Source organism: Enhydra lutris, unplaced genomic scaffold (genome assembly GCF_002288905.1).
Source record: "Enhydra lutris kenyoni isolate GAN:26980312 unplaced genomic scaffold, ASM228890v2 scaffoldscaffold3, whole genome shotgun sequence".
NCBI lineage: Eukaryota > Metazoa > Chordata > Mammalia > Carnivora > Mustelidae > Enhydra > Enhydra lutris.
This window is the reverse complement of record NW_019154087.1, coordinates 82,676,805-82,748,893: the sequence shown is the minus strand read 5'-3', so window position 1 is coordinate 82,748,893 and position 72,089 is coordinate 82,676,805. Positions and strand designations below refer to the sequence as shown.

General features: G+C 41.8%; 2 protein-coding genes across 2 annotated transcripts; one reads left to right on the top strand and one right to left on the bottom strand.

The window, feature by feature from the left end:
* Positions 1–17,588: 17,588 nt before the first annotated feature.
* Positions 17,589–22,601, top strand: LOC111156545 (neurofilament medium). Its single transcript, XM_022517517.1, has 3 exons — positions 17,589–18,668; positions 19,353–19,477; positions 20,732–22,601. The coding sequence occupies exons 1-3, from the start codon at positions 17,589–17,591 to the stop codon at positions 22,095–22,097; spliced, it is 2,571 nt and encodes an 856-aa protein (XP_022373225.1). The 3' UTR covers positions 22,098–22,601.
* A 23,288-nt stretch (positions 22,602–45,889) lies between these two features.
* Positions 45,890–51,877, bottom strand: LOC111155116 (neurofilament light). Its single transcript, XM_022515181.1, has 4 exons — positions 50,342–51,877; positions 49,142–49,266; positions 48,356–48,675; positions 45,890–47,805 (listed from the first exon to the last, which is right to left on the bottom strand). Exons 1-4 carry the CDS (start codon positions 51,386–51,388, stop codon positions 47,663–47,665), a joined length of 1,635 nt encoding a protein of 544 aa, XP_022370889.1. The 5' UTR covers positions 51,389–51,877; the 3' UTR covers positions 45,890–47,662.
* Between the last annotated feature and the right edge of the window lie 20,212 nt (positions 51,878–72,089).

Here is a 72,089-nt window from a genome sequence, read left to right as displayed (position 1 = left end):
AATCCTATTTACAATTGCACCCAAAACCATAAGATACCTAGGAATAAACCTAACTAAAGGAGCAAAGAATTTGTACTCAGAAAACTTTAAAGTACTCGTGAAAGGAATTGAGGAAGACACAAGGAAATGGAAAAATGTTCCATGCTCATGGATTGGAAGAGCAAATATTGTGAAAATCACACGCATTCCCAATTTGATCATATCATTTGATTCAGACAGAAAGACTTAGAAGTTGACTGAGGCTCCAGACATATACGGATAATCCAGAAAATTCCCACATCTATCTACTGTCATAAAAACTCTTTAGTACTACCCAGATGGGTATAACCTGAGGAATCTGCATGAGAAAAAGTATATTCTGGAAAGAACATCACTTTAGTAGCTATGACACACTCCTTGGAACCTCAGCTTTTAATCTATACAGTGAGAACAATATTGACCTTAGAGTGTCGTTTGGAGAATTAAAGCTAATGTACATAATGTGCAGAGTACAACTGACCTTCGCATACGACTGCTCCCAGGTACAGAGTACTCTATTTGCCATAATTCCAGTCTGTCTTCACTGTGGTTTCCTCAGAACATAGGCCTAATCTTATTTGTTTCTGATTTTCCAAGGAAGACCACAGTGTCTGGCACATTGTAAATGAAAATGGGATAACAGTTGAACTGTAGGAGGGCTCTATTCTTAGTCGCTGTTTCATTCTGAGGCAACCCTTCATTTATCATCAAAAAATGTCTGACAATATTCAGATCTAAGCTGGACACATTTCTAGCTGTATGCCTGAGGCCAATGGCAAAAACTTATGGCTCCTAACCCAATATTTTAATCATTATAGAATCCAAATATATGATAACTGACTAGTCGAATGAATGAATGAATGAGTGAATGAATAAATGAAGGAATGAACGAACGAACACAGTTCTGTGGGTCAGCTTATAAAGATGAAATTGACCAAAATCATTTAAGAAAGAAGTTGAGCAATTTATGTGGCTCAAATTGCCAATAACCCTGGATTGAAGAGATTTTTCTTTATTTTCATGACCTAATTAGTACCAGGCAAAGAAAGAGTCTAGGGCACTAAAAGGATGAAGGAAATTTTTAATTATGAGAAGTACACATTATCACAGAATATGGTGAACAGTTACCAAAAGGGGAGCCAGAGGAGCAGTAAACAAAAGGTATAATAATTCTCTTAGGAGGTAATAATTATCTTATAAACTGGGTGGAAAATAATGCGATAACTAACAAATTATACAGTGTTTCTGGACCTTTCAATAGATTCCAGAGAGAAAGATATCAGTATTTCTGGGAATTACTTTTTTATGTTGTGAATTTTTTTTTAAAGATTTTATTTATTTATTTCACAGAGAGAGATCACAAGTAGGCAGAGAGGCAGGCAGAGAGAGAGAGAGAGAGGAGGAAGCAGGTTCTCTGCTGAGCAGAGAGCCCGATGTGGGACTCGATCCCAGGACCCTGAGATCATGACCTGAGCTGAAGGCAGAGGCTTAACCCACTGAGCCACCCAGGTGCCCCTATGTTGTGAATTTTAATGAGGTATTTAGCATGACCCCAAAAGATGCTCCTACATTTTTAGTAGTCTCTATTCACCCACTTAAGAAACTACTTTATTGTAACTCAAAGTGGACTTTCCTCTTGGTAGGGTTTTTTAGAGTAAGCTAATTTCAACCTACCTCAGACCATTTTGTTGCAATTATGCCCAGATTCAAGCTTTCAAAAACTTCTCAATCCCTAGACTCTACCATTTTGTTCTACCAATAGGATCACCACAAACCAGGGACTAACAAAAAGTAAGGCATAAGAATGGCTCCCAACCCTTGTTCACTAATACTTACAATACTGTTAATCATCCTCCACCTCCGTCTCCCAAAGTAGAGTTCAGTACTTTCACAAATATGGCTCACAAAAGCATTGTTGCTGACAACAAATATGGGTGCTTTCAGATCACTTTGGAAATATAAAATGTGGTATAAATGCTTAATTTTTAAGAATGACATGAGTTACAGTTGCTGTTTTTATTACCTTTCTAACAAGAACCCACACACCGTTGTGGTTGTGTTTTAAATAATTGTGTTAGAAGCCAAGAAGCAACCCAAGCCAAGATATTGAGTGCTAAACTTTGATTTCTGAAGCAATACACACTTGAACTCATCACAGTGGTCCCTGACACTCAGGGATAGAGTAGACTCCTTTAAAAATAACAGCAACAACACTGGTTTGGAAGGCCTCTCCTCTTAAGAGACCTCCTCTAAAAACAGGAGGTTCTGGCTCCCAGCAACTGTCCCCAACAGCATCAACAGTCCCCAAAGGGCTCTTCTTCCCTTTTCTCCTCCTCTATGCAGATCCGCTTATATACAATGCATGACTATAACTGGAGATCAGCAGCAAGCAAAATCAAAAGGGCGATCGATGAAATTGATGAGTGTCCATAGTGCCCAGCATGTGGTATATACAGCACCTCAAGGTAAGGATTTTCCTTTGGGATCCAAAAGATCAACATCAACTGCCTTCTACATATTGATTTAAAGAAATCAATGGAAAAAGAAATATTTTTTTCTTCACTCACTTTCCTGTTTACCACCTGGTCACCAACCACTCTTTGGCCAATTACTATGTATATAAAATTCTGAAATGCATAATCATTCCTGTCATTGTTCCCAATTTCCCAATTAAAATTTACTTGAGAAAGGTGATGTGGCTATATGCCATCTTGATAAACACGGGAGACAAACAGAAGTATGGGGAGAAGTCAGGAGTTCCATTGCTTGCCAGTTATCATTAGTGCAAAGCAGACATCTGAAACGGCCATAATTCTTGGCTCTTGCCAATTTGGTTTTGACTTTGCTTGACCTATATACTTGGCTTTAGAAAGGAGTTCTCAAGTGAATGACCAAAGATTAAGAAGTCAAAATCTAAATTTAAGCAAACTTTTAAGCAAGTTGCCAATCAAAAGGCAAGAAAAAGACAAGTCAAAACCCCATTTCCTCTGAGTCTGGGAAATTTTAACTCTGGAGCTCTCTTTGCTTTTGTTTAATTCATTATGTCTATTTAAAAAGCCTTTACTGTTACTTACTATTCTGTGCACTAGCAAGGGGTAGAGGAGGGAGTGGGGAGAATAAAGCAGAATTAAGGACAGGTCTTGAGAGAGGTGACTTTAATGAGTAGAAAGTTCCACTGCAGGAACAAGATTTTTTCCCATGTGCGGTATAAAACAATTAAAACAATAGGAGCCAGGATAATCCCTAAATTTTGTGATATCAACCATGGTGCTGAAGGAACTTAAAGAAGAGAAGAGAAAAGGCAGCAGTCTTCATGAGAAGGTAAAAGTTGAGCTGTCACCCCGTAGACAGAATTTGGATAGGAGTTGAGTCATGTATGAAGCATATGAGGAACAGTACACTATAATAAGAAAATTCTAAGCTTTGTGCCCTCTTGCCCCACCAATGCATTAAAATGAATTGGAACCCTGGTATGGTAGAGAATACCTTGCTTTGGCATCAGATAAGTGTACTTCGAATCCCAGCTGTGCCACTACGAACCCTCCAAACTTGGCTAGGTTGCAAAACATCTTTGAAGCTCTACTTTCTTATGTGGGATAATATTATCTACTTTGTAGGTCTATTGAGATAATACAACAAGGTGTATACAAGGCTAGCTCATAGAAGAAGTTCAAATAACATTTGTTTACTTTCACCTTAGAAGCACATTAGCAGTCCTCTCATATCAACATTAAACAGCAGACTGCTCTTTATCCACAAAAATCTATTCTTTCATCCTATAGTAATAGAGTTGTAGCTGGGCCTATGGCCGCCAATCCAAAGACAGCACTTGCCAGCAGCCCTGGTGGCTGCTTGATCTGTGTGACTTCGTTCCCACCAGTTGTACATGAACAGGAGTGATCTGTGTCTCTTCCGGGCCCAGGCTTAAAAAGAGCCTCTCGCTCTGTCTTCTTCCTGTGAGTTAGAACATGGATTTGCCTAAAACCCAACTCTGACCACAGAGATGAGGACATTGCCTTAGAGTGTAGCAAAGAAACAAGATGCAAAAAACCTAGAACCCCTGAAAATGACTACATGGACCAGAGCAGGCCACCTACCCTCCAGGATGAGTACAGAAAAGAAGAAGAAGTTCCTGTTATTTTAAAAGTCACTCTCATCATGGGTCTCTTGTTACATCAGCTTAGCCTTTCCACCTAACTCATGCAAGTTCTCTCATTCTTCGAAACAATAGGCTCTTTCAGGTGGAGCCAATATTATTCCCATTTGGCAGATGAGCAAATTAAAACCAAGGAAAGTCCAAGGTCACCTGACCTGTCAGTGCTATCCTGCCACTGATTCCCAGAGCCTCAGTCTTTGGATGTAACAACTTTGTCAATTCTCATTCCTGAGGTTGTGAACAGAAGAATCGTTCTAATTTAGTGTTGATGAAATTTGACAAGATTGGATATTACATTTCAAATATAGAATCATGAGACTCGATTTTAAATTAAGCTGCACGCTGCAAGTACTTTTCATAATTATTGCTATTATACATTTGTTACCACTGTAAAATTTCAAGGAGCACTGGAAAATGTAATTGCAACACAGAGTTCTGGAATCCAGGGCAGAAACGTTTGGCATTGGGGGTAATTTACACCCATAATGTAATTAAACAGGAGGCAATTTGCATTCAGATTTGCACATTACAGTATTTTTTTCTGATTATAAAAATTAAAAAAAACTCTGGCAAGCACAGAAGGTTTTTGAGTGTTCTGACAATTAATATTTTAGACAAATGGCATTGGGAAAAAGGACTTTCTAATTCTTTTCTGGAGGCTTAGCAGTTTGCCAAGAAAATAATAAGCTGTCTGTCAGATATTTTAATAAAGAAGCATGCTGTGATAAATAACTGTTTTCACCCCACATTATTTTTGCTCAAATGTATTTATAAGCTTCCTCTGATTCTCACCTATTCCTAGGATCTGCCTATAAATAAAGATTTGAAAGGCACAAACCTAAATACTCAAAATGGATAAAAATCCAAATGTTACATTAGCAAGGAAATTAGGATTTAGGGTTATTGAAAAAAAATTTTCATTGATTATATGCAACACCTGTATTGTGGTGAAAAGACACTGGATTTGTATGATGTCCTTTTCACTACACCACCTCAAAGACCTCAGTCAGGAATTCTGTTCTCTGTGTCTTGGTTTCCTGTTTTAAAAAAGAAAATAGTGGGCACTTGGGTGGCTCAGTCATTAAGCGTCTGTCTGCCTCCAGCCCATGTCATGATCCTGGAGTACCCAGATGGAGTCCTGCATTAGGCTCCCTGCTTGGTGGGGAGTCTGCTTCTCCCTCTGACCCTATCCCTTCTCATGTCTCTCTCTTTCTTTCAAATAAATAAATAAAATCTTTAATAATAATAATAACAATAATATTAAAAAAGAAAATAGTATCATCTCACTTGGCTGATGTGAATATTAACTAAGATATTTACAGAAATATGACCAGCATACAATTGGAGCTTAATGAATGCTTATCAAGTTGTTAAAGCCTAAATATGGAGAAAAGGCTAATCTAAAGTAGCAACCATTTATTGAACACTGCTCTAAGACAACTCTGTGAGAGCATACTGGTATTATCCCCACCTTAGTACAGATAAACTAATGAATAAAAGGTATTAGTGGCTCTGTCTAAATCAGCACAGCTGGGAATTGGTGAAGGTAGTATTTGAACTCAGGGATCCAGATTCTCTAGGGGTGTGTGTGTGTGTGTATGTGTGTGTGTGTGTGTTTAAGGGTTCCAGAAGTAGTGGTTTATTGACCAGGCCTGCTTCCTCAGCCTGACAACTACACACTTGTGGGGCTCAGGGGAACCCTGGTGAACCCTGGTAAAAAGTGATCCTTCGAGTCCAAGGTCATGGGGGCAGGCAAAGAAGGGGGTTGTGCCCACTTGTTGACAGACAGTTCCTGGGAGGCACGTACCAGGCTATTGTAACTCTTCCCATGAAAAGATTACCTCTCCTGTACCTAAACTGATGGAACTTCTGATCTGTGCTTTTCTTGATACATCATTGGTGGCCCTGAGGTAAAAGATTTGATTGGTGGAGCGCCTGGCTGGCTTCGTTGGAAGAACATGCAACTTTTCATCTCCAAAGGTCATGAGTTCGAACCCCACACTGGGTGTAGAGATTACTTAAATAAATGAAAACTCTAAGTAAAAAGATCTGATTTGTAAAGAAGATGTGGTATATATATATGTGTGTATATATATACCATATATGTGTTTGTGTTTGTGTGTGTGTGTTGTATATATGTGTGCATTCGTGTATGTATATACACACACAATGCAATATTGCTCAGCCATAAGAAAAAAAAAAGATGAAATCTTGCCATTTGCAACAACATGGATGGGGCTAGAAATTATAATGCTAAACAAAATAAGTCAGTCAGAGAAAGGAATACCATATGATTTCACTCATATATGGAATTTAAGAAACAAAACAAATGAGCAAAAATAAAGAGAGACAGAGGGACAAACCAAGAAACAGACTCTTAACGAGAGAGAAAAAACTGATGGTTACCAGAGGGGAAGTATGTAGGGGAAAGGTGAATTAGGTATGGGGTTGAAGGAGGGCACTTGTGATGAGTTGGGAGGAAGTACTGAATCACTATTGTACATCAGAAACTAATATAACACTCTATGTTAACTATACTGGAATTAAGATAAAAACTTAATTAAAAAGATATGATTTATATTAAAGGCTAAATGTATATTCACAAAATTACACATCAACATATAGCTTCTAAAACTGGTAATAAGAAATGGAAATCAAAAAGAAAGCAAAGTGAGAGTAATCCGTTCTGTATGATTTATTATGTGTATTACCCTAATCAGGCAACTTTCTCTTTCTGTCATGTCTGTAAGCAAGAAAATTTTATGGGAGAGTGGGAGGGATGTCTTGTTAGACACATTCACATACCCAATCATTTGGGAAAATAATTTTTTCTGTTATCTTGACATTGAACTATGTGCCTGAAATCAAACACCCAACAACATTCTGATTGAATGGGTTTATGATCATCTTGATTCTTTTTTAGTGCCAAACCTGGTGAGCTAAAGCACATCAATGACTTCCCTTTTACCCAGGGCAAAATCTTGCCTCTCTGACAAATCTTTAAACTCTTGATGGAAGGTTATGTGATCTACTTGTCTTTAATCTTTCCTAGCACATGGGGAGCGCCTACCCCATGTCCGCTGTTCTACCAAGCACTTCGGAGGTGATGTTAGTCATCATTATAATAATAGTAATAATAATGCCATTTATTGAAGACAAATAAATTATCACTTATTAAGAACTCTACACTATTTTATTTAGTCTTCAAACCACTCTATGAAGTAGCTAACAGTATTATCACTGCTTTACAAATGAAGAAGCCTGACATGGCTATTGGTCTAATAGGTGTCTTATGGGTCATATAGAGTAGGGCCTTCACTACTAGACAAGAAAGCTCAAACACCTGAAAGATTCTTCACTTAGTTACCTCACAGACACCCCAGACTCAATGTGTACTGTGTGGTCCAGCTTCTCCTTACCCTTAAACCTGCTTTTCCTCCCATACTTAATATCATGCGGATTGTGTTAGACTGAATAATGGCCCCTCACCATATACGTCCACGTCCTGGTCCCTGCTCCTGTGATTACTTTACCTTACATGGCAAAAGAGACTTTGCCAATGTGGTTAACTTAGGGATCCTATTATGGACTGAACTTGTCCTCGTAAAACTGATATGTCGAAGCTCTAACCCCAAGTACCTCAGACTGTGATATCTTTCAAGACAGGGCCTTTAAGTTGGTAATTAAGTTAAAATAAATGGGGTTGTTAGACCGGGCCTTAATCCAATCTGACTGGTGTCCTTGTAAGAAGGGAAGATGAGGACACATAAAAGAGACACCAGACACTGGACAGGTGCACACACAGAGGGAAGGCCATGTGAGGACACAGGAAGAAGGCAGCCATCTGCAAGCCGATGAGAGAGACCTCCGATGTCAACACTTCAGTCTCACGCTTCCGGCCTCCAGAACTATGAGAAAATAAGTTTCTGTTGTTTACGCCAACCAGTCTGTGGTTTCTGTTATGGCAGACCTAACAAACTAGAACAGCTCCTAAAATAGGGAGATGATCTGGGAGGGGCACGGCGGTGAGGGGTTATAATCACAAAGGTCTTATAAGAAGAAGGCAGAAGGGTCAGAGTGTGAGAAGAAGGAAATGTGAGATGGAGCAGAGGTCAGAGAAGAGAAAAGATGCATCACTGCTGGTTTTGAAAATAGAGGAAGGAGCCTTGTGTCAGGGAATGCAGACAGTCTCTAAAACCTGGGAAAGACAAGGAAATAGACTCTCCACTAGAGCTTCCAGAAGGAACACAGCTGGGGCAATCCCTTGATTTTAGCCCACTGAGACTGATTTTAGACTTCTGACCTCCAGAACTGTAAGATAATAAATCCGTGTTCTTTTCAGTCACCAAGTTTGTAGCAATTTGTTACAGCAGCCATGGGGAACAAATACAGTGAATGACATCACCATTCACCTGTTCCTCCAAATTCTGTCCTCTCTCTTGCAGTCCCTGCCTCTCCTTACCCACCTTTCTGGATTCACATCTTCCAACAGTCTCATCTGGATTATTGCCATAGCCTCCAAAACGTTTTCCCTGCCTTTTCAACCTCTGAACAACTCTGCTTCCTTCTGCCAATGTAATTTTCCTTTTTAAAAATATATATATTTTTTATTTATTTATTTATTTATTTATTTATTTATTCATTTGAGAGAGAGCACACACACACACAAGCAGGGTGTTGAGGGTCAGGGGGAAGGGGCAGAGGCCGGGGGAGAAGCAGACTCCTCACCAAGCAGTGAGCCAGACGTGGGGCTCAATTCCAGGACCCTTGGGATCATGACCTGAGCCCAAGGCAGACCCTTAACCAACTGAGCCACAGAGGCACCCCTCAATGGGATTTTTCTAAAATTTTTCTTTAATGTTTTAACTGCCTTATGATCAGCTATGAGGTAAATGCGAAGGTCCTGTTATGGCATAGGAAGCTTTCCATGGTCTCTTCTCCACATCCACATCCAACCTAGGCTACATGTCTCCTATCTCATCAACCTTGGCTGCGGGCCATCTTCCTATCCCAAGCTACGTGTTCCCCTCTCTCCAGCTGGAATGGTATGTCCTTCTCTTTCCGGCCCATGCTACATGGTCCCATCTCTCTATTCCTGGCAACAGACACTCCTCTTTAGCCCAGAGCTACATGGTTCCCCTTAGTCTAGTCATTGGCATCTCTCTGAGCACCCTGTGCTTGCCCTCACGTTGATGCCTTTGGTTGTTTTTCTCCTTTCTTCACCTGGTCACCTCTTACTTATACTTCAAAGCTTACCTCAGGTGTCACCTCCTCCAGAAAGCTCTCCCTGAGGCTCTTCCACCTTTATCACCAGTTGGTTTAGTTGTTCATCCTCCATGCTCCCATAACACACTCTCTTTATCTCTAACATAGCAGAGATAGTGGCCCCATACTTCCCCCACAGTAGAAAGATGTAGAAAGAAGAAAGAAGATTTCTTTCTTCCAGGCTGGAATTGTATCTTTCATATAATTCCCCGGTGTTCAGTACAATGCCTGATATTGAAGACACCAGTATTTGTTGAAAGAAAGTCTTAGGACAAGAGGTAGAACCTCATTTACTTATTCGTGCAACAGATATTCATTGGGGACTCACTATCTGTAAAACATTGGGAGATGCACAAATAATGTGTAAGACTTGATATCTGCTACTTAGAATTATTAAATTTAGTCAGTGTTGAGATGTTATTTAAATGTCCAGCAGGTGGTAGCACCTAACTAGACCATAAACACTGAGCTTCAGCCTGAGAGGAAGCATTCATACCTGAAAACAATGGAAAGGATTTGGAGAATTGGAGTTTCACTAGAACCAAATCATGGGAGCCCAAAGGAGACTGGCAAGCCAGAAGCAGAAAGCTCTCATTAATGTGATGTGGGATCTTCAATAAACACCTCATGGCTTCATCATGACACGAACATGCCTCTTGTTCAAGAAGGTAGTCCTGTGTCACTCTTTGGAGTTTCCAAGGAGGCATCAAATTTCCAAGGCACATTGAATCTGACTGAAGGAAAGGATCATGTAGGCTAACAGGGGACAAGAAAAAAACAGCGAATTGTATTAAATGACTCACAGTGGCTAAGGAAGCATTTTCATCATTAGGCATTCACTTCCTAATAATTTTATGTAATCCAAATCCAGAAGCGGACTGTTAATGACTAATACAGGATACATGCTGTTTCTTTTCAAGGTCAACTTTTGTTCAGGAAAAATGAGAAACAATTCTCTTCCTTGACCTTATCTGATAAAGCAGAAGCCAAGCAGATTTATATAAATGAAAATAGGGTGAGTCAGAGCACTTTATCCCATAAATAACAAAAATGGATTAAGGTTGACTTGTCTCTAGGCAACCTATATAAATACAGTCACATAACCCTGATTTTTGTATATAAAATAGATGATCAAGAGATTCACTTAAAATTATTCATGGCTATCTCTCCTTGTTTTAATAGATTTTAAAAGCTGCTTCCTCACCAGCCATCCTGTTGTAAACCTTCGCTGATGAAGACTGTGGGCCAACTGATTCCTTCTGCCAAGACTCAAGTGCTCATTATTGGATCTCTCAAAGTAAATTTAGGTTAAAGAGTGATATTTACAAAAAATTGTGACTACAGAATGATTATTTTTTCTTTTTAACTTGAATGCATATAAATATATATTAGTAAATGAATGATAATGATGATAAATTAATGTATAGTATGAATTAAAATCTCCTAGAAACTAATCCAAAAGTACATGTAAAGATGAATGATAGATATCGGATAAAATAATAGATCAAATGATTAGGGATATTATCCATGGATCACAGACTAGAATGAAATAGATGTCCTTCAGATTATGTGAAAAATTAACTAAGGGGGGAAAAAATAACAAAGACAAGTAATTCATAGTTTTCATTTTTAATATCTTTAATACAGTCACAAACCAAGAAATAATGTTCATCTGGGAAAATACGGAAATATTTTATTTTTATATAAACAGGAAAAAAGTCTGCAAAAGAATGTATAGTGTGTGTCCTAGATTTTCATAACATGATCTGACAGTTACACCATAGCTTTTAAATGAGATCCTTGAGATGGACTGCGTGGCCTTCAAGTCTATGTGACTTCGTGGTGAAGGCCATCCTCCCTCCAGAGTCTGACATTCCTGGATCCATATCTCAATTCCACGATTGCCTAGCTGTGTGTGGTGCTTAGCCTCTTGGTGCCTACATGCTTAGTTGCTTTTTCTACAAAATGGAGATAATAATAGCATCACCTGGGGCACTGGGGTGGCTCAGTGGGTTGAGCATCCAACTCTTGATTTCAGCTCAGGTTAGGATCTCAGGGTCCTGGGATCGAGGCCCCTGTGGGGCTCTGCACTCAGCAGGGAATCTGCTTGGGATTCTCTCTTTCTGCCTCTGCTCCTCCTCCCTACTCTCTCTCAAATGAATACATAAATCTTTAAAAAATAATAAATAATTACGTCACCATGCAGGGTTGTTGTGATAGTTAAATGAGATAATCCAATGAAGTCTTGGCACAGTGCTCAGCATCTAGTAAGCACTCAAAAATACCAGTTATTGAGACTACTAATACCTGCCTATTTTTAATTTTTTCATACCGATGGAGCCTGGATTGCACGTACTAAGAACATTTAAGGTTTTTGTTTTTGTTTTTGTTTTTTAATGTTAGCACCAGTATCAAAAATTCTGAATTCTGGTCCTGGCCCCATGACTTACCAGATATGTGACCTTGGGCAAATCTCTTAATGGATCCCACCAACTATAAAATTGGAAAAGTAATTCAGGTTCTACCTTATTTACACAACACAAACACACACACACACACACACACACACATACACACACACCTGCCCCCACCCCTTGCTCATTCCAGATGAGATAACAAAGTTTTGTTTTGCTTCTTTTATGTAAAACGTTATTCACACGTAAAATCTGAAGGTGGTGATGATGATGATGGTGGCTCTGGGATTGAGGGCACCATTAAGTGTAAAAGAATATAATACTCAGGTCTGACTAGGCCAGATTATGGGGCACCACTCTGACTGTCAAATAACCACCTTCAACTTCATGATGGCACTCCTCTCAATCAGCAAGGAGAAAGAAAGGCAGACAGAAAGAGAGAGAAATTAATACTCAGACCCATTAGATATTCCTGATCTGTTATCATTACTATTATATTGTCATTATTATGTTATCATTCTTGATCTATAAGGCCCATAAAAGTGCTGGGGGGGTTTTTAAGAGGAAATTAAAAATCAAATAGTTGACAAGAAGCCAAGCTGCCTGGCATACAATATAGCATTCCTTCCTCTAAGATACCAAATTACATATTCAGACACTTATTTTACAAAGCAGGGTAGGGAATTATATAACAGAAAGATCCCATTGATGTTTAAATTATAGGGAAGAAGATGGCAGAAAATACTTAAATTGTTTCTCTGCAATTTGTAGATTTCTATACTTAAGTATTTGTTAACTTTAACCCAAAAAGGTGAGTGAAAGTATTCTAAAATATATGTGCTCTTGGCAACTGCAGTGAAAAGAAATAGATATGATAGTGTGCCTATTTTCTGAGGATTATGAAAGAAGACTGCTTTTGAATCACAGAGATTGTGAGGTAAGAACCAGTCCCGGGCTGATGAGACTTCATTCTTAGGTGGGGCATTTTTCTGACTTTGTTTTATATCCCTAGGTTCAGCTCTGCTCAGAAATTTGGTCCAAAGATAATAGATCATTGATCTGCTCTAGTTTTACAAAGCTCATTTTAATTAAGAGTTTCTAATAAAAGAATTATGTCTCTTGCTAAGGCCTGGGTAAGCTTGGGATAAAATATGTCATAAATATTACATGGCTGTCCTGATGCAAAGTTACGTGCAATGCAGGGTTTGAAAAATTCAAGTGCATGGCATCCACTTTACAAGTAAAGCCAATACGTCGAATTAAAAAAATTGCTGGAAATTAATACAGTAGTTATCGTTTGCATCTATTAGACTTTATTTTTAGAATCACTTTTAGCAAGAGTAACTTAAATACTTTTTAAAAATTCTATGTCCTCCTCTTCTGGCTTCCACAGGACTGATTCTCGGTGGTGGGGTGAAGGCATTACACAGCAAAAAACTCAGCAATCTACCTTAAAGCCAAAGCTAAACCTTTCCCCCATAAAATATGAAATTTCTAAATACAGAATTTTGAAGCTGATTAAACTTATAATTGGAACAATAGAAAGATGTAAAGTATTTTTTAAATTTTGTTAATGCTTCAATTAACTCTCCATAAAAACAGTCACTGACAGAAATAGAAGGCAATATTTAATGAGTAACAATATTTGGCAATGGAAGCAAACACCATTTCAGGGTCTAATGTTAGATAAAGGACACTGTGGTTCGGTCAATTTGTTTTAATTAAAGACATTAGGGGCATGTACATCCCATTTTCATGACAAGAAACAGCTTTTTCCCCTGAGGATATTTTTATTTTGCTTTCAACATCTGAAATTAAAAAGACCAAAGTCAAAGCTGCTTCTAAAGTTTGACATCCCAAGGCTAAAGTAGAAAGAATTATTACAGTTCTCATTTTCTTTATGTCCTCACTCCAGGGTACTCAGTCAGGACCTTCCTACACCAACCATGCCTTAAATAATGAGAAAAGGACAATTTTTAAACAATTATTTGTCACTACTTCTAGAATCAGACCCCAGGCAAAATGATCAAGTTCAAGACATCACAGTAGGTTGGAAGAAAGTACGAATTATTTTATTAATCTTAGATAGATTCAGCCTACCAATCTGACAGTGGTATCCTCCATCTAGAGCATCTTGCTTGCTCGTTCATTCCCGTAGCCCATCCTCCTTTCATTTTTGTGTATCAAAAAGTATTCTTTGAAATGGAAAAGAAATATGGAAAGAAGGAAGAAATACCCAACTCCTCATTTTTTCTAACCTTATTTTTTGAATCAGTGAATAAATGCTTTATGCAAAGGGTATTTCTCCCATTATCATTAGATAAGCCCTCAGGAGAGCTATCTCTTAACTACAAAGTTCATCTTTGCACTTTACTTACTGAAGGAACACATAGCCTGCTCTGTATATCCCTATGAAGTGATTAAAAACACACTGTAGTTTATGGTACAACAATCTAGAGACAATGTAATTAAAAATGTCTTACATCCAAATCATATCTGTAACTTCCCTATTTAGGATAAATTCTAAAAGCATCATAGTCAAACTCAACAGTGTTGCAAATTCAGATAAATCCTCATGGGTTTTTTTCTCTCTTGTTAATATTTTCAGAAGAGTCCATAGCCTTAGTGTCATTAGGGTAAAAAATGCAAAACTGTATTTTTTTCTATGGAAAATATGAGGATGGTAAATGTTCTTTTAAAATGAGACAAAGACGGAAAAATGAATGCTATGGCTTTCTTTAATAAGTTTCTATACTAAATTCATTGATGAGCATAACCTTCAAGTCACCTTCAGAAAGAGTGAATAAAGTAAAAAGCTTAATATAAAATAAAACATCTCAGTCAGTCTGAAATTGGACCAATCATTTTTTAAGCCATGGGAACTCTTCTCCCTGAATGAGGTGCCTGATAGAATTCTCGGGGTTATCCTATTGTGACCAGACTGAACGATACTTCATGCGATACCAAAGTTACGATTATAAGCTATAGTCACTAACTGAATTTAGCCTGGGTAATTGGCCAGTATTTTGTTTGTACGCAATGCTTTCCTCCTTCTGCAACCAGCTGGAAGCTTAACCATTTCTGAGCTAGTTTAGATACAAGGCAAAACAGGCTAATTGTGATGTTAGACATGTGTTTCCTTGTAAATGTCTCTCTGCAGAGTCATCTCATTTTTAAAAACCCTGAAGAAAACTAACAGCAGCAGTCTGCCTGTTAACCGTTTGCTCTTACTGCAGAAAGTCCTTCCAGAGCAAAAGCAACGTGAAGCCCCCAAGGGCTTTTTAAATTTTTTAACAAAAGCCGAAAGTAATAAGTAACTAAGGTATAATTACCACATAATTAGCATTTGGCCTTATCTGATGTCACCCTTCCAACCTGGAGATTGGCTGTACTTTACAGAAGGGCAGAAAATTTTCTTTCTCTTTTCCTTTTTGTATCCATCAAAGCAAAAAATCCTTCCCCCTTTTTTTTCCCAATAGTCACAAGTTGATCACTTCACTCGTCAAAAGCCTTTCCCAACAGCTTGAGACATGGGCTCTCCTTGCCTGAAAGATAACCTGTCACTCAGCAAACTAGAACATCCTTCCCCCACACAGCCCGCAATGCTGCAGTTTCACATTAATGAGCTAAAAGTAACTCCCTAAATTAACCCCTTCTATTTTAAAATACAAATGGGCCAAGAGATCTCATGAAAATAAAAAATAATAATAATAAACCTCTAGAAACTTACTGATTGACATGACCACGTCATTTAGAAAGAAAGAAAGAAAGAAAAAAGAAAACCACAAGCCCTAAAGAAAGCATGCTGTGAAAGGAAAATATTTAAGTCTGGGTGTCTGCTTTTCACAAGCAGTGGTTCTTCTCAGCCATACCAAGCATTTCACGGGCAATCACTTGTGCCTATGGCCCCAGAAAACTTGGTGATTAGTCTTACACTCTACTCTTCACTTTGTCTTGCAGGATTCTGAACTTTTTTACCCTGAATTACCCCAAAGCACTATGTAAAATAAAGGGGCATTTTACCAGTTAACAGTGCACCAGACATCAGAAGTCTATGTAGATGCCTTGTTGAAATAAACATGTTAAAAGATATGGAAAATCTATTCCAAATCAGTCATTAATATCTAAAAGAGGATATTTATCTTAAATGGAGGAAAATTATCTTAAATGGAGGAAAAAAATATCTGGTTTAATTCAAGGTTGTGATGAATCTGTTTGGCAACTTTTAAATTAATTTTAAATTAATTCAGGTGCTTTTCAATCACTGCGGTTACATACAGGGAGTACTGAACAGAATGATGACAAAGCAATTGTTTGTGTTCAAACTTCTCACAAACTATATTCCCTTGGACTTTCACCTCAGCAGATTTCAAATTCCCCTTTCCAAGGAATATTTGACCTTCAAATTTCAGTCCCTTTATCTCTTGATTTCTTGCATCTATCATACGTTAAAAAACTCAAACGGGGCTACAAGAGTATATTATTTCTGTTACCTGACTTTAATGAATTTTAGTTGTTTTCAAAATCTGCATTCGGTTCATTGTGCCAACTCTGCATTGCAGAGAAATCTTAGGGTTCGATTCCAGCTTGGCTCCTGCAAACAGAGTCACTACAAACAGGCTTTAATTGTATTTACTCGGGGAGAAGAGGGGGGAGGAAACCCCCGCCAACCTGACAAGCCCAGCTGGGTGACAAGCCCAGCTGGGTGACCAGCCCCCAGGGCAGCGGAGTCTCCCGGCTCGCCCGCTTGGGCGCTGTCCTTGGTGCTGCCGGCGCCATAGCGAGCACAAGCGCCTTACCTTCTGCCCCTGCGGAAGCTGCGGACGTTCCCCAAACGTTAAGCAGAATGTAGCGCCACATCCCACTTTTAATACAAATAACTACCCAGGCCCATCCTCTTTGTCCCCTTCCCGAAGCCTTCAGCCCGACAGTTCTTCAAAGTCTTTTTGTTTTTTTCTTCTAGGCCCAACTCTGGGCTTGCGCTCAACTCGGGCTGCTTTAAAAGGAGGAGTGGGGGAAGGGGAGGGAGGCGAGGGGATTGAGGATGGGGGAGGGGAGAAGAGTAGGGGGAGGGGAGGAAAGAAGGGGGAGGGGAGGAAGGAGTAGGAGAGAAGGTAAGGGTGGGAAGAAGAGGGCCCAGGAGGAAGGGGCTCAGAAGGGCGGAGTGAGTGGGACTAAAGGAGGTTAAAGTGGGAGAGCAGATATGCCAAAAGAAGGGAAAGAGATTCAGCACAGAAGATGGGTAAAGAAAAAAGTAATGGAGAAAAGGCAAAAGAAAAGAAAGCCGCGGGTGTAAAAAAAGAACAAGGTGGTCAGGGGGTCGGGAGAAAAGCTGACCGACGGTTAGAAGAGTGACGAGACAAAGAAAGGGCGTTGGGTGAATACTCGCACCGAGGCTTTAAAAGGCTATCCGAAGGCGAAGAGAAATGGAGACAGGGGGGTTGGGGGGCGACAAGTGGTCTGGGACCGAGAGAAGAGTTGGGGGAGGGGCCGGGACCGGGCAGCAAAGTCTGGGGTCCGATGCGGCGCGGGCCCACGTGGAGCGGGCGCTGAATCACTGCTAGGCTGTCTTTACCCCCCTAATCTCCCCCGGCCCGGTGCCCGCAGTCCCCGCCTCCTCGGCCGCCGCCTCCACGGGGCGGGGCCCTGGCCCGGGACCAGCCGCCGCGGCTATAAATGGGCTGCGGCGAGACCAGCACAACGCTGTGACAGCCACACGCCCCGAGGCCTCCAAGATGAGCTACACGTTGGACTCGCTGGGTAACCCGTCCGCCTACCGGCGGGTCACCGAGACCCGCTCGAGCTTCAGCCGCGTCAGTGGCTCCCCGTCCAGCGGCTTCCGCTCGCAGTCGTGGTCCCGCGGCTCGCCCAGCACCGTGTCTTCCTCCTACAAGCGCAGCGCGCTTGGCCCGCGCCTCACCTACAGCTCGGCCATGCTCAGCTCTGCCGAGAGCAGCCTCGATTTCAGCCAGTCTTCGTCGCTGCTCAACGGCGGCTCCGGGCCGGGGGGCGACTACAAGCTGTCCCGCTCCAACGAGAAGGAGCAGCTGCAGGGGCTGAACGACCGCTTCGCGGGATACATCGAGAAGGTGCACTACCTGGAGCAGCAGAACAAGGAGATCGAGGCAGAGATCCAGGCGCTGCGGCAGAAACAGGCCTCTCACGCCCAGCTGGGCGACGCGTACGACCAGGAGATCCGCGAGCTGCGCGCCACCCTCGAGCTGGTGAATCACGAGAAGGCTCAGGTGCAGCTGGACTCGGATCACCTGGAAGAAGACATCCACCGGCTCAAGGAGCGCTTCGAGGAGGAGGCACGGCTGCGCGACGACACCGAGGCGGCCATCCGCGCGCTGCGCAAAGACATCGAGGAGGCGTCGCTGGTCAAGGTGGAGCTGGACAAGAAGGTGCAGTCGCTGCAGGATGAGGTGGCCTTCCTGCGGAGCAATCACGAGGAGGAGGTGGCCGACCTGCTGGCCCAGATCCAGGCGTCGCACATCACCGTGGAGCGCAAAGACTACCTGAAGACAGACATCTCGTCGGCGCTGAAAGAGATCCGCTCCCAGCTCGAATGCCACTCCGACCAGAACATGCACCAGGCGGAAGAGTGGTTTAAGTGCCGCTACGCCAAGCTCACGGAGGCGGCCGAGCAAAACAAGGAGGCTATCCGCTCCGCCAAGGAAGAGATCGCCGAGTATCGGCGCCAGCTGCAGTCCAAGAGCATCGAGCTCGAGTCAGTGCGCGGTACCAAGGAGTCCCTGGAGCGGCAGCTCAGCGACATCGAGGAGCGCCATAACCACGACCTCAGCAGCTACCAGGTAGGAACCGCGGCTGCGCGGCCAGCCTGCGCCAGCGCCAGCGCCGCGCGCCCACGACGCTCAGGCACGCGACCCGGCGCGCTCTCCGCCGCGCTCCCTGGTGGCGGCTGGCCAGTGCGCTCGCGCTGCACCGAGCAAGTTCGATGCGCAAAGCGTCCTCGCCCCTCCCCATCCTTCTTCACTCCTCCCGCACCCACCATCTCCAGTTCTTAAGATCCCTGACATTTTACTAAACCTGCTTTTTTTCTCGGGAGGTGTCGTTTTAAAGTAGGAGATACATATTCGGGTAGTTGACAGAGCAGCAAGTTTAGGACAGCTTGTGCAGAAACTCATATATTCTCAATTTTTACCGCCGTGATCAGAACACTTGAAATTGGCTTCACCCAAAAAAGCTCAGATGAGAAGGGCCAGGTCGCCCGAGGGTTTTTCCCAAACATTTTTTTTTCCCCTGCTGCGACGAGTTCTAGATTCACTGGTCTCAATGCATGGTGTGCCCAGGAAATCTCATATTGTCTAATTGATCCTGTTTATTTAATAGGTCCTTCGTTTTTTCTGTTTTTATTTTTGTTTTAAGGGCCTGGAAGCTACAGGGTTTACAGAACTGGAGGGAAGTAGGGGGAGGGGTAGCAAGTGGTTTGTGAAAGAAGTTGCTGTTGGACGAGTCTATGCCTGTGTCTATTTCAGGACACGATCCAGCAGTTGGAAAATGAGCTCCGGGGCACAAAGTGGGAAATGGCCCGTCATTTGCGAGAATACCAGGACCTCCTCAACGTCAAGATGGCTCTGGATATTGAGATCGCTGCGTACAGGTACCGTGCTCACTACGGACCGGTTGGAAATACTTACCGCACTGCGGAGGCTGTTGTGGCACAACCCCCATCACTTAAGTTAAAGCAAGCAGGTGGCAGGAATCTTAAATCAGTGCCTGGCTTTCTTTCTTAATTAAAAAAAAATATATTCTAAAGAATTGTAAATGTGGTTTTACCGCTCCACACAGCTTTTAGAGTAAACATTAGTTAAAATGAGTATTTAAATAAAATGTTTTGAGGGACAGCGCTGATTGATTTCAGTGCTTTTGCTTTAACTTTTTCATTTTAGTGAAAACTGTTTTCCAACTGTTTGAAACAAAAATGGAATTTTAGTTTTTAATATTTCATATCATGGTTTCAGCTTTTTTATTTTATAATGTCAAGGACAAATTCCAGGACATTCAATTTCTGTTTCTCCGTTACAGCTTACTATTGCCATCATCTGGCTGAGAACAGCTATAGATTGATAGGATAGATATATACTCATATATTAGACAGAATATATTAGATAGAATGGAGAGAGAAAATATGTATATTCTATTTTATTTAGATTTATATCTACAGACCTAGATACACAACCAGAGAAAGAAAAGAAAAAAGATGATAGGTCCGCTAACTGATGTCACCTTACTGATGACTAAGTTCATAGGAGAAAATCCTTGACTAAACACATTCTCTACTACCAAAAGGTCATCATCATAACATTACAGGAATAAGTTGCATTCAGAGCTCTCTCTCTTCAGGAAAGCTGAATAACTATATTCAGTAGACACTTTATGATTAAAATTGCAGACCAATTTACAACTTGATATATGCCAAATTCTGATACACGCTAAATGGTTTTCTAGATTTGTTGAACATCATATTTGCAAAAGGAAATTTAGTGTACATCCTTAAAGTCCACATGCTCAAGAAGGTCACTAAGGTTTTTTGCCAAGAGGGAGCTTTTCAGCATATTCACAGGGCAGCAAATAGACTGCCACAGAGCTGATATTTGGCGGCTGGGTGTGTTAGTGGACTATTGGGTGTGGTCGGCTACTGCAGCAAGTGATTGGCTGGTGGTCCATGAGAATCTCCAGATAGGACGCTGTAGACCAGCGAAATGATAGCAGGTATCACACTGGTTTGACAAAATCTTTTATCTGTGTGATTCTGTTTGTTGAAAGGTATCTGCTGCATTACCCATAATGTAATGAAACTCAGAAGGCCACCAAGATTTTAATTATGCCCTGTCTTTTTTGATTTGGTTCTCAGAAAACTACTGGAGGGTGAAGAGACCAGATTTAGCACATTTGCAGGAAGCATCACTGGGCCACTGTATCCACACCGACAACCCTCAGTCACAATATCCAGTAAGATTCAGAAAACCAAGGTAGAGGCTCCTAAGCTAAAGGTCCAACACAAATTTGTCGAGGAGATCATAGAAGAAACCAAAGTGGAAGATGAGAAATCAGAAATGGAAGAGGCCCTGATAGCCATTGCAGAGGAGAGGGCAGCATCCATGAAAGAGGAGAAGGAAGAAGAGGCAGAAGAAAAGGAAGAGGGGCAAGCTGAAGAAGAAGAAGTCGTAGCTACCAAAAAGTCTCCAGTGAAAGCGGCTGCGCCTGAACTGAAAGAGGAGGAAGAAGGAGAAAAAGAGGAAGAGGAAGGCCAAGAGGAAGAAGAGGAGGAAGAGGAGGGTGCTAAGTCAGACCAAGCCGAAGAAGGAGGATCCGAGAAGGAAGGTTCTAGTGAAAAAGAGGAGGGGGAACAGGAAGAAGAAGGGGAAACAGAGGCCGAAGGAGAAGCTGAAGCTGAGGATGAAAAGAAAATGGAAGAAAAGCGTGAAGAGGTCGCTCCCAAGGAAGAGCCGGTGGCAGAAGCCAAGGTGGAAAAGCCAGAGAAGGCCAAGTCTCCCATGCCAAAGTCACCGGTGGAAGAGGTGAAACCGAAGGCAGATGAGAAAGGAGCTGAGAAAGCCGAGCAGAAAAAGGAAGAAGAGAAAGTGGAGGAAGAAAAGAAAGAAGAAGTAAAGGAATCTCCAAAGGAAGAGAAAGTGGAGAAAAAGGAGGAGAAGCCGAAAGATGTGCCAGAGAAGAAGAAGGCAGAGTCCCCGGTAAAGGAGGAAGTGGTGGAGGTGAGCACCGTCACCAAATCCGTAAAGGTGAGCTTGGAGAAAGATGCCAAAGAGGAAAAGCCACAGCTGAAGGAGAAGGAGAAGGCAGAAGAGGAGGGGGGAGGTGAGGAGGAAGGCGGTGATCAGGGTTCCAAGGAATCCAGGAAAGAAGACATAGCGGTAAATGGGGAGGTAGAAGGAAAGGAGGAAGAGCAGGAAACGAAGGAGAAAGGCAGTGGAGGAGAAGAAGAGAAAGGGGTTGTCACCAATGGGCTAGACTTGAGCCCCGCAGACGAAAAGAAGGGGGGAGACAGAGGTGAGGAAAAAGTGGTGGTGACCAAAAAGATAGAAAAAATCACCAGTGAGGGGGGCGATGGTGCTACCAAATACATCACTAAATCTGTAACCGTCACTCAAAAGGTCGAAGAGCATGAAGAGACCTTTGAGGAGAAGCTAGTATCTACCAAAAAGGTAGAGAAGGTCACTTCACACGCCATAGTAAAGGAAGTCACCCAGAGTGACTAATATTTGAGTCCATTGCAAAAGGTTAAGCCATATGACAATTTTAATATGCATGTGATTGACAGCTTCAAAACAGAACGGGTTCTCCCATGGGGGCTCCAGACATTGTATTTTACTTTGTGCAATACGAGGGAAATGCATGCAAGCGCAGGGTGCTCCCTTCTCAGTCTTTGGGTGATTGAAATGCATGATATTGTATGTACCTGGGGAATTGGCTGATTTCCTAAGCTGTTGGAAGGAGGGCACTCGGGGGGGGCGGGGGATATCTTGAGATGTATTATGCAAAGAACCAACTGAGCCAAAAATAATAAATGAAACACAGAACTCTCTTAGCCTTAAGAAAGCTATATATGAATAATTATGTTTACCTCACTGGTGCATTTAAAAAGGACTTTTGTTCATGGGAGAACCTCGTTGACATGCACAGTTTGCAACCTTTCGTTGATTGATGTTAAATGTCACAGCAGTACTTGCTCAATAAAGGTCATATTGGAAACATAGTCGATTGCATGGTGTCCTGTCATTTGAAAGTGTAATCTCCACTACCTGACCCTTTCTTTTCCTACAGTAGGTTATTTGGTGGGGGGGAAAGGAGGAGTTACAAGTGACCTGCATTTCTTATCATTATTTTCCTGATCACTGAGAAAACATAATCGCCGAAAAACGTTTTTAGGTGTCAAAATCTTTATTTAGCCCAACATTCACCTCAAAAGTTTAAAGAAAAATTAAAGCATCAGATTTTTAAAAAAGCAACATTCATGGGATAAAAGTTTTCCTTTCCAAATGTTTTGACCCTACCCAAAACTCAGAGAACCTGAAAGTGCAAGGGAGGACAGTGGAGCCATAACTTGTTTCTTGGAGTTGCGATACAAAGAAAATCATGGCATTTATAACAATGTGTCTAGAAAAAGCGGGACTGAAATCACTAATAGTCCTAACAAGAAATATCAAACACAAACATACATACACACACACACACACACACACACACACACATACCTTTTCTGCAGCATTGATTCTTTGTTGACAGAGATTAATACTTTTGGTGTTTTATTTATTAGGGAAAAATAATGTCAAAAATAAAGAAAAACAGTTTTCTCTGATATAGACAAAGAAGTGTTTTTAGATTTGGGGGGGGGGGGATGCCTGATCTTAAACAAGGAAATAATACCACTCCCTTTTCAATACATATCTGTTCTAGACTTTTAAGACCATTATTAACCTATTAATTAACGTATTATTTATTTCAAGTCCATATTTTTCTTATCAATCAGATCATCCCAATAATACAATCCTCAATGCTCTTTTTAATGGTTTTTCAAGATACCCCAATTTTAACTCCTAAATGCACCCAGGAAGCTCATTGCTAACATCGATATTTGCAATGGTGTTTCCCAATCATTAGCCTTTTGCCAGTCCTCACAATTTTTGCTGTAACTGCATATCATTTGCACAATGTATTTACATTTTCCTTTAAAAACTCATGTTTAATGTTAGAACACTAATTTTTCTAAAGCAATAATATCCATGCCATCCACAGTAAAAGAATTTTTTAATAAAATCAGCAAAAACTCACTCTAGTTACACAGAATTGAAAAATTAAAAAGAGTATATTGGGAAAACTTGAGACAACTCCTAGGTTGGAAGAATGAGCAGAAGAGGTGGGCGTTGGGAAAACCAGCTAAGACAGCCAGAGGACTAGAGGTAGGAATTATCATGCAGTCACAGTGCTGACTAAACTCAAAACTTGTATCACTCCATTGGAAGGTTAGAAACATAGCGTATTTTTGTCCCATGCCTTGGCCAGCAACTCAAGAAGCATCTTGATTAATAGTCCCACCAAGACTGGCACCCATGATGCAGCAGCATTTCCCCAGGGAAGAGTATCGGAACTCTTATATGAAGTGGGACTAGAAGGGCGCCTGGGTGGCCCAGTCAGTTATCTGCCTTTGGCTCAGGTCATGATCCTGGGGTCCTGAGATCGAGTCCAGTCAGTGGCGTCTTCTCCCTCTGCCTACCTCTCTCTCTGACTTAAATAAATAAAACTTTTAAAAAATAATAATAATAGAATATATCTTAGACAAGCCATGCCAACATGTCTAAAGGTATCAGATTGCTTGGTCATATCATTAATTCAGCAAATATTTATCATGAGCTAGGGCCTGGGAATACAATGACCTTCTTTCCTAGAATTCACTAATTCTATTGGCAATGACAATTGTTATACTACTATTTAAAGAGAAAGCAATGTGAAATTCATGTTTTCAGATATGCTCAGTGACAGGGAGAGACTATATTTAAAACTCACAATAAACCTCCAAGGATTTATGAAGTTAGAATGGTTTTTCCTTAACTATAATCAGTCTAAGGCTACCATGACATTAAGCCATTGATAAATAGAATTTCTTCTTTTCAGGAGCTGGCCTTAGAGAGATAGTCCTTCATTTTAAAGGTTGAAAGAAGTACCAAAGCTAATTAGTTCTCAATTTGCAAATCGGAAATTGAGGCACAGAAGAAAAATTTTAACTTTTTCAGGGTCACGCAGCAGATATCCTGTCTCCAGAGCATCTATGCTTAACCCCTTGCAGTGTACTGCCCCTCAAATCCCTCCATTGTGGCCATCTCAACTTATAAGGTGATTCCAGGATGGTCCTTTCTTTCTCTTCAGATTGCAAGAAAGAAAACAGATCTATGCCTAGAATCTTTCATTTAATATACCTATAGATCTCTTTACATTAAAAAAAAGATGCAATATCACTTCTCTGTGTCACTGTTTGTATCATGAGAAGAATAAAACATCCTGATACAAATTAAGCGGTGATTCCTTCTACCACAACAGCTTGCAGTGTACAAAAATGTGGCAAACACTTTTCTTATGACAACTTTAATGTTCAATGGAAAAGGAAAGTGTTATTTCTAGCACACTGTCTTCTATTGCCAGTCAGTGCAGAGACAGTATTAAAACATTGGGATATTCATTCCCACAACAAATAGGTTGGTTGTTCCAGTTTGGAGCAAGTTATTTTTTTCCTGTTGGTTTATGTAATTTTCCCAAAGGAAAACAGGAGCTATTTTTCAGTGAATTATTTTATTGGCTCTGCCCAAAATTTGTCTACTTCTAGGGCTCTTCTAGCCTTAGAAGAATAAAGCTTTGGCAAAAACACTGGATTGGAGTTCACATCCTGCGTCTGTGGATAGTTAAATTGTTGTGTCTTGAGTCCATTGCATTTTATCCCTCTAAGCTTCTGCTAGAGACCGGATGTTTGTGTCCTGCAGATTTGTATGTGAAGTCCAAACATCCAATGTGATGACATTGGAGGCGGGCATTTTGGGAGGTGATCATGTTCTGAGGATGGGGCCCTCATGAATGGGATTAGTGTCCTTATGAAAGAAAACTCAAGGAGCTTCCCTCTCCCTTCCACCATGTGAGGACATTGAGAAGAGAGCCATCTTTCAACCAGGAAGCAGGTTCTCACCAGACACTGAATCATGGTGCCTTGATCTTGGACTTCCCAGCTTCCAGAATTTTGAGAAATAAATTCTGTTGTTCATAAGCCACCTGGTCTGACATTTTGTTATAGCAGCCAGAACAGACAAAGACAGCTTCCACTTATTTATTGGTAAAATAGGGCACTAACATACTCTCCAAAGGCTGCTGAGGTAATTAAATGAGATGATATCTGTGAAAGTACCTAGCACTGTAAAAGATACATGGTAGCTGATCAAAAGCATTGCTGAATATATTGAATTTTAAGTTGAATCAAAGCTATAAATACAGAATGTATTTAATGTTGTCATAAGAAATTGACTGGAACATTAATTTCCTTATATATTATTTCAATGCAGATTATAATTACAATGAGTTTATCAGAATAAGTATACAATATAAACATACATGCATACACAAACACATACATTTCTTCATCAGTGTACACTGATAATACAGTGTATAATACACTGTAATATATTCATTTTCCATAAAGAAAAATAAATAGAAAATAATTGCATTTTTCACTGTAATAAACCATAGAAGCTGCTTAAATACCCAATAACCCATCTGCATAATCATGGGGCTTAAAGGTTCCCTGATGCAAATCATTTAAAACAGTATTGAGAATTAGAGAAATAATTTTGGACTAGCCCTATGAAGACAACTTTAAATCCCCAAATCCATACTGATGACGCTCCACACTGTAATGCAAGGCTCTCAGAGCTCTCTTCTACTTCTCATCTGAGGTATTTTGAAAAATAATCACATCTTCAACAGGTTATTAATTTTAGGTAGTATTCCTTAATTCTAGTTAGCATTCTTATTTTAGAGGAAACCATAGTTGAAAAAAATTAGCAGTTGATTAGATCAAAAGCCCTTCTTCATAATATTTAAGGGAAGGGTAATCATTCCACAGACCTAAGTAGGACGTTAGACCACTTATACAGGCCCACCCCCATGCCTCCGGTCTTGCTTTGGAAGTATGCGGAGATAGGAGAGGAAGAGGGTTAAGAGAAAGGAATCAAGGGTCCAAGAACTTGAAGTGACAATATTGTTTTCAGAAGGCAGACACAGGAGGTTCCCGATTCTGAATTAAAATCATAGGATCACAAGTTGGAGGCTAACTGCAAATATCATAGGTTCTATCTTTGGGCTTTCTCACATTCATGAGAGAGTAGGCCATGATGATGCCATGAAAAAAGAGATGTCAATGAAATTAACCTCCTTGTCTCATTAGAGCCCAATGCAGGCTTAAACTCATGACCCTGGCTGAGATCAAGATGTGAGCTGAGATCAAGAGCTGGATGTTCAACCAACTAAGACACCCAGGCACCACCTGGTTCTCATCTCTTAAGGGAATTTTGGTGAAAATGGTAAAATTGCCTGTTCACATTAGGACTTCTAAATAGTTAATTTTAACTATTTATAATCTCCTCCAAAAAAACACAGATTGGTTGAAAACAGAGTAATAGAGCACAAACACAGAATAATATAGTTCTATGCCCTTGGACTTGGAAGCCTGGAACTCACCATAAGTCACAGTATCTACACACCTCCCATTTCAACTTGAAAACCTCAAGGATAGTTTGAATACTGAGATAATGTTTTTGAACTTTTCTCAATTCAGATGTCAAAAATTTACTCATAGCCAGAAAGAATATTTTAGCTAAAGAAAACTTTATACTTGAAATAGTGTGTGCTAATATTTAGAAGGATAAAAAGCTTAAAGTTCTTAATTTATATCCACTTAAATATTTAATATGTGAATATCGGTGGGGGAGGAGGAATCTGTCTATCCTTTTCTCCAGATTTCCTTCTAATTCAGACTGCCCAGTTGTTTCTGAACTGAACTTCAGAGTGGCCCAATTAAAATTATAAATTTAAAAATCGCAGTGAATAACCATCTCTGATAAATTGTAGGTGCCTAGTAAATGGTAAATTCTCCTTGTTATAACTATAATTAGTTTTAAAAGTATTAATTAAAGTAGTTGCATGTATTAAATCATCACATTTGCAAGCAATACACATAAAAATTCAATCTATAGCAAACCTTCGAGAAGAGTTGGATTATCTTCGAACTCTATTTACCATTCGTTATTTAGAATCACAGAATCCTAAAAGTTGGATTTGCTTCTGATGCTGAACTCCCCTTTTTCATGCCTGAGAAGTAGTTGCCTATCCTATAATGGAGAACCTACAGTGACGGGAAAATTTACTTCGTCCTGAGGCGTGCATCATGCAGTTTTAACTGTTTGCAAAGCCTTCTCTCCAACATTCCAGTATCTGACCCACTACAACTTATACCCACCGGTGCAAGTTCTGAGGAGTCATATAAATTTCGATTCCCTTTCTCCTAGAATGGACCTTCAGGAAGGTGAAGGCCCAGGCCCAAATCCAAATAACTCATCACAATAATAATTGTGATGTTTATTATATGCCAAGCACCTTACCTGTAACAAATCATTAAATCCTCATAAGAAATGCATGCGCAAGAATTATTTTCATTGTCACTTTTTGCAGAAGTTTGGGCCTAAGGATTAGAACTCAGGCTTTTCTCATGTAAAACCCATACTTCTTCCATTATATACATTTGTAGAAAAGATAACAAATATATACTCCATGGTTGTTCACCTCTGGAATGAACATTTGCCCACTGGGCCCAGCCTGCCCTAAGCAGTATCCATTGATCATTCTTAGTTTATGGAGGAATTAACTGACCTCCTGGAGTGTTCTTTTATGTCATTGATGTGTAAATGGCAAAAAACATCACAACCTTATAATCAATTCCATTATCCTCTGGTTCCATTATCAGTTTCCACTATCCTCTGCCTGAATATGTAAATTTACTTTGTGGAATCCTCTTTACCAAATAAAGTATATTAAGGTTCTGATCGGTACATGAAATACCTCACGTCCTTATTTTTCCATTTCTCAGACTCTAAAGAAGGCAATGAGCAAACAAATGAATGTTTCTTCTATTAGTTACTCACCTATAACGCAAGTGATTCTGTAGGTACAGCAACTGTACCTGCCTATCATCTTTGATCAACAATGTTTTCCTTAGAGATACCAAGAAGGAAAAGTATCTTGATTGAATTAAAGTGACTAGGTATCAAGTGAAATTATTTCTGTGTATCTGTCATTAAGTAGGTTTGGACACTTCTAATAAAGTATATCTTGAATGTAACATGTTAGAAATTTGGACAAATTATGATATTTCACTTCCATAACCCACTCACGTAATTTATTATTATCATAACTTAAGATGAAATTTCCTTTACCAGGCATTATTGCTCATCTTACTAATCATCATGTCTCTGTGAAAGAAGTTAACTGTGCCCATCCACTAGGTTCATTCTCTTGACATATTAGAATGAACATTATAAATAGAAACAAATCATGTGGTCATGACATCTGGAGGACTGATGCCCATCTCCATTCTTCATCAGCTACCTGTGAAATAGCCACCAACATTCCTAGAGCTTTCACTTTCTCATTGGCAATTAGCAAACTACTTTGCCTCATATCCTTTGTGAGGGTTATGCATACAGTTCTGAGGAAGAGACATGGATCCCAATAGTCTCATTAAAAGATGCAAAATATAAGGTCTGAGGGGAAAAAAAGTGAAAGAGATCTTTCAAAGTATTTCTCTCCTCCTCAAACTTAGTAAAAAGAAGTGAACTTAGGACACCTGGGTGGCTCAGTGGGTTAAGCATCTGCCTTTGGCTCAGGTCGTGATCTCAGGCTTCTGGGATCGAATTCTGCATCTGGTTTCTTGCTTAGCGGGGAAGCCTGCTTCTCCCTCTGCCTGCGGCTCCCCCTGCTTGTGCTCTCTCTTTCCCTCCCTCTCTCTCTGACAAACAAATGAAATCTTTAAAAAAAAAAAAAAAAAAAGAGTGAACTCTTACTGGAGAGAGGAGAAAGACTTGTCAACGGATGAGAAAATAACATAGAGACTTATACCTTGCCCACATTAACATTCTATAATTTCATATGTTATCAGAAAAGAGAAAATTATATAATTAACTGCCACTCTAACACTCTGATCAGTTCCACGCTTGGCATTTCATCATATGATACATTTCATGATGTTGGCAAGGAATATCAATTTCCACATTTTGCAGCTACAATATCCCTGCCCCACTTGTTACAGCACTGGAGTGAGGCCACTAACAAGAATATTCTATCTATGCATATACTCCCAACCTCTGCCATTAACTACAAAGGCTGTGTCTGAAATGTCATATTGAGAACTTCTCAAAACTTGAAACTTCTTTTCCTATTTCCATCCTTTTTGGTGGCACTGGTCAGACAGAACCTTGGTTTCTAATTATTTCCTTGGTTTTTCCCCAAAATCTCTGCAGACAACAAAAAAAGGATCTAAGAAATATAACAAAGCTTTTAAAAACACGGGTTTTGGTTGGGTGTCTCGGGTCCGAACTTCCTAGCTGAGTTACTAAGTCAGAAGCCAGTCAAGAGAAGAAAAAAAAAAAAACATTCTAAGGGTTTCAAACAGAATAGAAATTAATGCAGAGAAATGGTACCACAAAGTTAAGGCAAGGTTGAGAAGCAAAAAGGGGTGTATTAGTCAGCTCTGGCTGCCACAACAAAATCTCATAGACTGGGTGGCTTAAACAATAGAATTTGTATTCTCATAGTTCTGAAGGCTGAAAGCTCAAGATGAACATGCCAGTATGGTCAGGTTCTGGAAAGTTCTCTTTCTGGCTTCTAGACAGCTACATTCTCACTGTGTTTTTACGTGGCTGGGAGAGAGAGAGCTAGATCTTTCATTTGTCTTCTTATAAAGACACAAATTCTATCAGATCTGGGCCCCATCCTTATGACTTTGTTTACCCTTAACCATTTCCATAAAGGCCCTTCTCCAAATATAGCCATATTGAGGGGTTAGGGCTCCGACCTATGAATTTGAGGGGGACACAATTTAGTCCATAGCAGGGGATAATGAGGCAACCAGAAATTAATAACAGAAAGGAGCCATTGTCATCTCTGGGATTGGAATGACACAAGTAGATGTTGTTTCCAGAATCCAGAAACCAGGGCCATCTGGCAGGAGCTTAGACCCATGGCAGCAGAGGCAGCCTGGTGAGAACTGAGACTATGAAGGGAGGTATTGTCCAGTGGAAGTCAGACTCAAAAGAGAGGTGCAAGCACCACTAGACAGGTTGCCTAACACAGGGCCAGAAATGCCAGGAAAGTCCTCTGATTCTCCTCTCTGCCAGTCCTCTACTCTTTTACCAGTACCTCCCATTGGCCAATACTCCCTGAAAGCTACCCAGCAAGGGAGCCTGGGATATGTAGTTCCCTCTCCTGCAGAGCAGAGCACAGTCCAGGTGAGATATGGAGCTGAGCACAAAGTGACAGATGACTGGCACACTCACTGTATGACCTTGGGCAAATCTCTTTTCTGAACATCAGTTCCTTCATCTGCAAAATAGGGCCAATAAAAGAGTTATTTGTGGATTAAGGAACATAATTCTTATGAAGCATTTAGGTCAGAGTAAATTCTCTACCCCATGATAAGAGCTCAAAAATGTGATTTATCATTAGTCAGGGGATGTATGTTTATTTTAGTTTATCTTAATGACTCTGTACAATCAGGAAGCTGTGGTCAAGAGAACTAGTCAATAAACCAGGAAAATCCAAATGTTGTCTTGAACCAAGCTATCTTTAAAGTGAAACGTCTAGGAAGGTTAAAACAACTGCAGAATGCCCATCCCAGCTTCCTTCCTGCTGTCTACTTCTCTTCTCCTTCTTAGATATTTCCATTTGAAGCCCTGTCTTTTTCTTCCCCCCTTGCCCAAAAGCTCCAAGGTTGTGTGTAATAATTAAAATCATTAATCATTGGATCAGTGGATCAAAACCAATGAATCATTAATCCATTCAGATTCTTCCTCATTTCTAGCTTTAGACCAAGGGAATGTGTAGGCTCTTTATATAGATCATTTTCTTTATGGAATGACTCATTTTACTCAGGAGTGAGGGTGTTACCAGATGTCCTTTGTCTCTAAGAGACAAATAATGGCTCTGGGTGTCACTCAGTAGGTGACTCCCTCAGCTTCATGAACTGCTTGCCCAGCAAAAAGCCGTATCATTCTGCCAGGGTCACATCCTTCCCAACAAGCAGGATACAGTGCAGTAAAGATGACAGATTGACTGGATCTCAACTTCCTTGCATCTCACTTCCTGGAAAAATTGTACGTCTTGGACCAAAGGAGGCCCAAATGTTACCTACAAAGCTGCCCAGAGGCAGGCATGGGGTATTTCTCACAGGAATCAAGGTAAGAGCATTTGATCAGCTTTGGAACTAAAACAATGGTAGGCTTTAGATACATTGCAGAAAATAATCAGGACACAGCTGGGTCTTAGGGACAGAAGGTCTATAGTTAACAGATTCAAAATCTAGTTTTTACCTACTTGAAAGCAGTGCTCAAGCAGGAATCATTTCAAAAGTCAGCTGCCAGGAATACCAAGATCTTGTTGCAACCAATAGTGTTTTCTTCTTCCAGGCCTACCCTCCTTTGGAGCTGGACATGAGCATGTCCAGCAGAGTCACCGAAGATGCACATGAGGTCTGGATGTGTTTGTGCCCCCAAAAAAGACAGAAGGTCAGAAAATAAACTGGAGAAGAGTCATACCAAAGACCGCTGATCACATCTGTCTCTACAGCAATGCCAATAATTAAAACACCTAAAATTTGTCTATTTCCCTACAGTTTAGAAAGTAGCTTCAGAAAAAGCACCCTGTTTAAGGCCTCACAATATGTAGGACAGATATTGTGATCTCTATTTTCAGTCTGTGGAAACGGAAGCTCAGGGAAGTGATTTATCTATACATATAAGAATCACCAGTGGGCCCTAGCACATGCATTCCTAGAACATGTCTTAAAAGAAAGGATATTTAACTTTCACATCCCAGTGTAGTGACTTTTCCATTGCAGAATATTGGCATGGTAGAATATTCCTTCATATGCCTGCCATCTTAGATAACTGTTATATTTCAGCACATTTCCAACTTTTTTCTATGTACTAATTTGATATGGATGGATGTTATTATTCTGAAAATATCATTAAGTAACCCACATTTTCAGTAACAAATTCAGTAATATTTTTTCAATATATTATAAATGTTTATTCATTTTATTTTAAATTCATCACCATGACTAGATATTACATGGATGCAGTATTTGTCATATCCCACCAACCTTCTGCAAACAACTCCCCTATCTGTGGTCACTGTAATCTATTTATTCCAGTTCATTCAACAATTTCAAAGCCACAATACTACAACCTCAAACTGTATTGATTATGAAAATAAACAGATTTGGTTGATAAAAATAATAATAATACTATTATTATTATTATTATTACTACTACTAATAATAATAATAATAATAGTATTACTACTACTACTACTACTACTACCATACTCGGCCTTTTCTTAAAGCTCAAACTACCAATTTATAATCCACAGATGTTTATTGAGCTTCCAGGTCATGGTCGGGGTGGGGGTCATATCAGCAATGGAAGTGAGAAATTGGTATTTGATTCATCTAACTTGAATATGATGCAGGGTAAGAAATCTGTGGTAAGGTTGCTTTTGGCTTAAAAAATGGCATTAAGCAGGGGGCCTGGGTGGCTCAGTGGGTTAAGCCTCTACCTTTGGTTCAGGTCATAATCTCAGGGTCCTGGGATCAAGCCCCACATCTGGCTCTCTGCTCAGCAGGGAGCCTGCTTCCCCCTCTCTCTCTGCCTACTTGTGATCACTCTCTGTGTCAAATAAATAAATAAAATCTTTTGGAAAAAATTGGCATTAAGCAAAATAAATATCAGTAGCCAGGGTCACAATGTAGGCAAATAGGTGTGAGAAAAAAAAATTCAAAAAGACAGTAATTCAAGAGAACAAGGAAGGGAGGATCAGGAGAGGCAGGAATCTTACCAGAGCTGAAGAAAGCTTGAAGAGAAAGAACTGACAATGTAGTTTGGTGGGGAAAGCATGACCTAACTAATAGTTAAAAAATACACTTAATGAGGCACCTGGATGGCTCAGTCAGTTAAGGGTCTCCCTTCGGCTCAGGTCATGATCCCGGAGTCATAGGATGGAGCCCTATATGGGGTTCCCTTCTCAGCAGGGACTCTGCTTCTCCCTTTCCTGTTATGCCTACTTGTGCTCTCTCTATGTCAAATAATTAAATAAATAAAATATTTTTAAAAAATAAAATAAAAAATAAGTAAAAAGTATACTTATCTCTTGGGTGGCCTTGGGCAGGTCTCTTCAGAGATTCTCAGAATCCCAAGGATGGAAACAATATTATCATCACAGTTATGTTTATGTTTGTTATGCATTTAGAGGTGTCAAGAAACAGGCTAAAAGCTTTACATGAATGACTTTGTTTAATTTCAGGGTCATAACCACTCTATGAGAACCTTAATCATAATAGATAAGGAGTTGAAGATAATGGACTAGAGAAACCATCCAATGTCACAGAACCAGTAAGTCTCAGAGAAAAGACTGAGACCAGTTCTCTCAGATACATGCTCTCTACTCCAAAACACTGTTCTTGAAAGGACATTGAGTTTAGTCCTACCCCTGTGATCCTTAAGTCCACTTTATAACAGTCTGCCAATATTGGAAAGCCCCCAGTGATGAGGCCTACTGTCTACCAAGCAGTCCATTCCATCCTGAAGAGCTCCAAACACATCGACTCATTCAGTCATTCAACAAATATTTGTAAGCACAAATATTTTATGGGACCAGCATAGCTCCAGGCCCAAGGAATATAGAAGTGGATAAATTAAGTCCTTGTCTTGTGGAGCTTATATTCCTGTAGAAGGGAGTAGGGAAAAAACAAAAAGCAAATATAAAGGATTCAGAGTGAGATAAATGCTTTGGAGAAAAGGGAAGTACTGTAAGGAGGTTAGGAAGCATTGAATGGGGAGAAAGGGTTGCTATTGTATAGAAGATAGTTAAGGAAGGTCTCTCTAATACATAGGACATATTAAAGAGATAAGATGCAACTATCTATGGGAAAGGTACAGATACAAATGAGAGAATCCATTCCAGGACAAAAGAACATCAAATGCAAAGGTTCTAAGCAAAACCTTATTTAGCATGTTTGAAAAGTAATGGAGAAGGCCCAAGTGATGGGAACAGAATAGTCAAGAATGAAGTAGGCATCAAAGAGATGTCTACTTCATTCTTGACTATTCAACCTGCACTATCTAGTGCAGGACAAAGTGCAAAGCTTTAGAGGGTTTTGAGCAAAGGAATGACATGGGTGCATTTTTGAAAGAATCCCTCTGGTTACTATGTTGAGTAAAGACGGGAGACAGGAAGAGCTAATGACAAAAGGGCCAGTCAGAAAACTACTGCAGGTTTGGTGTCAAACTTGGAATCAAAGAGGTAACTTTAGTGATGGTGAGAAGTACCAGGTCACGGGTCATATTTTGAAAGTAAAGTCTGTAAGATTTATCAGTGGAGGATTAGAGAGAGTAGAAGAAAAAAGAAATTGAAGGTGACTCCAGAGTGTTTGGCCTGGGAAACAGGGAGCACGGAGTTTCCCTATTAGTATGGGAACAAAAGGAGAAGACTTTAGAAGAGGGTGGGTTTAAGGAAGAAGAAGGGAAATGGGACATAGGCTTTGCCATGGGAAGTGGACTGCCCATGAGACATTAAATTGGAGATGGCATCTCAAAGGAAACCAAGTGCCATAAACTCTGTGCCCTTATTTTACCTGTAAAATGTGTACGATGCGTGTCCTCCTAGCCCTCAATGTTATGAGAAAAGGTAGAAGTGCTGTCAAAAGTAAAACACACTACCAAACCTAAATCTGATGATGGAGATCATTTTTATAATCATTGAAATTAAAATCTCAGCAGCGAAGAATGAAAGGAATGCACAGATGGGAAATTTATCCCCATATGGATAGTAGGATGGGGACAAAGGAGAAAACAAGCCTGATGACATAGATGTAAAATGAATGTGTTGGCTGTAACCGTGTACTCTGGCCTTGGCCATGATGGTATGCACGGGCAGCTTGCAAATTGCTAGGCGATTACTAAAGCCTTTCAGAGCAATTTTCTTATTTTGCTATTTCAGAGTCAAGTCATTCCTGGCCAAAAAGGTCTGCTTTTATTCCCCAGGAATTATGATTCACAATTTGCTTGCTTTAAAACAAAATGGCTGGCTTTATTTTCTGGTCCTTTAGCCTCATGCTTCAACTTCATGTCCCACGTGCGTGCCTTGGGAGAAAGAACTCTTACAACAGACAGAGCCCCAGACCCCATGCTGCTGGGGTGACAGCCGCATCCTTCCAAGACGACAGCAGTATGTGGCTATTACCACAATGCTCTTCCAGGGGACAGAGCACAAAGCAAATTCTCTGAGTGTCAAGTCTGAATTACTCAACTAGTTCACTGAATTGAAAACTAAGCACTTAAATTCAATTTGCTTATTTCACAGGAAAGTGTCTGTTTAAGAAGAAAATTTCACGTGGTTTCTCAAACTGTATGTTTTTTCACATGAACAACTCACTGTCGATCTGAAGAGCCAAAGAAGACAGATGAGTCAAACACCTTGAGCTTGTCTGAATTACACACTTATTTCCAAGGCAAGAGGCAACCCCTGATAGAACTATTTCATGTGTTAGACAGCAAATGATCAATAACAAAGTCAAAAATCCTAGAGGGGGAGTAAGGGGAGAGGAAGAGAAAATTCCACGTTTAACAACATGGATCTTTCCACTGTTCAACCAGTGTTGTGTAACTGAACGAAACTACAACATAATCTACTAAAGAACAAGAATAACAATAACATTATTTTTTTAAGATTTTATTTATTTATTTGGAAGAGAGAGACACAGCAAGAGAGGGAACACAAGCAGGATGAGTGGGAGAAGGAGAAGCAGGCCTCCCATCAAGCATGGAGTCTAACGTGGGGCTCCATCCCAGGACCCTGGCATCATGACCTGAGCGAAAGGCAGACGTTTAATGACTGAGCCACCCAAGTGCCTCAACAATGACATTATTTTTGATGAGACCTCACTGTATGGTGCAGGGAAACACATTGGAGTCTTAGACTCCAGTTCCAGCTCTGTTATAACCAATTGCATCATGTCAGTCACTTTATTCTTCTGAATCTGTTTCCTTGTATGTAAAACAGGAAATATCTTAGGTAACTTCTCACTTTGGAGCTCTATCACTTGATGAAAATCTTGTACTCCGTGGAGCTCTTTCTTTGAAGGGCTAATGGTATGGAAGAAGAGAGCTTCAAAATACTAGCAAGATTTATACCCCAAGCATTGAACTTCAAACACACATATCTGATGGCAGCCTCACATATAACACGGACAAAACCTACCCTTGATGTTGCTCCTGCTCCAAAACCTGCTGCATCTTCCCCCGTTTCTTTCAGGAAAAACTTCATTCTCCCACTTCTTCAGATTATAAATCTGGAGTCATCCTTGACTCCACTCATTCTCCCACATCCCTTCTTCCAGCAAATTCCACTGGCTCTACTTCCAAAATCTATGCAGAATTCTACCCCAACCCAGGAGTATTCTATTGTACCCCCAACACAAGGATCCATGAACAAATCATCATCATTACTCACCAACAGTCAGGAACCTCCACACTTGCCCCCTTCACTCATCTTCAACACACAACCAGAGTGACTCTTAATGCACAAGTCACACCATGTCATTGCTCTGACTGGAAACCTTCCAAAGACTTCCCATGGCTTAACATCTCCAACACTGTAAAATCAAAAGTCCTGGCTCCGTCGCAAGGCCCCACCTCTCTCACCCACTACCTCTTCTGACCTCACCTCGTACCACTTCTCGCCTTGACCTCTTTATTCTTATTCCAACACACAGAGCAGGCTCCCACCTCAGGGCCCCCCATTTATCTGCTTTCTCTCTCACTTGTTTCAAATCTCCAATCAATGTCACCTTAACAGAGAGACGTTCCCTAATCAACCAACATAAAAGTACACCTTCCGATCAGACTCTATCCCATTTACCTTACTTCATTTTTCATTATTACCCATATCACTGGAGATAACATGTATGTTTTTTAAAACTCATCTGCCTCTATGAAAATAGGACATTTTTACTGTAAATGCTGAGTCCCCCAGGGCTGAAGTACAGTATCTGGCCTATAAGAGGTACTTGTAAATTATCTGTTGAATGAATGAATGATATAAACTTCCCGGAACCCGTACCAGCAGATGTGGCCTACAATGAGTCCCGGAACCTGGCATCTACCCCCAGGACAAAGACTGCCCCAGCATATGGGCTCAGAGGTCTTGAACCCTCTTCTGCACCTTGCCTTCTCCCTTCTGTTGGGCCTCCCATACACCAGTGCTCACTCTGCCTGGTCCCACGCCAGGCTAAATCTGTCCCTGGGGCAGATATGAGGTCCACAGAAATTTCCAGTGCACGTTTTCTAACCACCATCCACCCGGGGGAGAAAAGAACAAGAGAATATTATAATAGTAATTTTCACTTGGGTTCTCCTTTTTAAGTTTTCCCACAAGGGCCTGGGCACCCTCAAAGGGTCTGGGGGATGAAGGCCTCAGAACATTACAAAGGGAGGTAGGGAATGGCCCTACTTCTGCAGGCCTCCAAATGGAAGTGAGTGCTGGTTCTTCCACCAAAACTGTCCAGGATCATAAGTGAATGTTTAGAAGAAAACACATGAAATTAATGTCTAGCCATTGGCCAGTGCTTAGCTGGTAACGTGCAAAGGGAGAAAGCTGAGCCTCTACCTGCCTCCCTGGTGATATGCAGAAAGGCCTACTACCTTCTCCGCCTCCCCTCTCTGCACCGCCCTCCCCACAAGAGTGGGAGTGAGCTGCAGATCTAAACTGGTTCTTTTCTTTACTAGGGTTTCTCAAGCTTAATGTGCACCTGAACCCCCTGAGTGCAGGTTAAAATGCAGGGTCTAATTCAATAGGCTTGGGGTGGGGCTAAGGCTCTGCATGTCTAACAAGCACCCAAGTGATGCAAAGGCAGCTGGTGCACCCCCACCACGAAATCGGAAAGTAATCGCACCAAGCCCGCCTGCGGCTGAGCTGCTTTCTCCGGGTCTGGTCCCCTCCCTCCAGCTCCTACCCCCACCGCAGCACTGCCGAAGCCTCAGAGTCCGGTTTCTTTACATTAAAATCCGATTCCTGAGCGGCTTAAGCTTCAGGCCAGGCCTCCGAGGGAAGAGGCATAGCCTCGTAAGACTGCGGTTGCCCCCCTACCCCGCCTTCGCCTGTTCCAGCCTGGGCTCCCGGAGCCGCCCCCGCCGTGGCTGAGACACCTCTGAGCTTGCTGAGAAGGACGGGTGAGAGAAGTTTCCCGAGAGGCTGCATTTCTGGCGAGACGCCGAGTCGCGCCCGCCCGGCGACCGCAGTGGGGGCAGTGCCGCTGCGGACCTTTCCGGGGTGTAGTCCAGGAGCGGCGACCTGGAGAAAGATCCAGCAAAAGGAGGATTCCGAGCGCCTCCCCACGCCTTCCCTTCTCCGCCCCACCCCAAATGACTGGGCTTCCTGCCGAAAATGTGTATCACCCAATCTGCTCTGAAACATTCAAGTGTTGGAACTCCGCCGCGTGCGGGGTGGGGTGGGGGCGGGGGTCCCAGTCGCTAGAGAATTTGCCGCGGCCTCATTCTGCACTTTTGCGGGGATCGCTCTCCCTGGGGGGCTGCGGGCTGCACCGGGTCCCGGCGCCTCGCCGGCTTCCTGGGCTCTGACCATTCACTGCGCGGACAGAAGCAGCAAGTTAAGCTCCCCCCGCCCCCCGTCCACCCCCGGGCCGGACCCGGTGCTCTGGGTCTCTTCTGCTAAGATGGAAAGAAAGAAAAAAAAGAAAAGAGCTGTGACCAGCGGCGACCAGAGTCGGGTGGCGCTGAGGTGACCCGGAGGGCGGCTTACAGTGAGTGAGGGTTAAAAAAAAAAAAAAAAAGTGACATTTGGCCTTTTTAGAGAACATTTTGATTTTTCAAAGACTTTCATCTCAGCTTATTAGATTCTAACAGGTCACGGAGGTGTATTGTTCAAATTACTTTTAGAAGTATGAGAACGCTACATGTTTTCGGTGTAATTCTAAAACACCATCAAATGCTCTCCGTTCTGTCTAGAAACACAGCAGCTCCCGGCGAAGGCTCCCGGATCCCGCCTTGCGGTCTTCCTTCCGCCACAGCGCGGGTCTGGGGTGTCGGGAGAGAGTCTTGCTGGTCCCGGGCAGACAGGAAGGAAAGATCCTGAATCTACAATTAGACCTTCAGCTCCTCAGCAAGGACGCCCTGCCGTTGCGCGAAAGGACGGTTCTACTCCTCTTGCTTAAACGATCCCTGAGTTTGAGCAAAGTGTTGTTTTACAGGCGGGCAGGGAGGAGGTGCAGGGGGCGGTGCAGGGCTGCAGAGGCTCCAGGCTTCGGCGACTTGAACCGAAAGACGCCTGCCTCACCCTGTCTCAGAATAACAAACTGAGGGGTGAGTGGCCAAATAACACCCCCCCCCCAGAAATACGAGGAGTGGATTGCTTTGCGTGACAGGGGGGTGGGAGGGGTGGGCTTTGTTGAAGAGCTGTGTGTCACCCCGGGAAACGTGCCGCAGTGCTGCAGAAGCCGCAGTCAGCCTCCACTCCTCGTTTCTGGAGACTTCGGCCGAGTTCTGGATGGCTACAGCTCTCTCCCGAGGCACCCTGGCCATTTTCTAATTTCCACTCTTCCAGGAGACCGGAAGGCATTGGGGGCAGACACGAAGTTACAGGGGGGAATAGAGAACAAGCTGTCTCTGGCTCCTTTATCTTTCTCAAGTGCTGCGACTAAGTCACTAAAGTACTAAGGCCCTTTGGCGGCTGCACACACATTCCCGCACTCAGTGCAGCATTCCCAGGACTCGGCGTCTTCGGAACCCGGCCAGTCCCTGGAACCAACACGAATCTGTGTCTGGGGAAGGTGACGCATTTTATTCTCGCCTCAAAATCGCCCTCTGATTTCACATGTCTGACACCAATTCTTTTGTCTTAAACTGTGTGAACGATTGGTGGCTTACACTTAAGATTCTCTTTCACACATAGGCTCCCGGGAGTGTGCCTAGGTGGGGGAGAAGAAGGAGAAAGCCAGAGGTTCTCTCCAGTGGGTGTGAGCATGGATGCCTGTGTGTTTTAACCTCTGCAGTAAAAAAGTGGGATTTTCCAGGGACTAAATAATTAGAAATACATTAACAGCTCAGAATGAGCAGATCATTCCTCCCTCTCAAACAAGAGATGATTAGGTGAAACTCAGAGTTTTAATATAGGGTTTCTGTCTTTAGTAATAGGGGAGATACAAAGTAACAAAGGAATGTTAGTTTTGCTGCAGGGAAGCATCCTGCTAGGGTTTTGTTTTCTTTTGTTTCTTTGTTTACTTTTTAGTGGTCCTATCAGGAAATGGCTTGTAGTCTCTATGAAATTATACAGACGTGGGTAGCTATAGATTGAAAGAGCGGCATTTAGCTAAGAGCTAAGGGATCAATGGCCATCGATGCACAAATGAAAATGTCTTTAATAGCTACAAGAAACCTGAGTCTCATCCACAGCCTCTGAGGTTTTTTCTAAAGCCACTTCATATTTAAGACCAGCTGTGATCAACATACCTTTTGTTTATTAGAAGTGTTTCATTTAAAATTCTGTGTGTCCTATATCAGAATCTCAGGTATTAAAAAAAAAAAAAAGAATCTGAGGTCAACTGGGATAGGTTTGACCACCTCACAAATCAAGAAACACTTTTATTTTCCTGTCACCGTCTACCATAGGTCACGTGTTAGTAGCTACCACATTTTTCCTAATTAACTAAAATAATACATATTTCATTTCAAATGAATTCATACAGGAAAGCTAAGGCTTTGAAGTATAACAATCAAGCTTTATAGAAAAATAATATGGGAATACATATGAGGAGCTATTCGGATGTGCATAATACCCTTTTAACACATAATCCCCCTAGGGGAATTACTAAAGAAATACTTCCATAGAAGGGCAACTGTGAAGAAATCTATCGATAAAGATATTCATTGCCAAGCTGCCTATACTTTTCATGAACATATTTTTAAACTTAAATTGGCACAACTGATCAGTTAAGAACTCTGATTAGAAAAAAGAAGAATATTTAAAGCTGGATAGATGATTATTCATGAAAGAAATCATCACATGCCCACTATCTTGTGGTGACCTCCAGTGATCTTCACCTCTGGATGTTTATGTCATTTTGTAGTTCTTTCTCCCACTGAATCAGAAAGGCTGGTTTCTGTGACCAAAAGAATACAGTGGAAATGATGGTGTGTGACTTTGAAGGCTAAGTCATAAAGACAGTGCAACTTCTACCTTGGTTTCCAGGAATCCTGGCTTTGGGGGAGGCCAGCTGCCATATTGTAAAGATCCACAAGTAGCTCCCATGGAGAGCCCCACGTGGAGCAGAAATTGCAAGCCAAGTCAGTGAACCACCTTGGAGTAGATTCTGCAGGCCTAGTTAAACCTGCAGATAACCGTAACCTCAGCCAACATCTGGCTGCAACCGCACTGGAGATCCAGAGTCAGAACACCCCAACAGAGCAAACTCCCAAACTCCTGATCTGCAAAGACTAAGAAATAATGGGAGGTTGGCATTGTTTTAAGCCACTAAGTTTTGGAGTGATTTGCTACACAGAAATCCATAGCTAATACTTACTGCATACTAATTTGATGAATATTATATACTTATCAAAAATAAGGTACCGCTTACTACTTTCCCTCTCCATGCATTCACTCTGTCAATAAAATATTACCTCAAGAATTTCCTAAATCATTCCACATCATGCTATGTCTACTACTGCGCCTTCTGCTGGGTCATCACATGACCTTCTCTCATCTGGACTAAAATGGCCGTCTAGTTAGTCATTCTGCTTTGATTCTTGCTTTTCCTAAAATCCATTCTCTCTGCAGGAGTCAAAGTGGTCCTCATGAAGTAGCAATCAGACCATGCCACCTTCCCCTGCTTAACCCCTTCAGAACGTTCTTGTTGCACAAGGAATAAAACTGAGACTCCTTGGTCTATAAGCCCCTATATAATCTGGCCTTTGCTGTTTTACTTTCCATCCTGTCTTTTACTCTCTTGTCTCATTCATAGTGCTCAGCAATGGGCTGAAGGCATTTTTTTGGGTTCAAGCCAAGATTTTGCACTTGCTGTTCCCCCTACCTGGAACACTCTTTCCCCAGATCATTGCCTGCCTGGCCCAAATCCAGTGTCACCTACTTATTAACTAATTTACTTGCTTATTGTCCATTTATGCACACACATACCCCACTGTAGTCCCTAAAAGCAGGGATATTGTCTGTCGTACTCCTTGTACTTAGAACACAGCCTGTCACATGATTAATATGAGTGAAATGAATGGACATGCTATGTCTAAATATGCATAATTAGAAGCAAGGACTAAAGAAGAATATATCAATGAAAATAATGGTGTTTGAATGGAGGAAATATGATTTTTTCAATTTAAGTTTGTTTGAATACTGTTGTTATATTTTTTTAAACCCTCCCTACAAATAATTATCTACATTGAAGTAGGATTAAAAGGCTACCAATAGTTACGGTCTTGGGCTGCTGAAATTTTCTTTTTCTCATGATGCTTTACCTTTTGACTTTCTAGCTCTCACATAAGACCTTCACTGGGAATTTTCTAGAAGACCATAACTGAAAATGGGCCCCATGCATAGTCTGTGTAATTCTGTAATTCTGTACTCCAAACTGCTTGGACATCTTCCAAAGAGGAAAATACTGGGAATTACCCACTGGAACACCCTTTCAAACATGAACCAAGGCTGGACCAATTCTGGTATCTCACACTCTGTTTCCAAGGAAGAAAGAAGAAATTCTTCATCCTGGCCATATTTATGGAAAGTTCTTATACACATTAAACCTTTGCCATTCTAGAAGTATTTATTCAGAGGCCCACTAAATGCAAGGCACTTCATTGGATGTTGTAGAAGGAAATCAAGACATTTAATTATTTAGTCAACTTTTATCCACTTCCCAAAATGACTTGGAATAGCTTACAACAAGAAAACATGAAAGAAGAAAGAGGAAGGAGGATGAAAAAGAGGAAGAACAGAAAGAGAAAAAGCAATAGAGCCAGTGAAATATGAACAAAACTAGAAAGCTATAACCGAATAGAATAACAACACCCTGAGAACCAACATCCCTGAAAGTTGATGATTGTTAAAGATAAACTTCAAACTGATCTCTGTTTATAAAACCCAATTCCTGCCTTCCAACAGCTTACAGTTAGGCAGAGGAATTAAGATACGGACATAAATAATCAAAGAAATTAAAGAAAAGCTTGTGCATCCTAAGGAACTACAATGGGACATTGCCCCTTGACTGGTACAAGAATTGCTTCATGAGAATTCCAATAATTGTGTGCAAATTCCCAGGCCGCCACTGTCACAACACACACCTGTGAAGATCTGCTCTGATTCCACAAAGATGCATCTCAACCTGACTGCCAAGGAAAGGCAGCATGATGTACTGGTTAAGAGCATGGACTTTAGAACTGAGGCTGAATCCCAGCCCTTCCACAAACTAGCTGTGTGACCTCTGTCAACTTACCTAATTGTAGTTTCTCTTCTGTATAATGGGCATGACAATCATAGGACTGAGAATATTGACGTAAGAAAGGAATTGATGAGTTAATATATATAATGCCTTTAGATCAGTGCCTGGGACACAGTGACTATTCTGAAGCATTAAAAGCTCCATGTGGGGAAAAAGAAGTAATCAAATTGACTACTTACCAGCTGAATGCTAGGAATGAATCTTTACACTAAGTTGGGCAATTACCTTTAATTGATGGATTTTAGTGTGGACATCATAATTCTATGTATATTTCCCATTTAGCCTAAACTTCCACATGTTTTTCAGGAATTTTGAATCACTAATCTAGAAAGGATCTGACACGTCAACCATTGAACCTATATGCAGCTAAAAACAGTTGAGGCTGGAGTTGGGGTGGGGATGGGGATATATGGCCACGGCTCCAAAACAAGAACACTAGAATCCAGAATAAATTCTTGGATCGCGAGGTGTTGGAACTTGGAGTGGGACTGATTAAAGGAATACTCTTGGTTTTCTAGGCATTCTCATCTGTCAAGAAGTTATCAATTCACTATTTCTTTGTGTTCTACTATGGTAGAAACAATGCTAGATGCTTGGGATGAAATGGTGAGCAGGAAGTCTGATTACCATACTTCTGAAGATCAAACTCTAGCAGGGAATGCAGACATTTATCAAACGATCCTGGACACAGATGCTGATTACAATTGTGTAAATGTCTATGAAGTCTACATGGTCTTAAGAACGCATTTAGTAGAGGAATTTAGCCCAGGTAGGAAAGGCTTCCCAAGGGAATGACAACTGAACTTCAGCTGGGCAAGAATGAGGGAAGGAAAGAAGAGTGCTTCAGATGGAAACATCAGCAAAACTCTTGTAACAGGTGAAAAAACAGAGGGCCGGGGTGACTGAAGCATGGGAAGTAAGGGACAAGGGGATACAGAGAAGATGAGATCAGAGAAGGAGGTTGGGCTCAGGTCAATGCAGTCCTTCAAGATCAGTTTCAAGATTTTGATTTTTATCTTAAAAGAAATGGGAAACTGGGGTGCCTGGGTGGTTCAGTCAATTGAGCATCTGCCTTCAGCTCAGGTCATGATACCAGGGTCCTGGGATGAAGTCCCGTGTCCATCAGGCTCCTTGCTTAGTGGGGAGCCTGCTTCTCTCCCCCTCTGCCTGCTGCTCTCCCTGCTTCTGCTTGTGCTCTCTCTCTCTAATAAATAAATAAATAATCTTTTTAAAAAATGGGAAACTATCGGAGGGTTTTAGTCAAGGGGATGACATAATCAGAATGTCTTTTTTAAAGGATGGCTTACTGTAGTGTGCTGATCAAAGAAAGACACTAGTAGACAGACACTGGAAGGTTCCTAGGGTGGTGTCAGGGTAAATGGAGAAGTGTGGATGGATAGGTTCAAGATATATAGGCAATAAAATCAGTAAAACTTGGTTAGGTTAAACCAGAGGGACTGAGGAGAGGAAATGGGAAGCATGATGTCATGCCTGTCCAGTCTCCAGTTTGCAGAATTGGCTGACTAGGGAGTGCTGTCATCAACTGGGAGAGGGGATACTGAAAGAGAACTGGAGTTTTGAGGGAGGCAGAAGAGATAGAGGTACTGAGCTAGGTCCCAAATTTAAGGAAATGTTTTTAAAGACTTCAAATCCATTTAGTTTAGGGTTTTTTTTTTTTTTAGTATTTTATTATGGCACACAGGATAGAATATGGTACAGTGTTGTTACTTCAAGTAATTCTGAAACCAACCATTTCCATTTGGCTAAAGTTACTTTTTCTTTTTTAACATGTAATTCGTATCTATCTTAGACTTCTCATATGTAGCATCCCATATTTAATGAACATAAATGTGAAAAGCTTGGTTTCTGAGGAGACTTATCTTTACAGAAGCCAATATACTGAGAATCTTCATAGTTCAAACTCATAGCATCATGATAAATAAATGACTTTACCTATTTGTGTGGTGACATATATTTAATGAGAAATAGGTAGTACGAAGAATCAGATAAATTTAAATGGAGACCACTTTGCTTTCAGGTTAAATTTGCCGACTTTTTTGAAAGTTGTCTAAAGAACAAAGGCTGAACGAAATTAGCTGACAGCAATTATGTAAGAACAAAAGCAGAACAGCAGATAATCAGTAATTTCATCTACATTCCACATCAAGTGCAAGTGCAAGAACTTTCATGACTTTACAGTGAACAGAGAGGATGAATGGGGTGTGTATCTGATGCAATGTCCAACCAGTTAGAGCTATCACTGAAAGCCAAATATTTCCCAATAAAGACATGCAGAACAATGCAACATACAGGTATATAATCTCCTCCCTTTACTGACTGGTAACAATTTCATTATCTGTTATCTGTAGTTTTTAAAAAAGTTTAAAGTGGGTAGCATTAAATGTCATTTACTTGAGGCAACAGAATCAAGCTACTAACACACCGACATGAGCTCAGGATTGCAGGCAACATGTTTGCAACGGCAAATCATCTTTGATATTCTTACTCCCTCCATCAGAAATTACACATGGAAGGAAGATATTCCTTCTAATTATTTCAATTGCTTGGGTTTCCACTTCTGCCCATGGTATTTGGACTATATTAAAATAATGTGGTTATAGTAACGGATGGGTGGGATTCATATTCTGGCCACATTGCATTATTAGGTTACCTATTTACCACAAAAGGTGTATTTTTCATATTACACCACTGCCTCCAAGAAAGCCATTTCCAACATTATATAGTACCTTGTATGGGACAGATATATTGCTAATAAAAGAAGAATCCCAGAGTCTCCCATTTACTCAAGTTTATTATCAGCAAAATTTTTGAGGGGAGAGATTTTATGAATGGTCATGACGTAAAGGTATCCCTCAGAATTACCAATTAGGGGGAAAAAAATCCATCGTAATTGTTAAAACTGGGGACTTAAAAAAAAAATTTGGAGGTCGATAGTCCAGTTGGCTTCTATTGGTACTTTAAGATATTTTAATTAAGTCAACAACCACAGCAAAAAATGTCATTCAGTGTAACTTTATTTACTATTTATTGCACATGATTCGAGGTCTTTAATTTATAACCACCAAAGGTTCGAAGGACTATTTGTACCATGAAGTTTAACATTAACATTAGTGAATTCGTTTATTCATTTTTTTATTGTAAACATCTGAATTATTCACATTGCCATAGATCCTGAACTCATAAGCAAGGACCATGCACAGGCTGGCGGCAAGCCAGGAAGCCACTCTGCAAGCAAACAGGTGCTCTGCGTAAGGAGGAAAGTCATAGCACGACATGGAATGTCCAACCTAAGTCATCTCTGAATTATACATATATTGACTTCTTAATTCATATAGTATCTGCAACTCAACTGGTTGGTTGGTGATGGGGTTGACCTGATTTCAGGAGAATTCTTCCTGGAAGGATTAAGGACAGAGGGGCTCAATCTTTCTTTTCAGTCGCTTGCTCCTCCCCAGCACCTTCGTCTTTTTTCTCCTCCTCCTCGGCTTCTTTGGTTTCTTCTCCTTCTTCTCCTTCACCTCCATCCTCTTCCTCCTTTGCCTCTTCAGATTCTTCCTTGGCAGCTTTGACATAAAAAGCAAACGTACAAGCTCCAAATCCAGGGCAAGTCATTCCAAACATTTCTGCTAAGGTTTGTGTGGAACTCCAACTGTCAGAAAGCTCCCCCCAACCTTCCCAGCTCCATCCCCCAACACTCATTCAACTGATGATGCTGGCCACTGAACTCAATGCCTTCTTCTCAGAAGAAAGCCAAAAAGCAAACAATTATTTAAAAAAAAACAAAAAACTATTTTTGTTCTTAAGGCCACTCAACTGCTGGGTCAAATGGATTTTTTTTTTAAGTTTAATAAGAATAAAAAGACAGCAAGAGGAAAACATTTTTGAAATGTTATCTTCAAAAAGCTACCAAGCTAAGCAGAGGGGACAGCCAATTTGAGAAACTGGGTACTTATGAAAGGCTTGTGGAGTAACTAAAGGTATCGATTAAGGTTCTAAAGTCATCTATGAAGAAAAGTTCCTTGGCATAAGCAAGGCTTCACTTCTCTTAGCCATCTAACACACACCCATGCCCTGACTGCACTTGACCTTGTAGGAATTTCCTTTTTACCATACCTTCTTCCTCTTCAGCTCCTTCCTCTTCAGCAGCCTCTTCCTTCTCCTTCTCCTCCTCCTCGGCTTCTCCTTCAGAGGGGGGTTCATCCTTGGCTTCCTCCGCCTTTGCAGCCTCGATGGTCTCCTCCACCTCAATCTGCTCCTCCTGGACGTGGCTGGTGTAATAAGACGGGAAGGAGCGGGCAGACATCAAGTAGGAGCTGGTCTGTAACCCACCATAGGCAGATCGGCCAAAGACCTGAGAGCTCTGGGAGTAGCCGCTGGTTATGCTTCCAACGCTGGTGAAACTGAGTCGGGTCTCCTCACCTTCCAAGAGTTTCCTGGGAAGGCAGGGGAGGATGGGGTTAATGAGAAACACAGGAAGTGTGTTGAACAATTTTGTCTGCTTTGAGCCCACCATTCATCCTCCTTCCCTAATGCCACCCCTAAAGGAAAAAGGAGAGCCAGAACAGGGCTGGGAATTATCAAAACTTCATGACTAGGGATATTGTGCCTGGCACCAGGAAAACAAAAACAAAAAGACAGAAAAACAAACTTAAAATAGCCCTATTTGATTTAAAATGTAATGAGAAACTAAGAATATGACTCTTCACTACACAGAGTCAGATCTTCTGCATTTGTCTAAATACCTTCTCAACATTCTAAGAAATGTTTGCCTTCTTAGAAAAAGCCAAAAAGCAAACAATTATTTCAAAGGACTATTCTTGAAGGTTTCGGACTCAATATAAATAAAAGCTGATTTTCTTCCTAAGCCTGAATGGCTCCTACTACCCACTCTGTCCTTACCTATAAGCTGCAATCTCAATGTCCAAAGCCATCTTCACGTTGAGGAGGTCTTGGTATTCTTTAAGGTATCGTGCCATTTCACTCTTTGTGGTTCTCAATTCATTTTCTAATTTGTTGATTGTGTCCTGTTGGAAGTCAGGGGGAAAAAAATCCAGCCATAACTGTAGTACAGCTGCAAAGGCCTAACCAACTTAACACCAAAGAGCACCCCTTAGATAAAATCTCCCCTAAAGCAACAGCCTTCTCTCTTTTTTAACCTCTCCTTCTTTGCATTACGAAAAAAAAAAAAATCCAGCTTTAAACAAAAAAATGTTAATAAAAATGGATAGAAGAAATTTTTTTCTTTTAATTTCTACAGTCTAATGATCATAAAATACCTGCAAAAATTTTTAAATGATTACAAAAAACTTTGTTTCATAGTCATTAGTTAACTTGATCCAAGTCACAAGCAAGAATTACTCCATTTACAAGAGTAGGAAGTAGCTAGATTAAAAAAAATAGTAATAATTGTATCTAAAATATTTTGTATGTACCTATATTACTTTTTAGATTAAAAAATAGCAATAATTGTACCAAAATATTTTCTATGTAATTGTATTTTTTTCTCCTCCCCAGAAAATGGAGAGCCTTAAAAAGAAATGTCATCTTGCAAACATCATCATCATCTACTATAATTTTGACTGCATTCCTGTCTACCTAAGGGCAAGGAGTGGTTGATAGAACTAGTCTTGAGTCTGCTGGGTCACAGGTATCCTTCAGAACCTCTCTGATGTATTAATTAAGCAGATGGTCCAATCTGTACTGCAAAAGGACTTGTTAATAAAGGACATTAGGGAGGCAGGCCAGGGGCAACGCCCAGTTCCCACCCCTTCACCCACCACACCCCACCTCACCCCACCCCACCCCACCACTGCAGGGCTGGGCAGCTTTAATGCGGAGCTAGATTCTGCTGCAACAAGCACGTCCCCTCAGACTGCAGTGGCGCCCTCACCCCCGCCCTCCCTCCAAGTGCCCCACCCCTCCCACCCCATCTCTCAGAGGAGCCAAGTTCCACTCCCTAATAGCTGCATGCGGATGCTCCATCTCTGGCCTCCACTTTCTGGGCGCGCCCTCAGCTCTCCACCCTCCCCCACTCCACCCCCACAACTTGCTCCTGCAGCTCCCTCCCCGCCCCCCACTGTGTTTTGCCGGATGCCCTACCTGCATAGCACTGATATCGGCGTTCTGCTTGTCCTCCAGCTCCTGCAGCTGCTTCTCCAGCGCTTCGTTCATGCCCCGGCATGCTTCGATCTCCAGGGTCTTGGCCTTGAGCAGGCGGCGGCTCTCGGACACCTCGTCCTTGGCGGCGCGCACCGCATCGGTGTTCTTGGCGGCGCTCTCGGTCAGCACGGTGAAGCGGCTCTTGAACCACTCTTCGGCGTTCTGCATGTTCTTGGCAGCCAGCTTCTCGTACTGAGCACGGATGTCCTTGAGCGCGGCGGAGAGGTCGGGCTTGGAGGACACGTCCATCTCCACGGAGATCTGAGCGTACTGGATCTGAGCCTGCAGCTCGGCGATCTCCTCTTCATGCACTTTCTTCAGAAAGGCGATTTCGTCCATCAGGCTGTCGATGCGTTTTTCGAGCTCGGCGCGGGCGAGAGCGGCCTCGTCGGCTCCTTTGCGCGCCTCCATCAGGCGGCCCTCGGCGTCCTCGCGGCTCAGCACCTCCTCTTCATAGCGCGCCTGCAGGTTGCGCAAAGTCTCCTCCAGCCCTTCGCGCTCGCCCTGGAGCGCCTGCTTCTCGTTGGTGGCGTCTTCCGCCGCCAGGCGCAGGTCGCGGATCTCCTGCTCGTACAGCGCCCGGAAGCGGGAGGGCTCGGAGTGCTTCTGGCGCAGCACCAGCAGCTCGGCTTCCAGCACCTTGTTCTGCTGCTCCAGCTCGTGCACGCGCTCGATGAAGCTGGCGAAGCGGTCGTTGAGGTCCTGCAGCTGCGCCTTCTCCTGGGTGCGGATCGACTTAAGGTCGTTGCTGATGGCGGCTACCTGGCTCAGGTCGAGGTTCTCGAGACTGGGCATCAAGGAGCTGGAGCTGGAGGAGTAGCTTCGGCGCACGGATAGCGAGGAGGAGACCGGAGCGGAGTAGCTGGAGTAAGCGGAGCGCGCGGTGCTGTAGCCGCTGCGCACGCTGGAGATGTGCACCCGGGGCGTCTCCACGTAGCGCCGCTTGTAGGAGGTCGAGTAGTACGGATCGTAGCTGAAGGAACTCATGGTGGCGGTCCGAGCCCCTCTGGCTCGCGGCGGAGATGGAGGCCTACAGAGAGAGAAGAACGAGGGAGAGAGGGAGAGGGGAAGGTGGATGGCTGTGTGCGGCTCGGCGCGGTCCTGCCACCCCTATTTATACGCGGGGAGCATTCTGACGCAGCCTGCGATCGATCACGGCGCGCTGGGCCAGTGGGGGCAGCGCGCTGCCGCAGCCAAGGGGAGGATTCTGCGCAAAAGGGAAGGCGGGGGCGAGAGACGAGCGGCTCCGGTGCTGCTGCGCTCGTCCTTTCCACTTGTCTCCGAGGCCCGGATTTTTCCCTGCGACCCCTTACCCCTCACTCATTTCCTTCCCCAGCCCTTCCCCCACATCATAGCTACTCCCTTGACCCCGTACCGCGCGGACGCCATGTCCCCAATAATAGGTTCTCACTCCCCACTGGCACCTTAGATTTCTGTATTCCTAGTACCTCGGAGACACTCTCCCCCCAAACTCGCCCCTTCCCCACCCGGGGCCTCTGACAGCATCCCCGTTGGGATTTAAGGTGCCAAGGCAGTGCCTCTAGGGCTTTCAAAATTAAAGTGAAAAGTTTAAGCTTGCGTGTATAAGGCCTTTATGGGAGGAAAGTTTTGTATTTCGTTGTAGCTGTTTCTGGCATTTTCTTTAAGTGTTTCTGGCACCTTTCTTCTAGTGATTTTTCTTTTTTCTTTAATGAGCTGCTTCTGCGCACTCACACACACACGAAACTGCGGCACTGCAGGGGTTGGTTTTTGCATTTCTAACCCTTAGAGCAGTTAATATAAGCCTTTCGGTGTTCCTAGATTTTACCATTTCTTTTTGGAGAATGAAGCCGCCGGTGTTTTTAGCATGTTGAGGCATGTAGGTGGGGGTGAGCGGGAGAGCCGAGAATGAGTTTGAAACTAACCCGGCGAGGGGCGGGGGCGGGAACCGCCTTACAAAGGCAGCCGCGAGCTCTGCAGCCGGGTCCTCCAGACTGATCCACGCTGCCTGTGTCGTCTTCATCCAACTAAATTCCTGCTTGGACACCACCAACTCCGACACCCTGAAAGCCCCTTTCCGTCTTCTGACATCTTGTAGCGTCCAACCTGATGATTTCCACAAGCCAGGCAGGTGGCCGATTGTCTGCGGGAAGCTGCTGCTGCCAGCCGGGAAAGCGCCCAGGGCGGTCTCCCGGGAGGAGAACTCAGATCCGAGACTTCTCTTTCTGGAGCGGACAGCGAATAGCCGCGTGATTCTTCCCCCCGGTTCACTCTAATAATTAGATTACAGATACAGTCAGACATCCATGGATTTTCTTTAGGAAACACCCGATACCCGAAACTGTGCACGCCCTGATGCACATTGATAGCACCCTGAGGTTTGCAGAACATTTCACGCACATGATGCTAGGGAGTCCTGGTTTCCTGGAGGGATTGCAGAGATTTCCACGGGATAACTAAGATTTTTCTACACAAGCACTTAGTTTCTGCTTAATTTGTTTAAGGGGAGCCTTTGACGTACAACTTAACTAATTTTTTTAATAGCAAACTAAGGGAAACCATGCTAACAGTTTTCCAACAGAAACGCCGGCGCCGCTTTCCCCGTGAGGCTGAGACGGTGAAGTGCTTGGAGCCGGTACCACACAGTTGCTCCCGCAAGTACTGCGCTCCTCGCCCGCCAGGAGTGTTGGATGAGGCTTAATCGTTGGGGTTCTTTGCAGCTCTAAAAAAAAACCCTGCGTTTCTGATACCCCATGCCCTTGGTGGTAGAGAGAAAGACTGCATTAGAGAACTTGCATGGGGCTTCTAAACAACATAGTCTCAAATAATGCAACTTTAGAAACATAAATGTTTGTAGTTTAATCTAACAAGAGGTCCATCCACATCAATCATTCTAGGATTTAAAGGCTGAGCCGTTAGGCTCTCTGCGGTTTGGCTTGGCTCTAACAGATATGTTAGGGCCCTTATTCTGATGACTTTCTATAGCCCACAGTCCTTGGCCTTCACGTTCATAGGTGATCCAACAGTGGGAAAAGCTTCTCTGGGGAGAGAGAGGGGGTGAGGGAAAGAACCTAGATACATCATAGTTTTGCCTGGTCCCAGTTACCCAGAGTGGCTGAAAAGTGGCAGAATGGATTTGTTTTACTGTGCCCCACAGAAGCCACACTGTGTCACATTCACTGTGTGTGAGGCTGCCTACAGACATCACACTCTTAGGTATTCATGAATTCATTTTCTTTCTGCCAGCGCCCTTCCCTCTGAGTTTCAGGTCACTCTCTGAGATCTTAAGTCCATCAGCGTTTTTGCCACAGCTCCTGGCTGAAGCCTTTGACTGCGGAGGACGAAAGCTGCCCCAAGAGCGAGGAGGCAGCCAATGGATGATGGATGCTACAGGGCCCCTGGAATGCCTTGTAGGGAAGAAACCTGTGGGGCACCTGCTGCCATCCTTTGGGTGGCTGATAAGGGAGGTGCACTGGAGTGGAGTGGGTCAGCCCTTGCCCCGGCTGGACCCGGTGCACAGGGAGTCAGGAGAAGGACACAACAGTGGTATTTCTGAATGTAGATCTCAAGTCTTTTTTAAAATAGCTCCTGGCATAGCCACCTCAGTCTCCACTACAGCCTGCTTTCTGGGGGTTCCTGAACCCAGCCTATGTCTGGGTTTTGGTTAGCCTACTTTCAGCCTTCCTCAGCGAGGCGCCTGCCTCTTTTTAAATATTCTGTCCAGTCATCCTCCTTTTAAAATCCTCTTCCCAGCATTTTGCTCTGAAGGCCCATGTGGTATTTGCTCTGTGTCAAAGCAAAGGTAAAATCAGCAGCTTTAGAAAATCTATTTAGAAAAAAGGATCTTGACTTTTCCTTCCCCTACCAGCACTGTTTCTGCATTAGTGTTGTTTGGAACGGTGTCGTTATTTCTTCAGAAGAAGGCTTTTGGGTCTTGATACACACTTGAGCATTTATTTTCCTTTAAGCATATTCTCCACCAACATGAAATGGGTTGAGGGCTGCCAATAAAACACACTGTTAGATGATACAAGTTATTTTAAAAGCAAATGTAGAAGTATGTGGATGAAACTCATTAATAGAATTCTATCCATAATCCCCTCAAGGACTGTTTGAGGTAATTTAGTTAAAAAGTAAAATATATTCCTGTTGCCACAGAGCTCATAAAATATAACTCTTAGAACCACTGAGAAAATGTTGCTTCTCCAGGGCCAATAGACTCAGAAAGCTCCGGGTGGGCAGGACCTGGTCACTTTTGATTGCATTTTACTAAAACTCTGGGACAGCAGGAAGTTCTGTAATGGCATTTGTTTTGAAAAGCACAATCTGAAATTTAGACTGAAATTCTTAGGAGGCAGGTCTCAGAAAAGCAACAGTCTGGGGGGCAAGTGGGGCAAATGAGCAAAATTCTCCTGCCACCAGAAGCTATTGGAATAGTCCTGGTCCAGAATAGCAGTCGGGTCCCAGCCACCTCACCATCATGTAGCCATCATGTAGCCTTTGGAAGCCAGGAGGGAAGAAGGAAATCAACACAGGCAAACATGCAGGATCCCGACCCTAGGACAACCCTTTGATATATACCAATTTAATAGTTACCAAATCCCCCTGAGATCGTGGTCGTTCTGCAGGAAACAGCTGAGGCCCAGAGAGTTTAGATAATTTGCCAACTCACACAGTTCCTTCAGACCGAAGCTCGATCTGCTTCCAGCCTGAGTAGTGCTCTCCTTGTAACACACACTGCAGCCCGCAGCATTTGCTGCTTCCATATGTCTCCGTGGAATTTGATAATTGCATGCCACAATCTGCAGTGTGTGCATGTCCTAAACCTCTTGTGTTTTCAGGACACCAATCTCAACTGACTTACACCAGGAAGACTGTTAACGAGAACGTTTCCTTGGGACAGCTAGTGATAGCAATCGACTATGATTATTGTAGATTTCTTAAACAGCCCCACGTAAAACAAACTGGAGGCTACCAGTGGACCCATAATTGGTGATGTCCCCTCTTCGGCACTACTGTAAACATCGGTTTACAAAGCACCTTTCCTGGGATTAATGAGTTATAATACCATTCCACTGATCTAAGCTCCTTTAAATGACCATGTTGTGACTTGTGCCTTTTTTCTATTTAAAATCCTTTCATTTTCTGCCCTTGTAAATAGGGTTTGTTTGATAAAGTGACTTTAAATATTGCTATAAAGAATAAGAAAAAAATGCTGGCACTTAATCTCTTATTATTGGAGTGTATCATGCTTTCTATAGATCTTAAGCTTTTTAAAGAGAAACATGAATAAAATCAACAAAATGTCTAGTTTGGGGAAGCCACAAATAGATTTCTTCTGTTTCTTGTCACCAGTTTATTTCTTTATCTGTATGCTCACCATAGGAATTACCATTCATGAATCTCCCCATCTTTTGGGCAATATATTTGAAAGAAAATTTGCCCCATTGTGACAAAATATGCCTCATTTCATAGCATCACGTTGTGAAGTAATACATCATAAAGTGTGCTATGCAGCTATATAAAATTTAGATGGCAGCAGGAAAGCAATGTCATTTGAATAGCTTAAGGATGAAAAGCAGGTTTGTATTCAAAACACGTGCAATAGTCAAAATGACAGGAACTTGCTGCTGTCCAAGCAGAAATGATGGTGATGGGATCAAACCCTAAATGCTCGCTCCACAGAACTAGCCTCGGTAATGTATTTCCTCCCCAGAGGCCTGCTCCACGGTGTCTTGCCCTTAATCACAGTCACCAGACGCAGAGGTAAGAGGATATGCTGGTGATGTTGAAGGGCTTAATTGGTAGTCATTTCAGGCAGGTCATAGCTATCTCCGTCAGAACCCCACAGTACTAACCCTGTTTGTTCAGCCATAGCTACAGGGGAATGCACGCCGCTGCTGTGGTTTGGGTACTAACCAGCCACGGAAACATCCCATGCGGCACCTGGCTCTCTCTGCTGACCTTTCTGATGATTTAATAAATCAGGTGGAGAAATGTGAGGTTTACAGTTTGCAAAGATAGAGGATGAGCATTTCCGCCTGCAGGAGACAAAGCCCCGAGGTTGGCTCTTTCTCGCAGCCCTGCTGGAGCCCATCCAGGACAGCAGTTCACTTTCTCGCCAGTATCTCGAATGCAGCAAACACTGCAGTGCGATTGCAAATGGGCAGATCCCTGGATTCCTACAGTCAAGCAGGCAGGCTGCTCGCCCCGGGACATGTAACACTGCTGTTTGGTAAGTTGAGCACATAAGAGACTGTCTGGGTTAGAAAAGTGAAACTTGGTTGTGTCTAAATGGCTTGTTGACTGATTAAATAACTCATATGTTCATTCATCCATTGAATCACCAAATGTCAGCAGAACACTTACAATGTGCACCGTTCCGTACAAGGGCCATGGGGCAGGGGATGGGGGTATAAGTAGTTACGGCGCAGTCCCTGCCTCCAAAGGGCTTGGAAAACACCAGAGCACAATAAAAAGACCAGCTACCGTTACACACAATGTGAATGGATCTCAAAAATGGTGTACCGATGCCAGGGGAGGGAACATACTGTATAACTCCGTTTATATAAAAATCAAGAGCAGGCAAAGTCATCTGTGATGGACAGAAAATCAGAACAGTGGTCATCTCAGAGGGGGCAAGTCGGGGAATGACTGGGCGTCGGCACGAGCGCACTTTCTGGGGTGAAGGAATTGTTCCAGATCTCGAAGTTTGGATTGTGCAAGTGCGTGCCTTTGTCTGCACGCAAAATGTAACAGGATTTTGTGCATTCTGTTGAGTGTAAATTTTACACCAGGAGAAAAAAACTATAAATTGCATATCCATATAACCAATCCCTTTTAAAAAAAATAGCTAAACAGACAAAACCCATGTCCGTGAAACTCAAAGTACTATGCAAAAGTTAAATAATAAAAGCCAAACTGGTAAGAGATGTCACGAGGAAGAGAACAGTACAAGCAGTAGTTGCTGTGATTTTAGACGGGGGAGAGGTCAAGTGAATGGAATGAATCAGCATGTCTGTGGCTGCTTACTGTGCTAGATGTTTTGTGCGAGTATCCTGTTTAATCCACACAGCAGCTCTGTGGAGTGGATGTTCTTAACATTGTTCTAAAGATGAGATATATTTCTATTAGTCCATTCCAACACTGCACTAAATTTGTTAGCAATCTCACATTGCTCACATTGAATTTGTATGGACTTAAAAAAAAAAAAAACTTGGAAAGCTATGGAGACTAATTTATACTGTGTCTGTTTAAAAAATATAAAAATAAAAATGTGACTTTCATTTATTTTCTTTAAATCTAATCTTTTTAAAAAATATTTTTTTTATTTATATGCCAGAGAGAGAGGGAGAGAGCACAAGCAGGGGAGCGGCAGGCAGAGGGAGAGGGAAGCAGGCTTCCCACTGAGCAGGGATCAGGATGTGGGGCTCAATCCCAGGACCCTGGGATCATGACCCAAGCCAGATGCTCATCCCACTGAGCCACTCAGGTGCCCCTAAATCTAATCTTTAATAGAAACATTTTTGGACCGTTGTTCAAATCGGCTGTCATGGTTTTAAAACCTCCTAACTTTAGGTCAAATTCAGTAAGAATGAATTTCCCAATTTTTTTTTAAATCAACACCATTAGAAATATGTTCTACATGCTACGCTTCATAGGCTTTTGGGACTGGGAAGTGATTTCAAATTTTCCACTCAAATCCACCGGCTCCGTCTTCAGCAGCTCATCACCTTCTCTCTGGTCCTCGCTTCTGCAGAGTGGATCATCTCCCTCCACACTTCAGCCACTGGACATTACTTCTCAACAGAGCACAAATTCCCGGGGAGGTTGAGGCTTTGGCACCCAAGAATGAGTTCTGGTTTTTCACTTTCCGTTTCTCACGCCATTCAGACTTCTTTTCTGTGTGACTCTCATGGCATCCTTGCAGAGCAGAGACGATAGTAGTGATATTTACATGGAAAGCAAAGGTTTCCCAGGCATTTCTGTATCATATCACTGGGTCCCTGCAGCAATCCTGTGAGGCAGACGCAGACTGGCAGGCGTTACCACCCTCACTTTCTGGATGAGGATGCTGAGAGGTCCGCAGAGGGAGAGTGATGTACCCCAAACCATACCTCCTTTAACAGTGGAACCAGTGCTATAACCCAGGGTTCCTGTCATCAAATTCAATGGGAATTTTCCCCCACAATCTCACAGCTTCCTACATACCAGGCCTATCCTTTTTCTGATCCCTTCTTGGTGCCATTCCAAAAAGATAGGGAAGGCTTGACTGCTTCTTACCTTCAGATTGGGTATCTGTGTATAACTACTCATATTAGAGCCCCATCTTATTAGCCTTGATCACGGTTAAAATGCCAATATCAACGGAAGAGGTCAGAGTGAAAGCTGATTAAAGTCCTTTGTACCTAAGATTGTACCTGAGATTGGTAATAGCTTCTGAAAGAAGAGAAGGACAGAGAGAGCAAAAGTTTGAAGGCCTTGAGCAGAGAACATAGTGTGGGATGGGGGAAAGAACAGTAAGTGCTATGACGATGAGGTGATGGTCAGAGAATGTGGTGGCAGGACTGGCAACGAAATATTTTTCGTAGACTTTAAGTTCACCATGCCTAAGGAGAGCCTCTACTCCTGTGATATGATTTGACTGGGATATAACCCATTTTAGTTAAAACAAATTAATCCTGAGATGGCCAAGATGTATTTAAATTGGGGAAGACTCCCAAAGCTTTATTTTGGGTTGTCTTCTCCCATCTGAACTTTGTCCGAGGAAATTCTGTGCATTGACAGTCCAGGCTTCTTGGCTCTTACATACTCGATGAAAGGGCTCGCCAACCAGAAAGGGCCAAATGGAACAAAGAGAGAAACAGCAAAATGGCAGAATAAGCCACCTACCAGGTAACCAAACCTGAGGAGAACTGATAGAAAATGAAATCATAATTCTATAAGAGCTGGAGGGAAAGGAAAATGTGCATTTAGTGAGTATAATTGTGTACAATAATATTAAAAATCGCTTTGTGTCAGGCACTGTGCAAATTCGTTTAGTTGGATAATTTCATTTAATCATCACAAAGTCCAGATGAGTTGGGTATGAAAACACCCTCATTTTAAACATGCAGACAACTAGGGTTTAAACTAGAGCCTAAACTCTATGCCTAGAGAACTCAGCTGTCTTGTGTCATTAACCCTAACAGAACTTTATCGAAGGAAGTATTATTTTCATTCTATAAGGAGGAGAATGGGGTTCAGACAGTTCAAGAATGTTGGTCAAGGTCACACAGCAGGGTCAAAGTCTGTCTTAATTCTCTCACTTCCTGCTATGACCGAAGTGTAAGGCTGTTCTTGAGAGGTGCTATGCAAAGAAGAGCTCTTACCCTTTTTTTTCCCCCTGTGAAGTTTAAATTTGCATAGTGATGCAAGAAAATGCTACCATAATCAGGGTCAAGGATGCTAGAATCACATACGAGTGAAGGAACCCATATACTGGTCATCTAGGCAGAACACCACAGACACAAACCAACTAAGCCAAAACTCTGCTCTATTAGCACGTTCCAAAAATAGACATCCATCACTGCAATAACTTAGAAGAACCAAACTGCACTTGAACATCTCTTTCCAGATACAGGCTTAATGCCTATTGTTAAGTAGCAATCCCTTTTATTATTATATTGCCTGGGAGAGAAAAACACACACTAAAAATGATTCTCCTCACCCTTCAGTATCACTTTATCGGACAAATTTAATAAACTGCACTACCAAATCACATTAGATAACAGATATGCTTTTGAATAGATCTGTTTCAATTTGCAAAGTGTTTTCTTTTTCTTATGCCAAAAAATTTTTTACCCATTACATCAATACGTAGTTTAAAAGTTATCCAAATTGGGGCACCTGGGTGGCTCAGTGGGTTAAAGCCTCTGCCTTCGGCTCAGGTCATGATCCCAGGGTCCTGGGATGGAGCCCCACATCAGGCTCTCTGCTCAGCAGGGAGCCTGCTTCCCCCTCTCTCTCTGCCTACTTGTGATCTCTGTCTGTCAAATAAATAAATTCTAAAAAAAAAAAAAAAAAAAAAAGTTATCCAAATTAAAATTTTCTTCCAAATCAATCCCCCAATTTAGAAAAATAACTTAAGTAAGGCACACAGGTCTGATCTAACACTTAAATGTGCAGACAGGTGGAAAGGTCAGCTCCATATAAAATCCAGAGCTGTCCAAAGGTGAAAAAAACTATTCTAGGTGCAAAGCAATAGCAGTTCAAAAGGGAATCACTCCACCTCTGAGCTAACCTTGGCTCTAGATGGTCTCTCAGTTCCTCTGCCAACCTGAGATTCTCTGATTCTAAAATACTCGAAAGGTGAAAAGCACCGGATAAGCTAGGACTGGGGAGCGTTCACATCTCACTGTGATCATGAATAAGAGTCTAAAAGCATAGCATTACTCCCCAAACTGGGACCTGCTAACAACTTAGTTCGGATATGAGCCAAAGACAAAATATGAGCAAATGCCAGTAGAATGAGATTTTCGAGGGAAGAAAGATAAGGTTACATATTGAAGTTTGGAGGAATACTTATTTGCTTTATTTGCATTAAATTCATCTTTCCAGAGTAGATGAGAGCTAATAAAGAATAGAATAGAACAGAATAGAGCTAATAATAAACAGCTGAACAACTGTCAGTATTTTTATCAGTTGAATTGGTTCCCATTCACCTAACACAATAGAATTCACTTTTTTCTCACTTCTGATCATTTCTTTTCACGGGTCGATGATAAAAGAAAGGAGAAAAAAGCAGATGCTTCTCCTACTGTTGCTTCTGAATTAAATGTTGAAACAGAGCAAGTATTAGGTCTATCTACATTCCTCTCCGAGGACCTAAATCCTCACATGAAAAACAGATCCCGTCTCTTTGTCTCTCCATCTCTGTCTCTCTCATTCTCTCTCTCTGAAGTCTTTGGTTCTTTATCTCTTCCTGAAGTTTGTGTACTGCTAGTTTCCTTTTGAAGAAAGGAACCTCAAAATTTGAACTCAATCCTCAGGGAATAGTAGAGTGTGCAGTCTGGGATTGGAGAGAGGACATGCAAAAAATCCCTAGGTATCACTATGGTAACCCTCTTAGATGATGAGTACAGCCTGCTGTTACTTCAAAAAAAAAAAAAGGGCAACCATCTAATTCAGCAAAATGCCACAAGGATCATCTTTTCCAGATAACTGAATGTTTTGTACATGATGTTCTACAGATAATTTTGAAAGTCCACATAGTTTTGGGAAACAACATAAAAGAACGGAAAATGCACTAGACTTGAGGTTGAGGTATCTAATCCTAGATCTAGCTCTATCGCTAATTGAGCACAACTGTCTTCAAATTCGGCCACATCTTCCCCTGGAGGGGTTGGAGGACTTTCCGGGGGATGCACAGGCATAGATAGTACTAAGGGAATCTATCTGTAGACCCCTGATGGCCCTGTGCAGTCTCTTGTAAGATCTATTTGCTTGCAAACATGTGCTAATTCTCTCTCCCCACCGTCACCATAAATTGAATGAGCTAAATCTTCAGCAATAAGTTTTTGACAAAAATGCATTTAAGTCACATAGGATGAAAAAAATAATTTTATTTTCAACATCATATTGATAAAAATGTGTTGAAACGAAAAGTATTCCTATTCCAACCCTTTCTAAGTATAATCAGTTAAATAAGTTGCCTCTAAGTGAAAAATAAACAGGTATAATTCATAGTTATTTGGTTAACTATTACCAAGAGGCTTGGTGAAGCCTCTTTTGGTATAGTTCCCAGAAATGAAGTGAGGAAATTACTTTAATCAACTAGAGATAAACTCATATGCAAGTTAGGTGATTGGTTTTAACAAGTCTTTGCTTTTAACAAAATTAAGGGAGAACTTAATTGATTAATTGATAGATCATCAAAATATTTTTTATAATGGATCAATATGTGCTTTTGGCTTAAAATCTGGAAAGATTTCAAATATTAATTAACATTGCTGAAACAATATAAAACAACATAAAAACTTGAATTCCTGTTTACTCATGCTCACATACTTTTGTGTATAGTTGTATACTTTTATACTTATTTAGGTAAATAAGATTTCTCAGCAATTTCATAGTTTATATACATGTATATATATGTCCACACATGCATATGTTTGTATTTTATGAAAAGAAAGAACAGAATTGCTTTATCATTTATTCTCATAATCAGTAATATTCATTCAGGCATCCATGGATTAATTAAGTGATGCATTGTTAATAAAAGTTTAGTCTTTATTTAATGATTACTTACTGAAATTTGTAAGATTGCCATGTTTTGAACAATTGTGTTACTATTAGTACTCACAATCCTAATTCAATCCAGAAAATTTTATAATATTTAGATGCTTAGGGTTACATGAAATACAATATTTCATTTACGTGCTTATACTTACCTGTGTAAGAGAAAAGAACAATAGTATTTAATACAAGATTTACAAGCATAAAATATATTATTTGGGGGGTAAAATAATGTGGAAAAGAGCAACAGAAATAAGAGTTGAAAGAGAAAAAAGAGCTACAAAATTGAAGAGTAAAGAAGAGCTTATTCATGAATTTTTTTTTAAAGATTTTATTTATTTATATGAGAAAGAGAGCATGAGCCGGGCAGAGGGATAGAGGGAGAGGGAGAACCAGACTCCCCACTGAGAGGGATCCCTATGTGAGACTCAGTCCCAGGACCCTGGGATCATGACCTGAGCTCAAGACAGATGCTTAACTGACTGAGCCACCAGGAGCCCAATTCATGCATTTTTAAAATGAATGACGATGAGTAACTTGTTAGTATTGTATTTAGATTCCATTTGATAGATTTAAAAGGGTAACTTAATTTTATTTTGAAATGCCTACACTTAAAATACATTGGAAGTTAGATGTTTTGCCATGATATGAACTTACAATGAAAAGTTGTAGATGTCAATTTAAAATTTAAAAAAAAAAAAAAGGATTATACAGATTTCCGAAATTCTTCTAGGGGCTGTGTGAATAAAAATGTTTGAAAAACACTGACTTGGGCAAAATATTTGAGTAGACATTTTCCCCAAAGAAGATAAATGAATGGCTGATAAACACATGAAAAGATGCTCAACGTCGTTGGTCATTAACAAAATGCAAATCAAAACCACCATGAGCTCTCACTAGAATGAATATAATAAAAAGGGCAGACACTAACAAGTGTTGGCAAGGATGTGGAGAAATTGGAGCCTTCAAATATTGCTGGAAGGAATGCTAAATGGTGCAGCCACCTTGGAAAACAGTTTGGCAGTTTCTCAGAAAATGCCCAACAGAACTACCATATGATCCAGCAGTTCAATCTACTTCTAGATTGTGGTGATCACTGCATAACTGCATAAATACACTCAAAACTTTTAAGTTTGACATGTGAAACTGGAGAACTTTGTTGCGTGTAAATTATATCTCAGTAAAGCGGTTTTAAAACACCGCAAATGCAATACATACATACATATAGACATACTGGTTAAAAAGAGTAAATGAATGTTCTTTCATTATATTTACTCCGTTTGCTTGGAGACAAAAGGAATTGATCAAACTCTTTGAGAGAGTGAAGGGAAGAATGAGACAATTTCCCTGTCCCTCCACACTGGTAAGATGTCCAGGAAAGCCAATTGGCCCAGCATAGAGTTCAGCCCAGGGCAGAACTGGGCAGAGCCTTCTACAGACAGTTAGTCCCAATGCTTCATGTTTTAAGGTCAAGGTTATAGATTTTATCCTCTATATCCAGGTGTCTCTTCTATGGTCAGAGCTGAAAGTAGCCACTGGAGCTCAACAGCATTCTCTTTTACATGAAGGAATTTACACCATTTTTTTCTGTTGCCCTCCACCAATAGACTGGGTTGGATTTTCCAACAGATTATCAGCACTAGAAAGGAGAACAATTTGTTTATAATGCATCCAGGAGTAGGAGACAGGAGAGAGACAAGCAATTATTTCTCAGTCTTTCTGCAAACACTACAAAGATGGCTGCTTTTGTTTACCTCTCAACTGAATACAAAGAAGTAAATTCATAAATTCCAATTTAAGTTTAGGATGTATTGAACATACATTTTCTGAATTTGTGCCTCATAAAATAAGGAGTCAGAAGATTATACACGGGAGGGCCATTATGCCAGGATCCCTTCGGATTTCGTTGCTTGACTTTGGTTATTGTTGCTTTAGAAGGAGGAGATAAGCAACAGAGAAACCAGTTACCTTTATCTTACAGTTCTATGGAGCTCTTCTTACAGTGCTACCCAGTCTCAGCTATAACTTTATTTTTAGTTTGGATTCTCCGTGACTTTTGACCATTTCCAAAAAGCAAAAGATAAAAATGGGCCACTACCGATAATTTTCAAAATACTGGGATATATCACATGTTCTAAGGACATTCCCCAAAACAAACTTGCCATCCATATCTGGAATGTCTCTTCTCCCTGACAAACTATGTACCTCCATATCTGTGAGTCATTTTTTTTTACACCTGTTTCTTGATATGCTAACTCGAGACTCTATCGTAAATGACGGTGTGTGTCTTTATCAGGCCCATCTTACCTTCTCACAACATATAACACATTTTAGTTCTTCAATTGGCTACATTTGTAAGTTTGAATACTATACGTAAACCGCTACTGGTTTATCAAATAGAGACGATGAAGAGCTCCGTCTTTTAATATGAGAATATTAATATTAAAGTCTGTGCTCTTCGCTTTGGTCTCTCCCCCTCCCCCCCAACTTTGCTATCTGTACTTCTACTTGAACATTGTTAAGGCAGGAACCTTTATACTGTGTTCTATATTAACCAAAAATAGTGTTCTTTTTTTTTTTTTTTTAAGATTCTATTTATTTATTTGACAGACAGAGATCACAAGTAGGCAGAGAGGCAGGCAGAGAGAGGAGGAAGCAAGCTCTCCTCGGAGCAGAGTGCCCGATGCGGGGCTCGATCCCAGGACCCTGAGATCATGACCTGAGCTGAAGGCAGAGGTTTTAAACCACTGAGCCACCCAGGCGCCCCCAAAAATAGTGTTTTGTGCTTTGTCTATGATGATTCCAAAAGTCAAAAACCAAGATGTGATGTTTAGATTCTTATAACTATGTAAATATTGTTCTCTGCCAAGGAAAGATATGCTATATTTCCTTTCTTGATCATCTTCTTGTTCTCTTTGGAGTTTCTCATCTCACTTCTCTGTTTTTCTTCAGTCGTGGCCTTTCTCACGCCCTCCGTTTGTCCAGTTTCCTTATCACAGTACGGGGACAAGAAGATTGTTCAGCCTCAGAGCCCCTTGCCTCCCTTGCTGCAGTCTGATGGTCCTCCGCAAACCCAGGCATCCTGGGCTTCTTTATTTTCAGTCCTGGTTTGCATCCGTTCCTGGGTCACATGTTTTCTTCTTTCTCTATTTGAAATTTTGTTTTCGGAGTGCATGATGGCTCAATTCCCACCACCACCCCCATCTGCCTTCAGCTCAGGACTGAGCCCCACATCAGGCTCCCTGCTCAGCGAGGCATCTGCTTTTCCCTCTGCCTCTGCCACCACCCCTGTTCATGCTCTCTCGCTCACTTTCTCCTTCTCTTTCCTAAGTAAATAAATAAAATCTTTAAAATAAAATAAAATAAAATTTTGTTTCTGTGAAACAAGTGAGAATCGGCAGGAGGTAAATTTCCTGAACCTCTATGTGTCTGAAAATGTGTGTTTGCCCTCTTACTGCAATGACACTTTCCCTGAGTATTTAAAGTTCATAAAACAATACATCTTCTGACTAATTTATTTATATTTTCACTGATTTATTTGTATTTGTACATCCACTTGTATTTCTAAGACTGCTTTCTTATTATCTCTTCTTTTTAAAAAAGATTTTATTTATTTGAGAGAGAGAGAGAGAGCTTGTACCCAGGAGCTTGAGCAGGGGGAGAGGCAGAGGAGAGGAGTAGAGGGGGAGAGGCAGTAGGGAAGGAGCAGGGAGGAGGGACAGAAGGGAAGAAGCGAGAGGGGGGGTGTAGCAGAGAGGGAGGAAGAGGGGAAATAATCTCCAGCAAACTCCACTGCTGAGCACAGAGCCCCAGTTGGGGCCTGATCTCACAACCCTGAGATTGGAGCTGAAACCAAGAGTCTGACACCTTAACCCACGGAGTCACCCAGGACGCCTCTTATTCTGCCTTTATCGCAGTACTGATTCTTGTCTTACAGGCATAATTAGTCTTTAATTTCTTTATGGACAGTAATAAAGTTAAAAAAGAAGCTGACTTCGGTTTTACTGGATTACTGTTTCCTCCAGGGTTAGATTTTCCATTTCCTTGTTTTTCTTCTCTTTACAAGGGTTTCTTCAAAAGTCTGCTTTCAACAATCCACGATTGTTTATTCATATTTAAGACTAATAAAATGGAGGCACTTCCTGGGAGACCTGTAGATCTGGGTGGAGTTTGAATGATTTTTGTGACAGGATGAAATTTGGCCTCTGTAAGTTGCTTAGCACCACCACCACCAAAAATGCAGACAATTTTATTCTGAGGTGCTAATACCCATGCTTGTATAGTTCTCCCTACACAGGTTGGTCAATTTCTCCAGAAAACCTTTCCTTTCCCCCTAGTATTTATGTCATGAGATGAGGCTCGGGGAGGGGATGTGGTCCACATGCCTGAATGTCCACAGTCCTGCTTGAGGCTGGTAACAGGAGTTAGGGATCAGGGAAGAGGTCTAACATTCCAGAAGACCTCCCATCAGTCTCAGGGATCCGTGACCTCCCGCAAGCCTGCCCCCCTGTTTGATCTCCAGTCTCTGCAACTGGGGCCCCTCCCCAGTCCTTTCCGGGCAGGTCAGCAGCCTCCTTCCTGTGGGAAGTTTGGGGGTGCTCCCTGAAGATTTGGGGCTTGGCTTTGTTCACTTCACTTCAGAGGTCACAACCCTTTCACATGCAACTGACTTTCCCAGCTGTGTTGAGCTCTCTTGTTTCCTAAGAAGTCCGGTAAACTGTTGTGAGATTAGGTAAATTTTAATTTCTCAATCATCATGTTAATGGTGTCTCAGCAGAGAGGATGAATATGTTCTGCTCACATCTTGAATCGGGGAGCTCTCTTATTCAGTTTTTACATCTCGTGTAGAAAAATGTTTACCCACAAAACGTTTAAATCCCGTCTCTCCACATTTCCGCCAGCCCCCATCTAAAGACCAGTGTCAGATGAGTTGATAATCAAAAGCAGTAAGCATCAAGGGCCTAAAAATATGTGTCTCTGTGGGTGTGTGTGTATTTCATGGGCCATATTTTCCATTTATATTTTAAAGCCATACCTGTGTACCGTCTGTTTCTTTCAGGATTGCACAATGGCAATGTGCCTTTTAAAAAAGTGAATAACAGAATTTTATTGAAAAAATTCTAGGCAGGCATACCAGCTTCCAGAAAAATCTTTTTTTTTTATTACAGCTTACAGAAACATATAAAGAATATTCTAAGAAACACCATCTATCTCTTGCTTGTCTGTAAAGTATTAATATTTTTGACAGATTTACTTAGGATCTTACAACAAGAAACTATGAGCACAAAGACCCCTGCTCAATTCTCCTCAGCCCCTTTCCTCAGAATCCTCATCTTTCTCTCCCAGAGGCAACCAGTAGACTGAGTTTAGCATTACTCACTCCTTTGTATGTTTTTGAAATTCATATCTATAAGCAATCTGGGTATATCTATAATAATATAGATATATTGGTCACTAATAAATATAATCATATGTTCTTTTTATTTTTTTGAGAGAGAGCGAGAGAGCGCTCGCACATGCACATGCAGGGGTGGCAGCAGGGGCGGTGGGTGGATGGGGCAGAGGGAAAGAGAGAGATAATCTGAAGCAGGCTCCACACCCAGCACAAAGCCCAATGTGGGGCTTGAAATCACGACCCTGAGATTAGGACCTGAGCTGAAATCAAGAGGCAGATGCTTAACTGACGGAGCCATCCAGGAACCCCTACAAGTATATGTTCTTTTCCTTGATTTGGTAATAGGTTTTCTTTTCTTTTCTTCTCTTTCTTTTTCTTTTTTTATTTATTTGACACAGAGAGAGAGATCACAAGCAGGAAGAGAGGCAAGCAGACGGAGAGGGAGAAGCAGGCTTCCTGCTGAGCAGAGAGCCTCATGTGGGGCTCAAACCCAAGACCCTCGGACCATGACCTGAGTCAAAGGCAGACGCTCAACTGACTGAGCCACCCAGGCGCCACTTGGTAACAGGTTTTTTAATGTTACCTTATCTTTACATTCTTGTAATCAGACCGGTAGATTGATGGATGGATGGATGCGTGCAGGTATAAAATTGTTACATCTTTCTGGTAAATAGTTGCTTTTTTTCATTATGTACTTATAATCTTTACTCCTGAGTAATATTTTGTAAACAGCAGATAGCTAGATTTTGTTCTTTTCATCTACTCTGAAGCTCCTTAGCTTTTAATTGCTATAGCAATCCACATTTATTATCATTACTAATATACTTAGATTTATTTCTACTATGTTATTTTATGCTGTTTACCCTGCTTTTCCTATGCTTGTTTTTTTTTTTTTAAAGATTTTATTTATTTATTTGACAGAGAGATCACAAGTAGGCAGAGAGGCAGGCAGAGAGAGAGGAGGAAGCAGGCTCCCTGCTGAGCAGAGAGCCCAATGCGGGGCTCGATCCCAGGACCCTGAGATCATGACCCGAGCTGAAGGCAGCGGCTTAACCCACTGAGCCACCCAGGCGCCCCCATATGCTTGTTTTTTTTTCTCTTGTCCTGCCTCCATTTGGATTAGTTGGGTCTTTTTAAATTTCGTTTTTCTCTCTCTTCTGTTTTAACAAGTTTATACACGTTATCTCTAACAGAAAGTTGGAATCACTGAAATTTAAATTTAGTCACTGCCAAGGACCTAGTGTTGCCGATCAGCTCCCGCCTTTCCATCAGCCCACTCAGGCAGCCATAAGAGGCTTTGTGTTCCTGGGTGCATCATTTCCTCAATGAAAATAGCCACTTAGTTGCAAGACCTTGGGAGAAAGACGCTGGATTTTAAGTCCAAAGTCTGCTATTCCTATCCCAGGCCCACAACTTACAAAAGGGAGGGCCCTGAAGAAATAACTTCTGAGTTTTAATTTTCTTATCTGGACACAGAGTCAAGTATGGCTATTCATGTGTTGAGAAGGTGAAGGAAGATAATTAGTGTATGTGAACTATTGCAGTATTTGGATAGGAATAAGTAGATGATTCATTTTTGGCAGTTTCTCAATTGGCTTGTTTTATTTTCAAAGTCTTGATCTTGAGTCCTAAAAGACTCATTAAGTTAAAAATGACTTTATGTTTTGATTCCTCTGGAGGTAAAGGTATATCATTGTTTATTTTGTATAGTACTTATCATTCATTTTTGTGTTGGGTATAAGACATCAGCACCAGTTTCCAGCTATAATCTTGTCTGTCATCTTCTGATAGACATCAAGCAATGGAAGTTTGTGAATAATTTATGTTCTCTTCTTTCAAACTGGACTGTTAAAATTTCCTCTGCTTTCCCTCTGCTTGCTAAGTCTTCCTGGAGTTACACAGATGTAATAGCTCGGGCTTGATCTTGATGGAGTAAACATTCAGACCAACAGGGAGCCAGGAACGGGTCCATTTTACGGTTCACTTATTTTCTTACTTCAACTTGGTTGCTAAAAGGAAGCAGGAAAAAATTCAAAAGGCAGGCTTCTCCAATGAACTGAGAACAATTTAATTCAGATAACTGAAGTGTCAGTTAGCTCACTGCAAACCCCATCCCACCAAGTCAGAAGGTATTAGCCTCCAGGGAGACCCACAAGACTCGATAGCCCAGATTCTGTTAAACCCACAGTAGATCATCCAATGACATGCACAGACCCCTGAATGAAGATTCAAGTATAGCTTTAGGGAGCACTAGACAGGAAATCCTTGGCTTCAATCTGTTTGATTAATTTTCATACACTTTTCTGTTCATTTATCTATATGTGATCTATTAAGAATGAGTTAGATTAGTTGGATCTTTTCAAGAAATTTTCTATATCTTTTTTTTTTAAGACTTTATTTATTTATTTGACAGAGAGAGAGGTATCACAAGTAGGCAGAGAGGCAGGCAGAGAAAGAAGAGGAAGCAGGCTCCCTGCTGAGCAGAGAGCCCTATGCGGGGCTTGATCCCAGGACCCTGGGATCATGACCTGAGCCGAAGGCAGAGGCTTAACCCACCGAGCCACCCAGGTGCCCCAGAAATTTTCTATATCTTAGAAAGAATCTTTAACATTATTTCTGAAGTCAAAACAACTTTTGAAAGCTATCAAAACGACAAGACCGACATCTAGTGGCGAAGTACATATACTGCAGGATGAATTCAGGCTTAAAACTGTCACCAATGTATGTGTCTCTTCCTGAGAGAGGTATTTGTTTTCAAAAACCAGGATTCCTAGAGAGTAACCCCAAAAGACTAAAGTATTAGTGGTAGAAGGCTAGGCATTTGACTGTGATATAAGGGACATTCAGTGGGGGGTGGGGAATGAGGGTGGTTTTTTTAGTGCTATTTAATTTATATGATAACAGCAAGTGATTTCCCAGTTTATTTTTAAGAGCTCTCCAGGGTGAAAGTTGCTCTACCAAACCTTGGAGGAAGTTTATATCCAGTGTAAAAGATACGATTTCAATATCACTGATCATTGTTATTGATGTTCTTGGCCATGCAGTCGAGCTGTTAATTGCTTTAAATAAACTTCTAATGCAAAAGTTAGCTTCTAACCAGGTAGTTAATTATTTAATATATTATTTTTGCCACCAGACTGCCTTAGTAAATAAATCTGTTCCTTCTGAACCCATAAAGCTCATTAGGAGCACTTACGCCGAGCATTCCTCATCACTTACATCTCAGCATCCTTATTATTCTGATGCATAAGATTGTTCCAGGGGGCAAGGGAAGATTCAGCATAAAATAGGAACTCTGAGACCATCTGAAGGGCCCCAGTCATGCTAGCGTGTTCTCAGGGATCCCTGCCTACCGCCTCCCTCCTCTTTCAGAGCCCTTATCTTTGCTCAGCTACCTGAGGCCCCTTTTTCTCTCCTGGCCATAAATACAAAGTCTGTCAGAGCTAGACAGTCATAAGATTCCAAGCCAGTTTAAGTAGCAGTGGGAGGTTGTAATATCTCTTCCTGGCTTACAAACCAAATGCAAACTTCATCCTCCAGCTGGCCGCCTCTTGCCGGTTTCCTCTAAAGAAAGCGTCATATCATCCAAATGTATGTGTCTGTCCATTCATCCCAGGAACAGAATAGGAGGGTCCATGAAGTCTACGCGGTGGGCTCCTAAACTGTAGTTCCAATGTTGCCTCTGACCTGCCTCTAATGGGGAACTGGCGGGCTTCTGTTGCCCTGTCTCAAACCACCCCCTCCACCCCACAGTGGGAGAATGGGACACTCCTCAGTAAACAGAGCTGGGTATTGTTCAAGGGTTGTTACTCATCTGGTCCCATTAGCCTTCATTATATGTACTTTGTTCAGCTCACCCATCAAGAAGAAATGGGGCGGGGCGCCTTGGGTGGCTCAGTGGGTTAAGCCTCTGCCTTTGGCTCAGGTCATGACCTCAAGGTCTTGGGATGGAGCCCCGCATCGGGTTCTCTGCTCAGCGGGGAGCCTGCCTTCCCTCCTCTCTCTCTGTCTGCCTCTCTGCCTACTTGTGATTTCTGT

Bases quoted from the DNA above. Each gene is read 5' to 3' on its own strand.
- LOC111156545 (XM_022517517.1), top strand. From the start codon at position 17,589: ATGAGCTACACGTTGGACTCGCTGGGTAACCCGTCCGCCTACCGGCGG. The intron at 18,669-19,352 runs GTAGGAACCGCG...TGTCTATTTCAG, and splicing joins ACGACCTCAGCAGCTACCAG to GACACGATCCAGCAGTTGGA. The intron at 19,478-20,731 runs GTACCGTGCTCA...TTTGGTTCTCAG, and splicing joins ATTGAGATCGCTGCGTACAG to AAAACTACTGGAGGGTGAAG.
- LOC111155116 (XM_022515181.1), bottom strand. From the start codon at position 51,388: ATGAGTTCCTTCAGCTACGATCCGTACTACTCGACCTCCTACAAGCGG. The intron at 48,676-49,141 runs GTAAGGACAGAG...CTGCCTTCCCAG, and splicing joins ATTGAGATTGCAGCTTATAG to GAAACTCTTGGAAGGTGAGG. The intron at 47,806-48,355 runs GTATGGTAAAAA...TTTATGTCAAAG, and splicing joins AGGAGCTGAAGAGGAAGAAG to CTGCCAAGGAAGAATCTGAA.